The 72,089-nt window shown below is 39.0% G+C and overlaps 1 protein-coding gene across 1 annotated transcript; it reads left to right on the top strand.

The window, feature by feature from the left end:
- Nucleotides 1-21,840: 21,840 nt before the first annotated feature.
- LOC149227455 (uncharacterized) lies at nt 21,841-64,925 on the top strand. Its single transcript, XM_089380512.1, has 3 exons — nt 21,841-22,006; nt 22,292-22,449; nt 64,866-64,925. Exons 1-3 carry the CDS (start codon nt 21,841-21,843, stop codon nt 64,923-64,925), a joined length of 384 nt encoding a protein of 127 aa, XP_089236638.1.
- Nucleotides 64,926-72,089: the final 7,164 nt, after the last annotated feature.

Genomic DNA, 72,089 nt, shown 5'->3' with positions numbered 1-72,089 from the left:
ATACTTGCTATACATTTTGTTATACCTCTTTTTCTAGCCCCTTTTTCTCTCCACTCTTCCTAATGGAGCACCTCTTATCCCTCCCTTACCTCTTCTCTCTACTTCCTATCTGATTTTGGTTCTCCACTCCCTCCTTATGTTCGCCGCATCTGTTTCTCCCTTATTGGACTCCTTGAATGATTCATGTTACATAATTATATTATTTTTCATCCATATCAATGCTTTCAGAGTGGAAAAAGTGGTGGAATCAACTCATCAGACCATTTTTACAATAGGACCTAGTTTGGCAAATTGTTGTTTGAAACCTTTCGGGAGTAGTTTGAGGCATCAAATAATGCTCTTTGGCGGTAAAAATTTCTTACATATTTTTTTTGATATTTTCATCCTATTCTACACACAAATACCTTTCCAATGACCTAATAATTACCTCGATCGGAGTCTGTATGCAAAGGTTGTGCCACTTAGACATTGACCTTACTATTTTGACCACCATAATTTGATAGGATTCCACATTGGCCCCCATTATTTAGAAAAGGAAATAGACATGTGATCATGATGATGAATAAACTAGAAGAGTCAATATTTTAACTCCAGTTAAAATTTGAAGGAGCCAACCCTAACCACTAGTAGGCTATTTGGCTATGTTATAATCGAGCCACTAGGAGGAAAATCGGTTCTATTCTTTTCGAAAAGAGTAGTCAAGAGGAATAGGGAGAGAGAAAATAGAGAGTATTTTTACACTATAGTAGCCCATGGACCACATAGCTCATTTTTTTTTACTTGCATCCATTTTCCATTAAGAGAAAGATAGTAGAGAAGCCTCACCTTCTAGCTAGGTTTCCTCTTGAAAGAGTTTCCTAGGATATATCTTATGTCAATTGTGGGTTTTGAGTTTTTTCATTTAGATGATATCTATTTTATACATAATTATATTTTGCATGCATACACAATAAATAATAATTAACAAATCTAAAAATATAAGGAGAAATAAACCCTCATAGTGTAGATTTAAAATTTTCTAATATATTTTAGTAGATCTATTGTGACAAATGGTCTGGTGCAATATCCATGGTATTTTATATATCATTGAACCATGGATAGACGTTGTCTCTCCTATGTTCATCATAGAGGTAGAAGAGGATAACCATGCCCATCCATAAGCTTTGACCATTCCCCCTCTTTAATGGATAGACCCGAGCACAACTTGCATATTGCACTACAATGACAAATATAGAGATATCATTCATAAATATGTCCATACAGTAACCTCTAAATTCTAAGATTGGGTTAGCCAAGATAGAAGGTTTAATCTTGATAAACAGGTGTACTAAGGAACTAGTGAATCGATTCCTAACGTGGACAACTCCAACGGAGCATATTCCTCATCTTACTTGAAAACTAGAAATCTTTATTGGCATATCAAAACTCTCATGGTTAGAGTGTTAACTAATAGAGCAGAAATTGAGTAAGAAATGATAATTGGTATGATTGAACTAATGGAAAATTTGGATAGTATGAAAGTCTAAGTTATGGCTAGGAAATTGACAAACTTTGACTTGTCCTCCTCAGATAATAAAAGTAAGCCATAAACTTTGAACTTGGTGGACTCAACAATTGAATTATGATCATGCTAACTAGATGTTTCAAGCAGAAGATCTATCATAGTGCATCCATTTTCATGTTTATAACTTCATGGTTTATTTTACTTCTAATTATATTTTCATTTTGAAAGACAATATGGTAGTCTATATAATATATTATTGAAAAGAATTGAACTTATGCTACCGGTCTACTTCCCAAATGGTAGACCAATAATTGGTGATGATTATCTATGTGTCTTTTTTATCGTAATATAGAAGGCTTGATCTGAAAAAATAAATAAATGCGGGGATGTTTATTGATGTAAATATATACTAACTCAATATTGTTATCTCAATAAACCACATTAAAATATGTATAAAACTATAAGTGAAACTACATGATCAAAAGGAAATATTTAATTATATTTTGAAAATGAGATTACTTTAGCTATTTCATCTATTTTGAAAATGAGATTACTTTAAACTATTTCATCTCTATTTTCTTCTTACAACACTATGCCTTTAGCTTTTATAAATTAGTATACTATTTTTTTATAACACATTTGTTCTCGATTCTTATTAAAATTAATATATATTTGCATTCAAACTTATTCCATAGAGATTACACATTTGTTTTTTAACCTTATTTGAATAGTTGAGTCCAAATTAGTTGAAACATTACTTTATACTTCATATATAAGTTAAATTTATTTATGGAATGTTCTTCAAAATTTATTATCAACCATGTTTTTGACTTGTTTTGCAACGTAGTCTTTTAAATTATGATCTATAATTTGGTCAAAATAGTAAAAATTAGAATTGCTTATTACATGAATTTCTGTTTAAAAAGAAATTAAAATGAGCATTACATTTATGGTTGAAAAAAATATTTAGTAATTGAAATTTGTTAAAATATATTATAATGATGTCCAAAATTGCATTAAAATTTTATCTAAAAATATAAAACACATATATTGTTTTCTTCTTCATCTATGCTCAATGTCTACAAAGGATTTGTTGGTTCATTGTGGTAAGGCTAGAAAGGTAGGTGCCCCACTACAAAAGATATATCGTCCCTTACTAATGTTGAAAATAGCAACAATAAATGCTAAAAATAACATTGCTATAGATAACATTTCCTGATATATTCAAATTTTAATTTGTCCTTGAATTAAAATTCAAATTTAGTGTCACTAGTTGTTTGAAAAGTAATTAATTAATTCATCTTGAGTTAATTAGTTGGTGAAAATCAAACATGAAGTCTTTGTGAAGACATGCAACAGTTATCCCTTTGATTGAGGAAGTTATCCCTTAATTAAGGAGATAAGGATGAGTTGTATTTGAGTTATAATTAGTTAGCTCAGTTAACTGAGTTAAGTCTAGTTAAATTAGTTCCAAATAGTTTGTGGAACTAATTGTGAGTTTAGTCAGTTAATGCATGCATGCATGCAACTAGTGCACTCCAGATAACTGAATATTCTCTCATAAATAACTCATTGATGCCATTTCGGACAAAGACCCAGTTGAGATTAAAGACAGGGACAATGTACTATCAATTGCTAGAATATTCCCATGTGAATATCTCTTGCATGCAGAAGGAATTCATTCCTTGAGGATTGCGCAGTTACTATAGAGGTTAGAGCAGTGTGTCAGGTGAGAATTACATAGGTGGTAGCTAGAGGACCCAGGAGAAACTACGTAAGGAAATAGGAGGCTTGGAGGACAGAGGAGAAGGCATATGTGTTGTCTATTCTGTCTATGAGCAGTAGTGAGGGATTGTACTGAGAGCTGGATAGCTGTGAGAGCAAAAGCTTGTGTAATCCTGAGATATTTCCACTTATATGATATTATAGATAGCAGGGTTTTTAGCTGAGGCTTTCCCTAGAGCATTCTTCTATGTTTCATGTGTGATTGATTCTTCTCTATTATATGTGTTTTGGTTGATCTTGCTCAAAATCGATTAAGCTTCTGCAAGTTTGATTGTAGAAGTAGATTAAGTATTTTGCTTTAGTACATTGCATAATCAGTTTAATCTATAGTGAGAATTTCTACATGGTATCAAAGCAAAGGTGATCAAAGCGGGGAACATCATATAAAGAAGTTTGAAGTTCTTGATTGTAGGTACAAAATCGATTTCTTATCACATCTCAAAGTTCACCAATGGCATTAAATGGCTTGAGACTAGAGTATGACCTGGATGGCAGCTCGAATTACATAGCATGGAAGGATCGCATGGAAGCCGTATTAGAGGACAATGGTTTGAAAGACTTCATTGATCAAGAAGTCACCAAGCCAGCGGCAGCTAATGCCCAAGAATTTGTAGAATGGAAGAAATGTGTGGCGAGAGTGAGGAAGATTCTTCTGGAGGGAGTTCGAGACCATATTGTCTCAAGTCTCCATGGGAAGGAGACTTCATTTTCAAAGTGGAAGACATTGAAGGATCTATATCAGAACAACAGTGACCAGAGGAAGTTGGTGCTAAAGGACAAGATTCGGATAATCAAGTGTGAAAAGGGAGACACGATCTCTACATATCTGAACAAGCTCACCACCTACAGAGATGAGCTTGGAAGTGTAGGAATCATGACTGCTGATGATGATATGGTGAGTCTTGCTCTCCTCGGTCTTCATAAGAGTTGGCATAGCTACCAGGACTTAGTGAATGGAAGAGAGAAATTACCAGATTAGGAACGACTGTGGGCAGATCTGATGCAAGAGGAGATCAGGAGAAGCACTAGAGATGCTTCTTCATCTAAGCATGATGATGAAGAAAATATAACCTTAGCAAGTAATGCTAGGAAAGGGAGAGGGAAGGCTTCCCATTCCAAATCGATTTCTTCCCATGGAGGGAAGAATATTGACAAATCTAAAGTGAGATGCTTTAATTGTGATGAGGTGGGTCATTATCCAACTAATTGTCCATTGAACAAATCTAAGAAGGGATCCTTGAAAGGATTAGATGGTGAGGCACTGGCCTCACAGTTTGCATTGGATTTTACCCTCATCACATGCATGGTTTCATCGATGGTGGGTTGTGTTCGGTACCTGGAAAGTGGAGCCTCATTCCACATGACCGACAATAAGAGTTTATTCAGTACCTTCGAAGAGAAAGACCTCCAGATGCACATCAAGATGGGCGATGATGGAAAGCATCATGTTTTAGGTGAAGGTACCGTTGTATTTCAGAGGGAGCATGGAGCTCCTCTCACTTTGACTGAAGTAAAGTATGTGCCTGGGCTGAAGAAAAACTTGGTATCGGTCACGATGTTAGAAGACAAAGGCTATGATGTAGTCTTCAGTAAAGGAAAGGCATTCCTGAGACACATAGCCATGGGTCAGACCAAGAGGATTGGTATTCAAGTGAAGAATCTCTACGAGCTGGAGGTAGATGATTGTGATGCATTGAGTTCAAAAGCATAATTGGTGCAAAGCCAAGATATTGATGAGTTATGGCATAGATGGTTGGGCCACTTGCATCATGGGGCCTTGAAGATAATGCAACAAATTTCTACCGAACTTCCCAAAGGTAAACTTGAGCAAGTGGACACATGAAAAGGTTGTACCTTGGGTAAGTATGCAAAATCTTCCTTTCATGATCGAGACAGTCAAGCTGAAGCAATCTTAGAGCGAGTTCATACAAATGTGTGTGGACCATTCTCGACAGCCTCCACCACTAAACAAAGGTATTATGTGATTTTCTTTGATGATTTTTCTTGTAAATGCTGGATCTATTTCATGCAGAAGAAGGATCAAACCTTCTCAAGGTTTTGTGAGTTCAAAGCCTTGGTTGAGAAAGAACCAGGAAATAAAATCAGGGCCTTGCGAAGCGACAATGGTGGAGAGTATGTCTCTCAAGAGTTTAAGGACTTCTATGCAACAAAAGGAATTAAATGGGAGTTGACAGAACCTCATAACCCACATCAGAATGGGGTGACTAAGAGGAAGAACAGAACGATTATGGGGGTAGCTCGGGCTATGCTGCATGACCATGGCCTATCACTTCATTTGCGGGTTGAGGCATGCAACACAACGGTTTAGTTGCCAAAAAGAAGCTTGAATCACATTCTTGGGATGAAGATACCAGAGGAAGCTTTCTCCAGGAAGAGACCAGATGTGGGTCACTTCAGGATATTTGGCTCATCGGTTTATTGCCATGTGACCAAGGATTCCCGAAAGAAGCTAGAGCCGACGACAGAGTTGGGGATACTTGTGGAGTACACTGATACTCCCCACAACTATCGGGTGTATTTTCCTACCAGTCAGAGGACAGTGGTTCGCAGAGATCTTAAGTTCGATGAGCTGAAGGCCATGCGAGTTTCCCTTGAGAGGGAGCTCAAGTTGTAGGTAGAGGAGGAAATTTTGGTTCCTAAGGAGGAGGAGCCTTAGACTGATGTGGAGCAGCCGCATGCAGAGGTTCCAGGAGTGGAGACATCCACTCATGTAGAGTCTTCCAAAGAAGGTCGAAAATGCTCAAGGGAGGCTAACAGATTGTTGATGGATGCGAGAGAGAATGTGGGAGAGCCATCTTCTCAGCATAGACATAGGAGGTCATCTGAGTGGTACACTGGTTACATGGCCCTTGTTGGGGAAATGTAGAGCCTGAACCATCTTCCTTTGAGGAAGAAGTGCAGCAGCCAGTTTTGGTTGATGCTATGGTGGAGGAGTATGACTCCATAGTTCCGAACAGTGTTTGGGATGTGGTTCCAAGGCTGGAGAACAAGTTAGTTGTGAGTTCTCGTTGGCTTTACAAGGTAAAGCATGCCACTGATGGTAGTGTGGAGAAACATAAGGTAAGGTTTGTTGCCCGTGGTTTCTCAGAGGTCGAGGGGATCAAATGAGACTTTGGCTCCTGTAGCAAGGTACTCATCTATCAGATCGATGTTGGCACTATCAACACAGATGGGTTGGAAGATCCATTAGATCGATTTGAACACTGCATTCTTCAATGGCAAGATTGAGGAAGAGGTGTACATAGAGTAGCCGGAAGGATTTGAGACCTTCGATTGTGAGTCGCATGTGTGCCAAATCAAGAGATATTTGTATGGGCTAAAGCAAGCACCTCGTGTTTGTTACACCAGGATCAACAACTACTTCACCAGGTTGGGCTTCACAAAGAGTGAAGCGGATGCGAACTTGTACCACATCATCGTGGAAGGTAAGCAATTGATCATTTTTCTTTATGTTGATGATCTGATATTGATAGGTGATGATCAGTTGATCATGTCTTGCAAGAAGGACCTTGCAAGCGAGTCCGAGATGAAAGACATGGCTCTCATGCACTACTTTCTAGGCATGGAAGTGTGGAAGAAAGATGGGGAAGTGTTTGTGTCTCAAGGCAAGTATGCCAATGAGATACTCAGGAGATTCCATATGAAGAAGTGGAAGCCCATGCAGACTCATCTAGCAGGTAACTGGAGGAAAGAGGATCCTACTTCAAGAGAGGTAGTAGAAGCTACTGTCTATCGACAACTTGTGGGTTCACTGATGTACTTAGTGAACACATGACCAGATTTATGCTATGTGGTGAACCAATTGAGTCATGTTATGGTTCAGCCTACCAAGCTATTTTGGAAGGCAGCAAAGCATGTCTTGGGATACCTCAGAGGCACATCTCAGTATGGATTATGGTACAGTCGGTCAGAGGGAGTGAAGCTACAGGGCTTCACAGATGCAGATTGGGCAGGGAGTCCATCAGATCAGAGGAGCACATTAGGAGGAATTTTCAACCTTAGTTCAGCTGCAGTTTCTTGGTACATCAGGAAATAGAGGTCAGTTGCACTTAGATCAGCAGAGGCTGAATACATGGCAGTCAGGAAGCATGTGAGGCCATTTGGATGCGGAAAATTCTAGTTGGTTTGTTTGATCAGGGGATGGATCCAACTGTGATCTATTGTGATAATTAGAGTTGTATAAAACTCTCTGAGAATCTAGTATTTCATGACAGGTCCAAGCACATAAACATTCGATATCATCATCTCAGAGACTGTGTGGTGAGGAGGATCATGTTGTTGCAATATATTTCGACCGAGGAGCAAGATGCTGACATTTTGACTAAGGCAATGTCAAAGTGTAAATTCGAGTTCCACATAGACAGGATTGGGGTGGCAAATAATCCCTTTTATTGTTGAGAGGGAGTGTTGAATATAGCAACAAGAAATGCTAACAATAGCATTGCTATAGATAGTATTTCAGGATATATTCCAATTTTAATTTGTCCTTGAATTAAAATTGAGAATTAAATGAGAATTTAGTCTCACTAGCTATTTGAAAAATAATTAATTAATTCATCTTGAGTTAATTAGTTGGTGAAAATCAAACATGAAGTCTTTGTGAAGACATGCAACAGTTATCCCTTTGATTGAGGAAGTTATCCCTTAGTTAAGAGATAAGGATGAGTTGTATTTGAGTTGTAATTAGTTAGCACAGTTAACTGAGTTAAGTTCAGTTAAATTAGTTCCAACAGTTTGTGGAACTAATTGTGAGTTCTGTCAGTTAATGCATGCATGCATGCAACTAGTGCACTCTAGATAACTGAATATTCTCTCATAAATAACTCATGCATGTCAGTTCAAACAATGACCCAGTTGAGATTAAAAGCAGGGACAATGTACTATCAGTTACTAAAATATTCCCATGTGAATATCTCTTGCATGCAGAAGGAATTCATTCCTTGAGGATTGCGAAGTTACTACAAAGGTCAGAGCAGTGCGTGAGGTGAGAATTACATAGGTGGTAGCTAGAGGACCCAGGAGAAACTACACATGGAAATAGGAGGCTTAGAGGACAGAGGAGAAGGCATACATGTTGTATATTCTATCTATGAGTAGCAGTGAGGGATTGTACTGAGGGATGGATAGCTATGAGAGGAAAAGCTTGTGTAATCCTAAGATATTTCCACTTGTATGATATTACAGATAGCTGGGTTTTTAGCTGAAGCTTTCCCCAGGGTATTCTTCTGTGTTTCATGTGTGATTGATTCTTCTCTATTATATGTGTTCTGGTTGATCTTGCTCAAAATCGATTAAGCTTTCGTAAGTTTGATTGTAGAAGTAGATTAAGTATTTTTCTTTAGTACATTGCATAATCAGTTTAATCTACTATGAGAATTTCTACAACTAAGTCATAAGTTACCTATCAGATGTTAGCTTGTGGGCTATTGATAATAGCCTAGGGGTTATAGTGGTAGTTGTCAACTTTAAACCTAAGCCTCACTTAGACAATCCCAACAAGTTACTAATTCTCCTAAATCTAAAACAAAAAAGACTTAAATCCTAATCTTAAACATAGATTCTAATCAAGAAAGAGAATTTACCTTAATCACAATATTATGTAGTTATCTAATTAATAGATAAACATATTTCGCTGAGAAGAAAAATGAAATCATAAATTAATTGCATAAATAACAAAACATAACAAAATCATTATTGTAAAAAAATATATTAAACATTAAATAGAATTTAAACAAAATATCGTTTATGAAACAAAAAAGACATCATAAGTTTTATACATAATATAAAAATAGTAGATCAAGTATCTAATCAATGTAAAAAATACTAGTGTTAGTGAAGTAACAATTCGAGTGAGATTTGAATGTCACTAGTAAACAAACTAATGATGGAAGACAATACAAACTAGTAATATATAAACAAGCCTTTCATATTTAAAAAAATAAAATAAAATTCTAATCAATGTATCAAGTAGATCAAGTATCTAATCAATGTAAAAAATACAAGTGTTAGTGAAGTAACAATTCGAGTGATATTTGAATGTTACTAGTAAACAAACTAATGATGGAAGACAATACAAACTAGTAATATATAAACGAGCCTTTCATATTTAAAAAAATAAAATAAAATTCTATTTTGGAAGAATAGTGCATGGAAGCAGAGGTCTATGATGTGCATTATATACTTAATGGAAGTAGAAGTCTATGATGTGCATGTATATAATTAAATTATCCACTACTTTGAAAATTGAATGATTCATAAATTGTATATAAACGTATGAACCTCCATCCATGTGATATTATTATTGTGCCATTTAATGAACCCCTTCTCTATTCCTTAGCCCATTTTCTCTTCCTCGCTTGAATTATAAGGTGATGACATCGTTGGAATGATGCATTTGGGGAGTTTTATTATGCAACATTACATTTTGATCGTCACTCTCAAATTTGGCCCTAGGAACATTGACATCCTTTCGATACAAATTAATCATGCCTCTATGAACCTATATTATTGTGTAATGAATAATATAATATATTATTGTGTAATGAATAATATAATATAAAATAAATATAGTGTCATTATAGTGTTGATGAAATATTAAAAATTAACTAATTTGATGATAATTGTTTCTTAGGTTATTTGATGTGTAATATTAGCTTATTTGAGATGATAATAAATGAATAGATTTGCGGTAGTCAATCGCTATTATTTTTAAAAGAAAAAGAAATATCAGTTCTAATTAACTTGAAGAACCTAATTTTAACCACTTTAATTCCATGCAAACTTATCATATAACGATGGGAAAATCTACATAGAAAACCTTTAATTGTGTACGTTTTTATTAAAAATTAATGATCAAAGTGAGGAAAGGTAGATTGTAATGGCTTGGAGTTAATTCTATCATATAATTACATTTTGTTAAGAATTTAGCGTTTGAAAGCATTATTTAACAATTTTCATCTATTAACAAATGAACTTGCAAATTAGTCAATTTAACCAATTATAAGCTATTCAAATGACTAAAGCAATATTCAATGAATATAGATCACTACAACCTCATCATCTCAACCATAAGGGTGAACAATCATTCATATGGTCCTTCTTTAACCAATATAAGAGAAAGACCTCATATCCTACAAATTGCACAAACTATTTAGAAACAAAAAAAAATCAAGTATTTATGGAATAATGTGTGTTACATGCAATAATCAACATCTTTATTGATAATGCAGGGAATTCATTACATTTATATATTCTAACGCTCTAGAATCCTTCAATGTTATAATAAGCATTACCACAAAGCATATCATAATTCATATTATAAAATACACTTAAGGGTTCTTCATTCACTTTTCTATGAGCAAGGTCACATAATTTACTTGAGATATTTCTCTATGTAATGAACAAACAACCCTTGATGTGTGAAGATATATAAGTAAGCTATATAAATATGAAACATACATCTTGACTCATGAAATGGAAAATAAGATTATGATAATAATGGACTATATTCAAATGACAATGTTTGTTTAGGAAACCTCGTTCTCCTAGAACTACGATCTCCCATTAGATTTTTGCAATAGTACACAAAATTTCCATAGACACATAGAAACACCTTTTTAACTGTAATCACTCTCTTCATCAGTAAAATGTGAGATGCCACATTACTATTAAATAATGGTAAGAATCATGTAAGAAGATACACAATTATCCAAAATTTCCATAGACACATAGAAACACCTTTTTAACTGTAATCACTCTCTTCATCAGTAAAATGTGAGATGCCACATTACTATTAAATAATGGTAAGAATCATGTAAGAAGATACACAATTATCCAATAAGTGTTGGATTTTAATCTAATGTTTCTATGGCTACTTTGCTTGTTGATACGGATACTAAGTGTGGCAATATTAATATTATACACATATCGTTTGAAAGAATGCCTAACCAAATGGTTGTGTTATGGAAATGCAATCAAAGATGGTTATTCTCAAAATGGCCTCCACCACCAAGATGTCTTAATATTCTTTTGCAATAAGAAGTAGATTTAATTTGATGTATTTCTTATAAACACATCTATAGACATGTATGCGAAAATTTGGAGTGTTTGCATTTCCTAACAATTGTTTAAAAAAATGAAAACATGAGATGTTATTTCATGGAATGCAATCATTGAATTTTTTTCCCAAGATGAACGTTCCCATGAATCCTTGAGATTATTTAATGAATCACAAATATTGGATGATGAAACCCAACTCAATCACCATAGCTAGTATTCTTCTTATATATGCGTATTTATTGTCTTTTGAAAAAGGTAAAATGTTTCATGGTTATGCAATAATAAGAGCATATGAATATAATGTTTTCATAGGTAATTCATTTATATACATGTACACCAAATGTAGGGATGTTAACATTGCTTATAAATTGTATAAAATAATATGTAAAATAGATTTTGGGTCATGGATGTTTGAAATTATGACATGGTCATAAGATGATCTATAAATGGTAAATTTATTGCTACTCCACTTTTTCAACACAATTCCTTGAACAATTTCTATAGTTCTACAACTCCTATAAGTATTTTTATAAGAAAAAGGGAAATATTGAATTTTCTTAGACATGAAACAACTAGAAATCAATGAAACAAGTAGAAATTAATGAAATCTCCCTTCTTCTTATCAAGCTAATATTGATCACTCACTCTTAGTTCTAGTGATTTATGAAAAAAGGAAGGTTTTCTCTAGTGAGAGAATTCTACAAAGAAGAAAAGAACCACCTTTCCTCCATCAATGGAAAAGAGGAATTATATGAACACAAGATTCAACTCAAGCTTGAAACATAATGAAATTCTCTTATACATATATATTGAGCTCCTATTCCACTTAAATATTCTTCATGTAGACCTATGTAATATGAAAATTATGCAATATGTAGTAAGAATGGCCTTTACTTCAAAATATGGAATTGATTTTAATCAACACAAATGATATTTGAGATGGATACATGAATCATAAGAATAAGACAATCTATTAAAGCTGAAATAAATTATGAAATAACTTTAAATGAACTCACACAACCAATGTAGGGACTATGGGAGTGATTGACTGGGTTTGTGTCACATTTGATATCTTGTAGCACAATATATCAATTACAGAACATACAAACATAATGAAAACATGCAAGCAACCAAAACAAAGTTGTATAATCCCCCATACCATCCTATACTACCTCTTTACTAGCAATAAAATGATCGTATGACCTCATATATGTTGAGAATTGGTCCTTGCATCTCTTGAATGGATTCCCTGTGTTTGGCCTTCAATAATATATTGGAACTTAGATAAGCCTCTAAAACTCAACAAGAAGCTCATCGTAGCAATGGAAAAACATATTTACTTTTCCTTACTTCCAATAAACAAATTCATGAGAAATTCAAATTTAGAAATCAAGCCCACAACATTGCAATGGTCAAATGAGGGAGTCCAATAGATATCCATTATTAGAAATAAAACAATGTTGGGGGATAATGAGTGTCTTCTACTTTCAAATGCTAAGGTGAATGAAGCCATTAACTAAAATAGACAACAAGGACATGAAATGAATGTTCACACTATTCAAATAGATTAAACAATAATTTAAGTAAAAGGTAGTAACCAATAATTCATAAACAAAAACTAATAAGAAACATTTACCAATTCGCACACACATTAACATTATATTTACCTTGGAAACCAAAATCTAAAAAATTTAAAAACATTAAATTGGATTCAACCAGTATCTCTTATTAATAAACAATTTCTAGGTTAAAAGGTCTTGGTTCATCTTCATAACTCACATGGAAATTTAGTCAACATTTAATTCACTCTCTCTTGAAAGAAACAAGTCCTCCTTTATGAGGAATTGGTATGTAGGAGGATGTCTTGGATAGAAGATAACTACAAAGTTTAGAAATCCCTAGCCCTTCAACTTGCCCAAGCTCATTTCTCTTCTCTTATATTTTCATTTTATTACATTCCAAGGAGAAGTTTGATACCTTTATTATATTTGTCGATCAATTTAATTGTACTAGAATTTTGTTACATTTAAATCATCAATATAGGTTGGTAAAATTGTGAAGTGTAATGCATATTATATGCTAGGATTTGGATACTAACTTAATCTATATAATTTTGAAATGAAAGAAAACTTTGATCTATGAAAATAACTTATGAACTAACTAAATCAATACATCCATGATTCCAAAACATTTCTAGATCCTCATACCAGGTAGAGAAATTTTATGAAACAACTACAAGCACACTAAAATTTATTTTATGAGTGCACTGTTGAATTTAGTAACTACAAATAGAAATTTGTATTCAACCAAAGACTCCATATGATTATCCTACATTAGATTGACACACAAGAAAAATTAAAGTTGAGAATTCAATTCAAAATGCAATGAATCAAACACACCAACTATAAGAAAATTAAGCTACGAGTAATATGAAACATAAACCTAACTGTTCACTTGTATAATGAACTATTAATCCAAACCCTAATGCTAGTTTGTAAATGAATAAAGTTTGATATAGAATGAAAAGAAACTAAATCATGAAAATAAAAGAGAGTTGTGTGCTTACTTGTCACAAGGGGTCCTTCCTAGCTTGGTCGCATGTGCAAGAAGTAAACTAGTACCTTAGATTGTTGTAGATACAACTATAAATTCATTCATGAATTATGCATTACACAAGAATTAAAGTACCCACAAACATAGTTTATATTAATGTCAAAAATTTTATATACAAATAAACTTGTTTTCTAGCCCAAGGATGATGGATATTTATACATCTTATGGAAAATATTGTTGAGAATAGTGTTGCATGTTTTAGAACAAAATAACCAAAATATAGTTCTTGTGGATCTATGAATTAAATGTAGAAAAAAAATATGAGGAATTCGTGGTGATATTCATGAATTTCTCATATGATATCTTTGTGAGTCCTTAGGCTTGATTTTCGTGATTCAATCCATGGGTTATGCCACAAGTCCTTGTGCTAGATTGCATGCTCTACCACCATTTGAATGCTTGACTCTAGTGTTGAAAATACTCCTATGATTCCATAAACGTTGTTGGATAGGTTCCAACATGTGGAAAACCTGATGCTTTCTTTTTACCGTCTCCCACAACTTTCACTTTTAATGAACCATATTTGCAACTATGTCAACCTGCAATTTAACTACATAATGGAAGACCAACTACATAATGTGTGAGTTTTTGTATCCATGACATTTGAATTGATTTTATAAAGAAACATATAAAGCTATAGAATAATGGACATTTTTACCTTGAAAATATTGATTTGTAACCTTTGCAGTTCATATATTATTATTATGCAAAAATGATAGCATTGTATTGTAGAATCATGGCTATGGTAGGCTTATAAAAATAAAATAGACAAAAATAAGGTTAGAAAATTACAAAAACTGCTTATATTTAGTCCTTAACATTCCCTCATGTTGAGGTCTTTTCATGTCCTCATGCACAATCAAAATTGCAAAATTTTGTTATTCTCACATGTCACAACATAGTCTTAGTAGCTTGGATGAGGATATCCAAGTTACTTCCTAGAGTTCTTTTCTTCCTCATAGAAATAGACCATCTTGGCTTCCTTAGTAGCGTATTAGCATTTATATGTCTTATTGCGGAGCACAACTTCTTGTTAATTATTTAAGTTTCAGTTCTTTTTTTTCCAATACCACATCTTATTTTACATCCTCTTTTATGTTTTAAGAACTTCACTGTCTTTGATATGTCTCTTTAGAACCTCCAATTCTTTGATTTCTTATTTTCAATTTTCTACTATGTCCTTTTATTCATAAAAATTAAATGGTAGATTATACATATGATATGGAAATGGTATATGAATAATAGATGTTGTCATGCGGAAAGAGTCGATAATGCGGACAAAACCGACCTCCCTAGAAGCAAAGGCTTTCTAGTGACAAACAAGACAAATAAACACTACTTTTCTCTAAACATGCATTGAGAATACAAGTAATCAGGTGATTTTAACATACCTTTAGTCCAACGCTTTGTAGTAGTCCAGCCTCGCCAATCCGGATGAGCTCCTCCTCTTCGAAACCTGCATTCACTAACAAGCCAAAAGATTAAATAGAACCTAATGAACTCATAAAACAATACATATCCATCATACGGACCAAGGAGTATATGAAACAAATCATGAATAACAATCTGTTGAGAAAAATGAGTTCATTTGTATTAAGTGGAAACAAAAGAAACCATTACAACCTGAGCCTTGGTGTTGTGCAGGTCCCTCCTAGGGTCCAGCAAGAGTTTTCCTTTACTTTGATCAGCTCACCCACTCTCAAATAAGGCTAGGAAAGGATGGGAATCTCTCCTCTCAAGCTTTATGATGAGCCCCAAAAATGTACAATTGTTTGGGCTCATTCAACCTCCTAATTTGGCTTAGTCCACCATTCTCATTTGTTTATTGCATGTTTTTGATTATTTTTATGTTAATAGAGTGAATTTGGTTAGTCATTATGCCAACAAGTCTAATGGGTGCTTTGTGTAGCCTTTTTGGTCAACTTGGAGACAAAATGGAAGGTCTTAATGAGCACTTGGCAGCCAAATTCGTGGGAGAACAAGCTAGAGGATTTGTAGGAAGGTGTCCCCCTCATTTATGGGCCCTTACCTCGAATTCTCCACCATCAGCTCGGAGTTCAAGGGCCACCGAATCAATCAGCTCAAGGGTAGCCAAGCAAGTCAAGTTGGACTGCTGTTAACTACAAGTCTTGGGCAGCCAAGTCCCTAAATTTTAGGAGGACTGTTGGGTCCTCAAATTGTATAAATAAGAAGGCTTAGGGCCTCATTTTGGTTAGCTAGTGGTTAGTCATTTTGTAGCTAGTTAGTCATTTGGTTTTAGCCATTAGTTAGCTAGTTTGTAGTTCGATTTTTATGCAATAGATTAGCTTTGCTTTCAGCTCATGTTCAAGTTCTCCTTGTGGACAGTTTTGATGTACTTTCCCTTTCTTGATTAATAAAGATGGATCCAGCTTTGCACCAGCTCTAAATCTTTCATGGGAGGCTGTAGCTCTTGGGGTTGGGCCCATCTCAAGCGCCCAGTACCTCCCTTGTTTCTCTTTATGTGTGTTTGCTGCGTTCTTGAGAAAAAATCTGCTCTTTAGATTTAATTCATGTTGTGTTACTTAGGTTGCTTTTGATGGTTAAAGTAGTTTCTTATGTTTAAGATAGATTGGTAGGAGTTATTCATGCGTTTATATCTCTTGGATAATGTTTTGTTCACAGGTTGTACGTGATTCTTTTCATGAATAAGGTTGCTGTCCACCGATTTCATTAACTTGTTAGATAGATCACATGATATTTCGATTGCATGCAAGATGTAGTTGGTTTGATCAAGTAACCACTATTCAGGGCATCTTCATCACCTCCTCGTTCATTTGAGCCTCGTTCAGATCAGCTCCTCCATCACCAAGTCTGTTTCCTTATCTCCCATCTGCTCTTTTGCCACGTTGCCTTACCTTCTTCTCCATTGTTGTCTCAACTACCTTCAAGCCAAGTCAGCTTTCCACATCATGTCACCACTCCATCCATCAGCTCCTGGATCACTTCAGACCCCCATCCTACCTCCATAACCATCCATGCATCTTCCATCAACCATCCATCCTCAAACATCCCATTTCAGAACATCCTGTAGAAGAATTGCAGACCTTCCTGTAGAAACCCCTGCGTTTCCTGTAGAATCCCCTGCAGACATCCTGTAGGAGGCCACTCACTCGGTTTCTGAGCCTCTGAATGTGAGGAACCTCTGTGGACTGATGCTAAGGATCTCTGGGGACCTCTCCTAGCCTCCCCAACCTTTCCCAAGCTTTCCTTCCTTCCGCATCACATCTGCACAACCAAACCCTAATAAGCACAAAATCACAATCACTCCATCCACTTAAAGAAAAAATACAAAAACATGTCTTTTAAGATGCAAGTAGATTAGATTCATGCATTTTCACTTATTAGAAGTAATGGCATCATTGGTACAAGTTTCCTTCACATTCTTTGCATCATAGAGGTTAGACTAGTCAAATTAGGGTTTCCTAGGGTTTCCATGTTTTGATTTGCTTTCAGTTCATTTTTGCCAAGTAGATTAGTCTTCTTTGAGCTAGCTTTCGTCCATCATTTAACAAGCTTCTTCTGAGAGCCTATAGAAGTTGGCTTGAGCCCTAGCGGACTTGTGCCAGCTGACCAAGTGACAGCTGCGACAAGAGCTAGTACTTGTGCATACAGCACCGTCGCTTCCAAGTTTGTACGAACTACCGGGTTGATAAAATTAAGAGACAGGAAGCCCCAGGAGTTGTAGCATTATTGCTACAATACTGGAGCCCACCATCTTTTTGGCGCCGTTGCCGGGGAAGCGGCAGAGTATTGGTGATTGTTGCTATTCTTCTATTTTCTACTACAACCTTCTGCTAAGTAGTTTATTTCATTTCCATTATGCAAAAGTAGATTAGAATTTCTTGCTTTCATAGATTAGCATTTCTTGCTTTCATAGATTAGCATTTCCTGCTTTCATAGATTAGCATTTCCTGCTTTCATAGATTAGCATTTCCTTTCTGCAAGCGTAGACTAGCATTTCCATTCTTGCAATTTCATTTGAGCAAAGTAGATTAGTTCTTTCCTGCTTTCATTTAAATTCCGCATTTTCATTTTCGCAAGATAGTTAGTTGCAGTTCAATCTATTTCATTTTTGCAAGTAGAAGTAGGAAAAAGCAAAAATCAAGCAAAAAGATTTCATTTCATGCCTTGTAGGAGTAGAGATAAGTTAGAAAAATGATTGCCAAACACCCCCACTGCTTCACACAGCCAACGTTCTTCTTCGATGGCTGTGATGAAAGAACCCCTGGGTGGACATCAAGACATATCTGAAGAACCTCTAGGGGAGAAGAAGAAGAAACATTCCTCTGAAGCAAATGGCTACAAGCAGAAATGTTGGGAGCAACATCTTGTCCAAAGATGAATTTGAAAATCAGCTGGAAGATTTCAAGAGTGATATGAGGCAGTTTCTTGCCATGCAACTGGATACCTTGCAGATCCAAAAGAAGCAAGAAGAAGCCAAGAGGGCTTTGGCCATTTTTTGTCCTAGGTGCCTTAAAAAGCATCCTAGGAACGAATGTCCAATGCACTCCCTAGAAGTGTGTTTCATCTGTGAAGAATACCATCCTACAGATCAGTGCCCTTCCTTACCCAGAATCAAAGCTGCATATCAGAGAGCCAAGGGAGCCACTGAATCACTCTATTATATGAACCAAAGGAGGCCACATGGACCTAGATCTTACCAACAGGAACTGCAAGGGATACCCGAGACCTATTATGACCCTTATCAAGCCACTTTCATGCCTTCTTGGGATCCCCCTGCTCATTCTTCCTGGTCTACACCTCCTCCTTGGTCATATTCTCCTTGTTCCTTCACAGATCCATATTATGCCCAACCAGTTGCTCATTCATTTCACTCTTATGCTCAGCCACAGCCTCAGTGGAATGCACCTTATCAGGAGTGGAGACCCCAATACAACTCTCATCCCGCTCATTTTCCTCCACCACCTGCTCATCCACAACCATCGCCTCCTCCTCCACCAAGGCAACCCCAAATGCCTACCCAACCACAATGCCATCCATCTCCATCTCAATTTCACACCCCCACTCAGCTACCCATACCTCCATTTCCAAAACCATGCAATGGAGCAGCTCAACCCAATTGCAAAGCTGAGGCACAAGATGTGCAAATGACTCCTTTTGAGCTCAATGATGTTCACCAAAGCTCAGGAAGAGTGTTGCAAAAAAGAGATCATCTTGAAATCATTGAAGGACCAAAGGAAAAAGAAGATCCAAAAGAAAAGATCAAAGAACCATGGGCTGCACTTGATGAAGAGAAGAGATCAGAATCAGAGATGGAGAAAGTTCCCTCATGGTTACCATCAAATCTTCCATGTATTCAAGAGAAAGATCAGCAAAAGGAGGAAGATGAGAAAGTCATGATAGAAAGTGACACGAAGAATGATCCAGATCAGCAAAGGGACCAAGGATATCAAAGCTATATTGAGACATGGTTCCAGACAGTCACTAAGTTGCAGCAGTACTCTCTTCCTCAACTATGTTTGATCCCTTCAAAGTCAGATCATTTGGTCTCTGAGATCTGGATACCTGTCAGAGCATGCATTTCGAGCCTCCACATCATTTTTTCTCTAATCTCGATGTGCACATGGCTCCATTGGAAGTATTCTTATACTTGAAAGGAATTTTGTTTTTCAAGTAGGGTAGGGTAGGAAAAAGAAGAACAAAGAAAAAAAAGAGAAAAAAAAAGAAAAAAAATGAAAAAAAAAGGAAAATAGAAATCTAAGGTGAAAACCTCCTCGGAGGTGCCCTAGATTGGCTCATTGATTGAAAACCTCCATAAGGCGGTCAACGGGTTGGGAAAAAAAAAAAAAAAGAGAAAAGAGAATAAGATCTTTGGGTGAAAACCTCCCTTGGAGGCGCCCAAGGCAGGCAATTAGGGTGAAAACCTCCATGAGGCGCCCTAGTTGTTTTTCAAAAAAAAAGAGAAAAAGAAAAAGAAAAATAAAGCTAATCTCCATTTCATGTTGCAGCAATGACATTGCAGGTTAAAGAAGGACGTTTCATGACAGGAGGAGCACTCAAATCAAGGTCAAAGGACTTTTTCTTGTGCCTTTTACAGGAAGCTCTGTATTTCTACAGGAAACATCCTGTAGAACCTTTGGACGAGCCAAATCCAATTTCAAAAGTGAATCTAATGGTGGGAATATGTTGATTAGGCCTACAATCATTTGTGTGTCCATCCCTTGCCTTCATCCATCACTTTTTCCACCTCCTTGTGCTTCTCATTGTGCTTCTACAGGAACTTCCTGTAGAAATTGTGGGAAACTAGGCATGCATTTCAAAAAGTGGTTTGGCAAGCATGGTAGCTTCCTCAAGGGTTCAGAAGCCCTCATGTAATCTTCCAACTCCTCCTCCATCATCTCCATACCTGCATCACCGCCAAAATTCATTTTGTCATCCCATGCAACCAACATGCAAAGTGCCTTGAAGCAAAAACACATAGAGCAGAATTTGTTTTTGCCATAATTTCAAAACCATGCATCCATTTGACAAACCGTTTTATGGGGAATTGTACAAGGTTGATGACAACATGCCTGAGAAGTTTCATGCAATTCCGATGCACGGTTTCCAATAAATCAGCCTCCATCACCATCAGCCATTTTTGCATTTTCTCCATATTCGTGCATCCGTTTTAAAACCGGTTTCATGGGGAGATGCACATGGGTGATAGTAGCCTACCCAAGCAGTTTCAGCCGATTTCGATGCACGGTTTCCGAGAAATTGAGCTCTGAAATCTTCAGCAATTTTCCATTTTTCTCGTAATCCGTGCATCCATTGATCACGAATTTGCTATGGGAGATGCATAATGATGGTAGGAACATGCTCACCGAGTTTGAGATCAAACCGATCTACCGTTTGGAAGAAATGGCAAAAAGAAGTTCTGGTCCTGTGAAAATTCAATGGCAGCAGTTTGAGGGTGCAGATCTGAACGTGGAAATGAACTCTTGTTGCATGCATCTGGCCAGAGGACACCTGCACAAGGGAAAGCAATCAAAATCATCAGCCACGCCCTCATGCAATCAAGGAATCAAAGCATGCAGCAGCAGAAAGCTTCACAAGCAGCCGTTTGATTTCAGGTACGTGACTTAACCTTGTTCATCTATTTGCATAGATCTAATCTAAAGCAATGCATGAATGAATGAGATGAGTGGATTCAGCCAAGAAGGGAGCCACGTTCAATTGCACTCATCAAGGCAAAAATCACGCATGCATGGATCAGCCATTCACGTGAAGTTCAAAAACAAAACATAGTCAGTTGGGGATATTCTAAACTCAAGTGCAACTAATGGAATTGAATACAAGCAGAGAACAAATAGATAACAACAGTAGTTCATGACATTACTGCAGTTCTAAAAAGCCACGCACGCTTGGCCACTGCACTCCTTCACCACAAATCACGCAAACATTAATCAACGCTCAGCTGAAACTCACAGATGGTTGCCAACTTGCACTTGCATCATGTTTAACTCGGAGTATACATCCTCTGCCTCCACAGTCGACTTAACCTATCGTCCTCCACTGAGTTTCCTACCTGGTTCAAATTTCACTCGTGCATCGGGCTCCCTCAAAGGCAGAATCACGTTCTATAGGAAACGGGTGGGGTCTTCTATAGGAAAGTGCAGCAGAGCAGCGAAGCCTGAGTTTCTCTTCATCAAGTTTGGAGCTTGAAGAAAGGTGAAAATAGCTGAGGTGGATCATGCTATTTTATTGTTCGTTCACTTGCACGTGATATTGCAGAGGGTATGAAAGCCGTAGAATTGCTTTTAGAGCTTTCAAAGGATATGGCTGTGTGTGAATAGATTGGCAAGGTACAAGGTTGTATCCTCCTCCTTGTAACAATGTCAAATAGTGACAATCCTAAAGCTGCTAAGGATGCAAACGAATTTCTGGAGAATCTCCCATACAGTGAGCATAATGTAGTGCAAATGGCACAGGCAAACTATTTCAAGCCCTTGATACAGAACCTGAGAGCAGGGTCTGACACAATGAAGATTGTTATAGCAAGTAAGTTGTGAGAGATAGGTTTAACAGATGAAAACAACGTTGCATTGCTCACAGAGGGAGTTGTATTTCAACTTCTTGAAATGATTTCAAATGTTAATTTGAAGCCAAAATTAGCAGCCATTGGGGCACTTCAAAATCTTTCAAGTTTACCTGAGAATGCGTTACAAATGATCCAAGATGGGGTGGTCTAACCCATCTTGGACCTTCTATGCACACCACTGTCAACTATATTTGCTTTGAGAGGAAAAGCTGCTAATACCTATGCAAACCTTGCTATGTCTACAGCATTGCCCCAAAGAACAAATGACACAACAGCTGCATTATTGGGATTTGATGAGATCATATACCAGTTATTATCTTTAATAAATTGGACACCACCTTCAATACATGGAAGCATTGTTCGAGCATTCCACGCCATTTGTTGTGTACCAGCGGCTGTTGAGGCAAGGACAACTTGATCTATCTTATGTTCTGTTCTACTTCTGTTATCAATTCTTAGTAGAGTTCAAATCCAAGATTAAGAATGCCATTCGATTCAGTTAAAGGCCGGAAACACTCTTTCCCATCCAGATTTGGCATGCACTATCTATTCTCGGGCAGCTCATTGTACTTGTGTGCTTTTATAATACATTAGACTTGCCATTCATGTTGGATTCGTCAGCTTTCAGGCAGCGCAGTTCAAGGAGGAGGCACCCCCAGCCAAGCAAGTAAAATCAGTGAAATTGGTTCTACAGGAAGCTAGCAGACTGTTTCTACAGGAAGACAGAGACTGTTTCTACAGGAAGCCAACGAACAGTTTCTACAGGAAAGTTTGGAAAGCGGGAAGCCAAAGGAGAAATCGGCCGAGATGCTAGCCAAGGAAATCACCAGGGCCATCAAGGACAAGGGGAGAGATTTGGTTGCTCAGAGGATGAGCAACACTTTCAGTAGGGGGGTGATGATGAGCCCCAAAAATGTACAATTGTTTGGGCTCATTCAACCTCCTAATTTGGCTTAGTCCACCATTCTCATTTGTTTATTGCATGTTTTTGATTATTTTTATGTTAATAGAGTGAATTTGGTTAGTCATTATGCCAACAAGTCTAATGGGTGCTTTGTGTAGCCTTTTTGGTCAACTTGGAGACAAAATGGAAGGTCTTAATGAGCACTTGGCAGCCAAATTCGTGGGAGAACAAGCTAGAGGATTTGTAGGAAGGCGTCCCCCTCATTTATGGGCCCTTACCTCGAATTCTCCACCATCAGCTCGGAGTTCAAGGGCCACCGAATCAATCAGCTCAAGGGCAGCCAAGCAAGTCAAGTTGGACTGCTGTTAACTACAAGTCTTGGGCAGCCAAGTCCCTAAATTTTAGGAGGACTGTTGGGTCCTCAAATTGTATAAATAAGAAGGCTTAGGGCCTCATTTTGGTTAGCTAGTGGTTAGTCATTTTGTAGCTAGTTAGTCATTTGGTTTTAGCCATTAGTTAGCTAGTTTGTAGTTCGATTTTTATGCAATAGATTAGCTTTTCTTTCAGCTCATGTTCAAGTTCTCCTTATGGACAGTTTTGATGTACTTTTCCTTTCTTGATTAATAAAGATGGATCCAGCTTTGCACCAGCTCTAAATCTTTCATGGGAGGCTGTAGCTCTTAGGGTTGGGCCCATCTCAAGCGCCCAATACCTCCCCTGTTTCTCTTTATGTGTGTTTGCTGCGTTCTTGAGAAAAAATCTGCTCTTTAGATTTAATTCATGCTGTGTTACTTAGGTTGCTTTTGATGGTTAAAGTAGTTTCTTATGTTTAAGATAGATTGGTAGGAGTTATTCATGCGTTTATATCTCTTGGATAATGTTTTGTTCATAGGTTGTACGTGATTCTTTTCATGAATAAGGTTGCTGTCCACCGATTTCATTAACTTGTTAGATAGATCACATGATATTTTGATTGCATGCAAGATGTAGTTGGTTTGATCAAGTAACCACTATGCAGGGCATCTTCATCACCTCCTCGTTCATTTGAGCCTCGTTCAGATCAGCTCCTCCATCACCAAGTCTATTTCCTTATCTCCCATCTGCTCTTTTGCCACGTTGCCTTACCTTCTTCCCCATTGTTGTCTCAACTACCTTCAAGCCAAGTCAGCTTTCCACATCATGTCACCACTCCATCCATCAGCTCCTGGATCACTTCAGACCCCCATCCTACCTCCATAACCATCCATGCATCTTCCATCAACCATCCATCCTCAAACATCCCATTTCAGAACATCCTGTAGAAGAATTGCAGACCTTCCTGTAGAAACCCCTGCGTTTCCTGTAGAATCCCCTGCAGACATCCTGTAGGAGGCCACTCACTCGGTTGTTGAGCCTTTGAACGTGAGGAACCTCTGTGAACTGATGCTAAGGATCTCTGGGGACCTCTCCTAGCCTCCCCAACCTTTCCCAAGCTTTCCTTCCTTCCGCATCACATCTGCACAACCAAACCCTAATAAGCACAAAATCACAATCACTCCATCCACTTAAAGAAAAAATACAAAAACATGTCTTTTAAGATGCAAGTAGATTAGATTCATGCATTTTCACTTATTAGAAGTAATGGCATCATTGGTAGAAGTTTCCTTCACATTCTTTGCATCATAGAGGTTAGACTAGTCAAATTAGGGTTTCCTAGGGTTTCCATGTTTTGATTTGCTTTCAGTTCATTTTTTCCAAGTAGATTAGTCTTCTTTGAGCTAGCTTTCGTCCATCATTTAACAAGATTCTTCTGAGAGCCTATAGAAGTTGGCTTGAGCCCTAGCGGACTTGTGCTAGCTGACCAAGTGACAGCTGCGACAAGAGCTAGTACTTGTGCATACAGCACCGTCGCTTCCAAGTTTGTACGAACTACCGGGTTGATAAAATTAAGAGACAGGAAGCCCTAGGAGTTGTAGCATTATTGCTACAATACTGGAGCCCACCACTTTACAAAGGAGTCCTAATTCCAGCAGCATCTACCCTTAGGAATGTTCAGCTTTCAACCTCTCCTCCCTCTGGCCCAATGCCTGTATTTATAGTGCTCTAGAGGAAGTTATTCAGGTCCACCATCAATGGGATAAGCCCCTCTTTGGATGGGATAGCTCCCCTCTTGATGGGATAAGTTCCTCTTTGATAGGGATACATGAACCATCTGGAGGCGCTCCATACACGTCAAACAAGCTTCTAGAATGCTCTAGAAATGACCACAAGTAACTTTTTTGGAGTGAAACTTGCGCCTTTTGACCTTTACATGAGTACGCACCCTCCCCTTTACAGACAGAGCGTACAAGTACGCAGGTATTGTGAACTTGGAGTGCGTACACGCAGGTAAGGCTAAGAGAAACTGCGTACCCAGAGATATATATATTTTTAAAGACTTTCTCTCTTTCTTGGAGTTTGACATGGAGAGCAGAGGTATAAGACTTGCCAAGGAGGATAGTATGACAATTGATGGAGCCATACTAACTGCAAATAGTCATGGTGAAATTTTTTAGTGTAACAGATTGCCCCCTAAAGTGCGAAGCCTGTAGTAGATAAGGGTTTCATATCATCTAGGAAGGGTGAAGTACTTTATCATTTCAAGGATTATCTTGTGGAGAGCCCAGTCGGAACCTGCAAGTATTCAACACAAAATACATATATAAGATCATATCATCGCTGAGGTAGGCATTCCCATACTCAGATTGAAAACTTTAACTAATTAACTATCTACTGCTCTGATACAGGAATGATTTTGCAGTACATCATAATCATAGACTTTTTTGTAGACACAGTATGGACGTAGCCATCTGTTTATAGTTGGTCTACTATATAATGAATACAAAACTCCTCGCAGCCTGGATGGTGGAAACTAGATCCAGGGTCTTCATTTCTACTTCCCGAACAGGTACGATTCTATCCATGCGAATAAATGAGTTGATGTCGAACATGGTAGAAACCACTTGATTACCAGTCAGTGATGTAAACCGTTAACAAGTGTGAGAGAGACCACCAGTGATGTCAATGGTTCTCAAAGTACCCAGTACAATCCATGAGATGTGAATGAATGAGTTGATGTCGAACATTTCACGGAATCCTTCGATCGACAGTCAATGATGTGAACCGTCGTCAAAGGCAAGAAACCTGCCAATGATGCATGCAGATTTCAAGGTACTGACGATTCCTAGGTCATCTTTCTAGATAATGTGCTGATGTCGATAGAAAGCGACCCGTTGCAGGCAAGCCCACAACACGAAATCATAGATCAAGTTGAAGAAATGTAGCTGTAAGGACAGACTCAGGGATGGTCAAGATGGATGACGATTATTTTGCAGATGAATGGTTTATATGCTGAGACCTCTTGAGCACATAACGACATGATAGGTGGCTTGGTGACATTTGACCCAAAGTTAATACCCGGCTGAAAACTTTCAATGTGGTTTGATCAACTGTGAGGCAAAGGATTTCCCAACCCAGGTGAATGCAGAGTGTCGTGTTCAAGAGTGGTAATAAGGCTTCTTCTGAGACAAAGGATAACAAATATGCTCATTTTTCTCTCTTTTCCCCCACCATTTCTGGCAAGTACCTCTTTATTTTTTACAAGCTTGAGGAGGATAACATATGCTTGATTATAAGCTCATCCTTCGGATGAGTCCAACATAGTTTTGATTCGAACCCTAAGAAGGAGTGGTCCGTTCCTGTTTGTAATCGAACAGGTCCTTTACTGTGAAATTTTAACGAGTCCAGTATAGGACAAACTCGGCGTTTTTCATTTTTAGAGAGTCTGAAAAAACTTAAGAAGACTTCAGGTTGAACTTTTTCGTAAAGTTGTGTCTCCCAAGCTCGAAAAAGTATAAAATAATACTTGAGAGAACCGCTTGATCTTGCGACCAAGGAGTACTTTCATGATTAGTGCCTATGACCTGAAAAGTAAAAAGCGATCAAGGACACGTCATTTTATTTCCAGTATCGAGTTTGAAACGACAAAAACCCGGCAATCTTTTCCTGTTTTTACGGTCAGAAAAGGGCTATAAGGGGACCGTCTTTTAATTCCGTTTTACCGAGTGTAAAAGAAACGCTCGGCAATCTTTTCATGTTTTAGGAGTCAGAAAAGGGCTTAAAAGATGACTCTGATGTTTTGGTTTGTGAAAAAATGATAATTTTCCTTGAAAGTCCTTTTGTCCTGCACAAAAATGACACATTACTCATACCTTTTTAAGATAGGAAAAAATACATTGAAAAATATCCTTCCATGGTGAAAAATAAACAAACTTAGCATTCATTTATCCAAAAAACCTATAAAAAGACCTTTTACCATGTCATTTTTACCATTTTACTGTTGAGGGAGAGAAAAAGGCTTTTGGCAAGAAACTTCCCGTGGACTTTGCGGAGAATCCGACCGTCGGAATCGAGCGCCGTCTCTTTCAGGTATTTCACAACATCCTCCTCTTTGTTTTCATCCGTTTAGAATTTCATTTTAGGCCCTAGTTTGATTTTTTGGGGGCTTTAGGGTTTCAAGATCCGCTTTTCGGGGTACGCAGGTGCCCCATGGGTGACCTGCATACCCCGACATTTTCTTGATTGGGAAAATGGCAGGTGTACGCAACCTACCTTCAGAGTAGCTGCGTACCCACACTCTGTTTCTGAATGCGGGGTGCGTACTCCACGCAAAGCATTTTTAAACCCTTAAATCTCAAATTTGAACCATTAATTTTTTATTTAGTGAATTCTAATGGATGTTTTCTGGTGTGTAGATTGCCCACCATGCTTGATTGGCGCGAAAGAGAACACGAAGATGTCGATTTGGCCGCAATAGATCATCAACCTTCCATTGATGCTTTGAAGGCATGCGGTCTCTACAAATACTGGGCCATACCTGGCATGAGGGCCCAGGTGCGATTCTTAGAGTGGCTGGTTGCAAGGTGGAACGTTCAGGATCAATGTTTTTACATCGGAGGGCACCAGCTCGAGATAGAGCCCTCAGACATATATTTTCTCACTGGTTTGCCTAATAGGGGCGAGCAACTGTCTATGTTCGGGACTAGGCCGGGTGGCCAATCCCTTGCTAGTCTCCGGCTAGAGTGGTGCAATAATCAGAACCAGGATAAGGGGATAGAAATCAAATACATATCCCGACCTGAACTTATGGTAATTGCCTTTACAATTACCAGACTCTACGGCGCAGCCGCTTTGCACATTGCCACCGGGTCCCAAATGCGGATGGCGATTGATTGCTTCCGAGGCACCATTTTCAACTAGTGCGACGCTGTGTTGGCCAATATGAAGGGCCAACTGACTAGGGCAAAGAACGGGCAATTAAAGACTTTTGGGTATGGGCCTTTAGTTGTGAGCTTTGCCCTAGAGAGAGTTCCGATGCTGATCCCGCAGCATCTCACTGTTGAGGTTGGGCCTCCTTGGGAGCCAAAGTTGATGCGATGGGTTGCGGTGATGGTCCGGCATCCTGATGAGGGAGCGGGAGTTGTCCGATTTCCTGCGGGTTACTTTCACTGGTTGGAGGACCAGGTCTTTGCGATCCAGGATTTTGCTTATGCCGGAGTGGATTTTTGCGGTGATCCGGACATGGTTCTTCCACAGGGAGAACAATGGGACGACAGAGGTACTCATTTTTCACAAGTTTTTTTTTTTTTTAAATATTTACTTTTTTTGTTTTTATATCGTCTCAAAGCTGACAGTGACAATTTTCAAAATGCAGATGTAGGCCCACAGCGTCCGGCCAATCTCCGACCTTTCGAGAGGAGAGTACCAGTTGCACCAGCACCGGCCCCACAGGATGCGGCCGCAGAGACCTTAGCCGAGTTGGAACAGGACCTAGAGCGTCTTACGACAGACATACCAGAGACGACTATAGACGATATTCCTATCCGACTTCAGCGTTATGTGGTCGCAGTCCCAGGACCTTTTAGGAGGTTCTTGTGTAGGGTAGCGCGTGCAGTGGTGTCATATAGAGAGCACCACCAGTGATTGGCTAGTCACTTCTTGTAGACACATGTGACATTTTGGTTTTTTGTACTTATCATTTTTGCCGATCATAAGGTGTTTTTCAACCTATGATCGAAGACGATGTATATTTTGACACACTCCTATCTATATATATCATTATTACCGGCTTATCTTGTTAAACATGTGTGATGAAATGTTTTTAAATTTACATGCATGATTATCGCAAATGTCTGTCTAACATTCGAGAAGCAATTGCATCTGCTAATGTATTTAATGACCTTGGAATATGCTAATATTCAATGTAATCAAATTCACGTTCCAAGAGGCGCACTCTCAAAAATAACCTTAATAACACTGGATTTCTAATGGCATAAACTCTATTAAGCTGTAATACAATGAGTTCAGAATATAACCTCACTATCAAACTCCGAATCCCAAACGAAATAGATTCAGACAATAACTCAATCACTGCACTGTATTCTGCAATGTTGTTTGTTGTTTGACCGAGGCTCACCCCATGCATAGAAACTAACTCGTCAGAGGGCGAATAGATAACCCAAGCTGCGGAAGAGATATTCCGTGTACTACGACAAGCACCATCAGCGAATCCAATGTACATTCGGAGAGGCGTCGACATCTGCAATATCAAGAGTAAAACCAAGATAAGCCAGAATAACGACAAAAAACACACTCTCTAAGCTAAGCACACTGTCTATACTAACAAACACACCAGCTAGAAAGAAAAACTAACCTAACTAAATCTCCATACCCATCATTTAAGCATAATACCTCTTTAGGTAAAGTCCATTTCTGGGTTTACCCAAAGAGTCCCCATCAAAATCTACCAGCTCATAGGCCCCTTTTGCTAGCTTTCGCTTGACAATGTAGGGCCCATGCCACATAGGAACGAATTTTCCAGCACCTAATTTATCGTTAGCTTGATCATATAATAGCACTAGGTTTCCTTCCGAAAAATTTCGAGGGGTTACGTTACGGTCATACTGAGCTTTCATCCGTTTTGCGTGAGTCTCGATTGCCAATGCAGCGTCACGTCGAGTCTCATCTAATTGAGCTAAGTATAATAAACGCTTCTCCTCTTCGGAAGTAGCTGGAAGTAATTCGATAGCCATTTGAAGTGACGGGATTTCGCATTCAATGGGCAGCACTGCTTCCAAACCATAAACTAGTTGGAAAGGAGTGAACCCTGTTGATGTTTTCACTTAGGTTCGGTATGCCCAAAGCGCAGAAAATAACATGTTGTGCCAATTCGACCGATGAATACCAATGATTCGTCGGATCATGATAACTAAAACTTTGTTGATAGACTCAACCAAGCCATTGGCTTGTGGATAATAAGGAGTTGAGCTATCGTGACGCAAACCAAGCTGGCCTGTAAGTTCTGTCATCATAATGTTTCGAAAATGGCGCCCATGGTCAGTGATTATCGCTTGTGGGACACCAAACCTAGCAATAATGTGATTGAGTACGAAAATCGCAGCTGTCTTGCCATCTGCGTCGAATGTAGGCATCGCCTTGGCCCACTTAGTAAAATAATCAACCGCAAGGATGATATACGCATGCCCCCTGGCCGAGTGAGGGTTACATGTAATAAAATCGATACCCCATTTAGCAAAAGGACCAACGGCAATTATAGGGTGGAGAGGAGCAGGTGGTGCGCACATATTGCGATCAAACACTTGACAGTTGTGGCATTTCCGGATCGCAATAATACAGTCTTTAAACAAATATGGCCAGAAGTAGCCAGCGCGCAACACCTTCTGGGTTGTGGCATACCCAGACATATGACCGCCACACGCTCCAGAATGACAGTCATTCAAAACCATTTCTGCCTCTTCGTGAGTTAAGCAACGTCGGAAAACCAAGTCTGCCCCACGGCGATAAAGAGTATCTCCAATGATTTTGTACTGTTGGGACTGGAATCAAATTTTCCGACGTTCCGACTTTGAAAGTTCGGGCCGAAAGGATTGGGTTTGGAGATAGACAATTATATCCCCATACCACGGATCTAAAGCGCTGATGAGAAACAAAGATTCGTCCGCAAGGGGTTCCTCTACCACAGTTTCCGTGTCAGCACGCGGGAAATCACACATCAACTCCGCAAAAACTAAAGATTTCTTAGACTTAGACTTTTCAAATTCCAAGTCGAACTCCTGCAGGATAACGATCCATTTAGAGTACTTGCCCCCTAGCAATTGTTTATTCAAAATGTAGATCTTAGGGTTGCAATCCGACATGACTGTAGTTTTACGTTGAAGAATGTAGTGACGAAAACGTTGGACAGCTTGAACAGCTGCCAAGGCCAATTTCTCCACATGTGAATATTTGAGCTCAGTGGGATTTAACGTCCGACTAAGGTAATAGATCACATGTTCCATTCCGAATTCGTCTTCCTGTACTAAGACCATTCCAATGGTGGAATGAGCGTCGGTGAGGTACAAAAAGTAATCTTGGTTGTAGTTGGGAGGATGCAGCAACAGTGCATGGGTCAACGCGTGCTTTAGCGCCTCAAAAGATTTATGAGCTATCTCATCCCAAGAGAATTGAGCATTTTGTTTCAAAAACCGGGTAAAACCCTTGGTAATCTCGGTGTAGTTAGGAATGAATCGGCATAAAAAGTTTGCTTTCCCCTGCAAACTTTGGAGTTGGCGTAGACTCGAAGGAGGAGGCAATTTGATGATAGCTTCTACCTTTGAGGGATCGATGCGAATGCCGCTTTTGAAACTACAAACCCCAACAATCATCCCACTTCTATGCAGAAGACACATTTGTGTGGGTTCAACCATATACGATAATGCCTACACCTCATAAAAATTGCTCGTAAATGGACAAGGTGATCAGCTCGATGTAAGGAGTGAGCCGGCAAATCATCGAGATACGGTTGCACAATGTGCTTGATGTCATGAAATTCATAAGACATCGCCCTTTGAAAAGTGGCTCCGGCATTCTTAAGCCCAAAAGGTAATTTGCACTAAGAAAATGTCCCCCATGGACAAATGAAAGCCTTTTTTGGTTGATCGACAGGTAGAATATTGATTTGGTTGTAGCCAGAAAAACCGTCCATAAAGGAAAATATTTCACTGCAGGCACAATCATCAATTATTTGATCGATATAGGGTGTTGGATAATTGTCCTTGGGACAAGCACGATTGATATCCCTATAGTCGATACATATTCTTATTGTTCCCTATTTTTTGTTAACGGGAACAATATTCGATACCCAATCCGTTAATGGGATCAGATAAATGAAACCTGCTTTCAACAGCTTCTCAACTTCTGCTTTAATCGCAGCCGCTTTTCGTGGGTGAATCTGACGCAAACGTTGCCGGACAGGTTTAGCGTCCGGGTAAGTCTTGATTTCATGGACAACAATGGCGGGATCAATTCCTGGCATTTCCTCGTAAGACCAAGCAAACACGTCGCAGAATTCTTGAAATAGGGCCTTGTATGTTTGAATTTGGTCATCTAAACACGAGGCACCTATAGGAATGTGTTCAACAATTTCGGGCTTCACTGAAATGTCAATGGGAATAGTGCGAGAAATGTTTCCCAAATTCAGCTCTGAATCAGGATGTTTCATTGGACTCTGAGCGTCTTTGACATATTTAGCTGTAAAGATTGATGAGAAATCGTTTTCAAAACGATCATCCTCAAGTAAAAACGAAGATCTATGATGGAGATCTTCCCATGGTAAATCATCTACACACAGGACTTCACAAAGTTGTTCGTCAGATGACACAACTTCGGGAAACGTTATTAACTCCGAGGTTGACGCGAAAAGGGATTCCTCACGGACCACATTCATTTGGTCGATTTTGGTTGAACTTGGGTCGGTAAAAGACTGCACTGCTTCATAGGCTATTTCATATGGACTCAAAGGCATTGCGTCACCAAATGAGTCTATCTCAGACTCAGAAGGAATGATCCAAGGATCGTCATAAATAATAGTGTCTGAAGTAATCATATGAATAGATGCAAACGAAGACACGACGTTGATTGAAGGAAAAGGAAAAGTTCCCAGTAAACCGGCATCTTTAACTAATCCTACGCCAACATCCTTATAAGGGATAGTCATTTTACCGACATGCTGGATACTCTCTGAAGAGGCTGGGTCGGCCGAAAAGTAAGCCAGCTGGTCTATGGTTACGATCTTGCCATTGTGTGGAAACTTTATTACTCTGAAGACCGATGAAACGACCGCCGCCATAGCGTAAGACCAACTTCGACCCAAAAGAAGGATGTAGTCTAGAGGGGCATCAACCACCTCCACATCTAGACTAACGATTTTTCCTTCAACCCCTATAGGCAAATCCTATAGAATGCCAAATGGATGGAACCCACGGCCATCAAAGGCCTTAAGAATTGTCGGGGATTGATTTAGTGAAGGAGAACCAAGCGATCTCCAACAGTGTATCGACATAATACACGTGGAAGCTCCCTCATCAATTACAGTCCGATGAATAGGCCTGTTTTTGACTATCACTGGGATCTGGAAAGCCATCTTATGAGGTAAAGGCGGTGTACTATTTTCTAGATCAAAGATTATGAGGTTCGGGTCCTGAAAATCAACAGCTCCTATAGCTGACAAAAGTAATTTTCGCTGTGTTGGGCATGATTGCAGCACTTCTAAAGCCGATATTGCTAAGGGTGAAACAACTAAATCCTCAACAATGTTGTAATTCTGGGCTGCTCTCGCATGTGGATTGAAAGCAGACCTTCGAAGTACACCCTTGGTGGGCGGTTTTATTACTAAGTCAGGGTTAGGTTTCTCGATCTGTAGTGGATCGGAACCGGGAGCTGAGGTTGATGGATTTGAATGAGAAGATTCTGCTTCTTTCGATCCATCAACAGGACTTTTACTACCATAATCTTGCGATCGAGTCGCAATCCTTACATGAGACATCATCAATATGGGTTCTTCAGTGGCACCCGAGGAAGAACCTATCATCTTACGCTCCTGCTTTGGAAATGGATCTTTCAAAACAACATGAGTTGAGGAACCTTTGACGATTTTCACAACCTCGGCCCGATGGGGGAAATCTCTTGTAAAATGATCCTCTTCACAAATAAGACAAGGATATCGAGGTTTGCGCTTTTCATCATTGGTTTCCGACTTTTCTGTTTTCTCCTTTGGAGTCTTGTCTGCTTTACTCTTCTTCTTACCTTTCTTCTTCCCACCGTTTTTTTATTTAGCCGTAGATGACTCTACAGCGTGAATATCAGTGGAAATCTCAGGAGAAGATTCTCCTGTCGGGGAATCTGGTAAGGTTATAATGGGCGAAGAATTCTTTGAAGACTTCTTGCTTTTAGTATTTACTGTACCAATCATGCCATCAGCAGCATGAGATCCCGAAGGAGTAGCAGCGATTTGATTTGACTTTGGAAGATCTGGGATCTTTTCGTGTAACGTACCTCACTGAGTGTAAACTAAGTCAAGGTACTGCGCTTGAGCAATTACATGCTCCTCAGTAACTACTCCGGCCTTAGCTACGTCTTCAGTAATCTTCGGTAATAATGATTTAACAAACCATTCAGCTAAGATTTGGTCCTGGATAAAAACTTTCACTAATCGCCGTCGACGTCTCCATTCATGTATATGATCATCAATATAAGTGGACATTGACTGCTTTAGGGAAGTTAGTAGCTCTGTGCCATTATCATATCTGACCGGCAACTGAAAATGAGTTAGGAACGAGGTAGCTAACTGACTAAAATTATAAAAAGAGGCCCGTGGTAACTCAATGTACCACTTGGCCGCGAGACCAATGAGCATACGCTGGAAAAGACGTAAGCGGATCGAATCATCCAAGATGGAATTTGAAGCACACCAGAGGTGGTAAGTCATCACATGATTTGACGGATCCTCTCCAGACTTACCTTCGAACTTGGGTATATCACTGGGCAACTTATTTGGCATTGGGGGCCAGAACGGAAGATAATTTATTGGATCGTTCGTTAGGCGCGACAAGTCTGGTAAATCCAAAGTTGCGATAAACGGTAACTGCCGATTAGGATCCCTAAAACTCTGGGTCACATGACCAGTCCCAGGAGGAGGATATCCAGGATAACTTGGAATAGGTATCGCATTCGGGATATTATATCCTCCTGGAAAACCAGGATTAACCGGACCTTACTGGGGTTGTTGAGGTTGTTGATAAGTGTACCCAGGATACGGTTGATACTGGTAAACCAGCTATTGGACAGTAGGCCCGTATTGGTACTGTCCCTGGTATGTTTGATAAGCGAATTGGGGTTGACTAGTGACAACCGTACTTAAACTAGTTTATCCTACAGGCATCTGAACCGTAGTTTGAATCGTAGATCCAAACAATGGTAAAGATGTCTGAGGAGTAGTTGCAGAGACAGTAGAAACCGGAGCTGTCGATACTCCAGAAGCAAGTGTGGTGGAAGGAGAAGATGTTGCGGTAGTTGCAGCAGTCGTTTGAGATGGAGTACTAGGTGCAATTGGCGAATGAGTAACTACAGAAGGTACAAAAGTTTTAACATTAGACTGGACTGGTTGCTGGGATGGACCAGCAACTAAGGATTGTCCAGCTTGAGGTGACAACTGTACGCTTGGCTGCAATATCTGTTGAACTTGCGATGGATCCCACACTATGTTCATTCCGGGGTATTGAACCATGACAGGTTGAGGATATTGAGATCCATAACCAGATTGAGGGTAGGATTGATAATTGAAAGGTACATTTCCCGTACCTTGAACATAAGATTGACCTTGAGGTGGTTGATAACCTTGACTCAAGTATTGACCTTAAGGTTGATAACCTTGAGGTAAATACTGATACTGGGGTTGACCTTGAGCTATAAATTGATACTGAGGTTGACCTTGGGGTACATATTGAGGCTGGGGTTGACCTTGAGGAATGTATTGTACTATGGGTACATACTGTCCTTGAGGTTGCCCCCCAGACGCAACTTGTGTACCTTGAGGTTGCCCCCCAGGCGTTAATTGAGGCTGCCCCCCAGGCGGTAATTGGCCACCTTGAGGTTGAGAACCGGGAACTGAACCTGACATCATGTAAATGTCCCCTACACCCAACGGTTTGTTACCATTGTTTCCAGCTAATAACCCATGTTCAATGGGTTGAGGAGATGCTCCCGCAAAAGTACCAGAAAGTGACTGATACCCAGAGGGAACAGAAGGACCGCCGTACAAGAAAGATTCAGGAGATTGAGTGAACACGGACGACTGACCAGACATATTTACAGGAGTATAAATACCTCCAGGTGGAAAAGGAGTACGAGGTGGAGAAAAACTTATCCCCGAGTTGTCTAAATAATTGGTACCAAGTAGTACTTCTAGGAGGACTGTAAAAGATGGATTCACGCTCCCTTAGATCAATAGTAGGTTGATCTTCAAGGATAGAAACGCCAAATTCTTCCTCTGGAGCAAGTTCTTCAATGGCGATCAAACCAGCAGGAAGATTTTTAGTGATAACTCTTTCTACCCTGGGTGAATCAGGTGCACTAGAAGTTGGAGTAACAGGTTCAGATATTTCAGGTTCTTCCCCTATATCACTAGTAGATGAAAAACTACTAGAAAGCTTGGAAACTGCAACAGCTTCAGGATTATAACCTGTTTCTAGACCTTGGTAATCTGGATGGACTACCAATGACGATTCTCCTTCTTCAGGTGAACCTACTTTACTGCCACTAGGAGTTACAAGGACTTTCAAACCTTCGTAATGCCCCAGAACCTCTTCAGGAGGTTCGCCCCGAAGTCTACGGGACTTCCTCAACAAATCAGCCACGGTAACAATCTTAGGAGACTTGCCCCGAAGTCTACAGGACTGTCTCGGTAATTCAGCCACAGCTAAAAACTTTTAACTACTGCACACGCAAACAAATTAAAATCTCAAAGCAAACCACCTAAAGTCTCTAAAGAGCCAAACAAATTTGAATCACACGCCTAAAGAATCTAGGGCGTCAAACCATACACAAACAGTAGCCTTCCGGACCGAAAACACTAGTTGGAGATGAAAACCAACATCGCCGAATTCAGTACAGAAGTGGTGGGCGGAACAGTTACCCCGGCAACTTGCTTAATGAATAGACCGACACAAGTTCCTCCACTTTAACCGTCTTGAGTGAAGTGAACCCCCCGGAAAATCCAAGTGAGTCTAGCCGACGTCTGCTCCAGGTACAGTGGGATCTTCCCTCCACCGTCACCTCGGTAGAATCCTAAAGATAATGGTCACTAAGGTTACCAATAGCAACAAATATACCTGGGGGAACAGTCTACGACCCGATAGCACGCAAGGGCAGAGTAACAAGCTCAATCCCCTTGCCAGCTCCTTGACAATAATCCAAGGTTTACCGACAAGTGACCCCAGGCTCCTCGACAATAATCCGAGGTTTACCGTTTGTAGTACGTGCGTATCTGGTGTCTTTCCCAATGAAGGAGGATTGATCCCCTCACTGGTTCGGACACGGTCTCGTGCTTCTCCTTTAAGAGGAGCTTTCCCAGAGTACAAATGAAACAGTTGGATTTATCCTACCACAAGATGAGCTACTTGTTTGGTTTTACTGTCTTGGAGAGTTAATTACTCTCCTACTCCAAGACACTAGCCTGATCTATATTGGTGTTTCAGAGCCCTAGTAAATAAAAAGTTACTAAGTTGATTTTACTGTAAGCGTTAATTTTTATGGCTTTTCTTTAAGACAAAAGGTAGTGGAGATGAAACTGATGGTGTGTAGACTCGACTGAAATCCACTAAAAAGATGCACTTAGGATGATTTATACTAATTTTTCTTTTTCAATGAATTCCTTAGCTAAGAGAGTTGGAGAATGAAAAATTGATATAAAGACAACTTTCTTGGCAATGAAAATCAAAGAAACAAACTCTTTATCTTTTCCAAAGCATACAACACATGACCACTAATCACTTCACAAAAATTCCTTTTCCTTTCAAAGACTCAAATGCTACCAAAGCAAACTTTCCTTCAAAAGATATTTTTTGTATTTTTCCTAATTAATAAAGCATGTAAAACTTACTTTAACAGAAATCAAAGTTAAAAACTATGGCAATCAAATCAACTCAATTTCACTCAAAAGCAAATCTAAGAGAAAAGCACCTAAAAACTAAATCTAATGAGGCAAAAGCCTATTAAAGATGATTCCTAGATGTTTTACTTAGTCAAAAAGTAACTAAGGACTAGTTTATGCAGAACCAAAAACCAGTAAAAAACAAAAATCAAAATCTTTTGTTCTTTTTCTCAAGAATAAAATTCAAAGTTCAACCAACAAACTTTTTCGAGATTTGGCAAAGAGAGAACACAAAGGTAGGTTTCTCACAAGGGTGGATTCTATGAAAGGCCCGACTCCTAAGAGGACTGAACAAAACTAGGGAGATCCAAAGTTTGACAACCTCTAACGCCAAAGTCACTTCAGGACCAGTGCAAAAATCAAACCCTAAGGCAAAATCTCTATGAATTTCACTAAAACTCTCGACACTGATGAAACAAGCTTAGGTGAAGATTGATGGCAGAAAACCAATGGATCTGGGTAGTAAAAACAAATTAAAACCAAAATCTAAAAGGCAAAAAGAAAAAAATTGAAATTTTCTTAATTTTGACAGGGTACGCAGGCGACCTGTTTGCACAGGTGCGGGTATGCTCTGTGCACAAAGCTGCAGTGCGTACAGGTATGCACTGTGCTCAACGCAGAGGCTGCGTACTTCTAGCAAAACAAAGGAAAAATAAAATCTAATTTAACCCTAAGCTAGCCCACCCAAAAACACAGTCAGATAGCCAAAAACCAGAAAACAAACAACTTTTCTCAGATCAAAATTTCATACAAAGGAAAAATCATTCACATCAATGGAGTCCCCAGTATGGTCGCCATTTTGTCATGCGGAAAGAGTCGATAATGCGGACAAAACCAACCTCCCTAGAAGCAAAGGCTTTCTAGTGACAAACAAGACAAATAAACACTACTTTTCTCTAAACATGCATTGAGAATACAAGTAATCAGGTGATTTTAACATACCTTTAGTCCAACGCTTTGTAGTAGTCCAGCCTCGCCGATCTGGATGAGCTCCTCCTTCTCTTTGAAACCTGCATTCACTAACAAGCCAAAAGATTAAATAGCACCTGATAAACTCATAAAACAATACATATCCATCATACAGACCAAGGAGTATATGAAACAAATCATGAATAACAATCTGTTGAGAAAAATGAGTTCATTTGTATTAAGTGGAAACAAAAGAAACCATTACAACCTGAGCCTTGGTGTTGTGCAGGTCCCTCCTAGGGTCCAGCAAGAGTTTTCCTTTACTTTGATCAGCTCACCCACTCTCAAATAAGGCTAGGAAAGGATGGGAATCTCTCCTCTCAAGCTTTACAAGGGAGTCCTAATTCCAACAGCATCTACCCTTAGGAATGTTCAGCTTTCAACCTCTCCTCCCTCTGGCCCAATGCCTATATTTATAGTGCTCTAGAGGAAGTTATTCAGGTCCACCATCAATGGGATAAGCCCCTCTTTGGATGGGATAGCTCCCCTCTTGATGGGATAAGTTCCTCTTTGATAGGGATACATGAACAATCTGGAGGTGCTCCATACACGTCAAACAAGCTTCTAGAATGCTCTAGAAATGACCACAAGTAACATTTTTGGAGTGAAACTTGCGCCTTTTGACCTTTACAGGAGTACGCACCCTCCCCTTTACAGACAGAGCATACAAGTACGCAGGTATTGTGAACTTGGAGTGCGTACATGCAGGTAAGGCTAAGAGAAACTGCGTACCCAGAGATATATAGATTTTTAAAGACTTTCTCTCTTTCTTGGAGTTTGACATGGAGAGCAAAGGTATAAGACTTGCCAAGGAGGATAGTATGACAATTGATGGAGCCATACTAACTGCAAATAGTCATGGTGACAAATTTTAGTGTAACAGATGTTAATGGACTATAATTAGGGGAATAAATAAGAAATGTGAGTGGCCTTGTTGTGCCTCCTTCTTAAGAGAATCAATATATTCCTAGATTTTCTCCTAACCAACATAGATTTATGGGCTAGTGGCCTTTTTTTCTAGTGGTATTTTAGATGACAAAGGAGAAGATACCCTTAGTCTCTTCTTGTTGAATTTTACCTTATTTTCTCTATTGGAATTTTCAACATTCATCCGTGAGTGCTTTGAAACATTAACATTTTCATGCTTTGTTAATCCTTTGTTCATGCTACAAGTAATTCTTTAGGGCCTATTTTCAGAATTAAGGGTTTGTCTTCACTAAATTATTCTTTTATGGAACCTTTTATTTTATCACCTTGTTCACTATGGCCTCTTCTATGGGTGGATTAATCATTGGTTATAGTACAAGGGTTTTATTTTTATTCTTTACATTTTTCTTTAATTTATTTTCCACCTTTTTAACTAATTTTATTTTCTCTAATTTTTCTGTGGCTTCTTATGGCTTCAATATCAAAACCCTTTCTTAAATTATTTCATTAGTTTGAGAAACCATGAGCTCAAAGTTTGGAGTATCAGTATCTATCTGAGAAACCATGTGCTTTGAGTTGAGAGTCCTAGTATATGTTTGAGAAACCATGGTCTTGAATTTTATAGTTTTAGTCTCTATTTGAGAAATCACAAGCTCATAGTTTAGACTCTCAGTCTCTAAAACCCCAGCCCTAATACATTCTCTTTTACAACCTCAAGCTTCTATATCTTGGGAGGCTTAAAAATATTCTTTAAAGTGATTCATCATAAGGAACTCATCCCAATTATTTCGCCTTTGGTGTAACTCTACCTCCACCAAAATTTCGACAAGTCCAAATTGATACAGACTCCTATCTATATTTCTAAAAATTTTCTTAATATTGGAAGCCATCATTTTAAGGCTACTAAGGAGATAATAAGATAGATTTGTTTCATGTTATTTTTTAAAATGAATTAAGAGGTGAACACGGAAAAACAATACCATTCCACACCTTCCTTCACAAGTGACATATTTCTAAAAAATAAAGAGAATATCCCTCCATTTCCTCTTAATTCAGAGATAAGCATGCCCTCCCACAATTTTTTTTCCATTTTATGGTTTATGAGAATTTTTTTCCATGTATCTCTTTTAATTTCTGATTCTTGAAGAAATACTTACCAGTTCTAGGAAATCCAAAAACATTCTCATCTAAGAAATACTTTCTCACCTTGATTCATATGTCACCAATGTTTGCTTCAACCCCATCAAAAGATCTAGAAAAATATTTGGTTATCTCTATGTCATAACCCTAAAAAAATTCTAAAAAAATTGGCTAGCCTACTTTATATAACCTCCTTTTTCACTTTGGTTATGCTTCCAAAAAGTTGGTGCCAAGATCGAAGCTTACCACTGGTGCCATCCTTAATGTTTAGGAAGTTTACGCCCTCAAGTCTACTCTTTTATTACTTATTTCACAAGGTAATGTGGAGTAGAGTAGGAGTGATGGGAGGAAACAAATGCAAATGCAGTGAATAGGTGGTGGAGAGGTGGAGGAAATTGAATCCCATAATTAAATGTTTTGGGTAGAAACAATGATGGAATATTAGATCTATCTCATGTAATCATCAAACATTTTGGTGAGATTGGCAAGTAAATTCCTAAGAAAATTATTTAATGATGTGATTGATCATGGTTTGAAAAGATATGATGGATGATATGTCATGGCTAATCATGAAGTGAAATTTTATCGTATCTATGAGAAGATACTTTGAAAAGTATGCCTCTTTGAACTTTGGTTAAATATCAAATATCCATACTCCCTATATTTTATATTTTATTTCATGAAAAAATTAAAGCGGTCACCTTGTGTTACCTTTGGTTGGACTTAATTGACCTGTTGTGCTTGTCACGAGACAACTTGATGTTGTTGGAAACTTTGATGTTGATACCTTGAACCTAATTTGTTGCATATTCTCTAATGTATGTCTTATGGAAATATATTGATTAACCTTTTGGATGATAAGATCCATATCTGAATTGATTTTGTCGATACAACATTTTTTTAGGGGCATTTCAATAGCTATGGAAAGTGATCATAGCTACGAAAAATCTGCGGATTGATAAAGACTTGTTGTAGATCAAAATTCTTTGAAACTGATCAAAATTCTTGAACCAATTCTTACCTGTTCTAGGAAATTCAATAGCATGCTCATCTAATAAATACTTTCTCACCTTGAGTCATATATCACCAATGTTTGCTTCAACTCCATCATAATCTATAGCGAAATCTTTGGTTACCTCTATGTCATACCCCTAAAAATCTTCTAAAAAAATTAATTAGCTTACTTTCTAGAATCTCCTTTTGCACTTTGGCTATGCTTCCAAACATTTGGTCCCAAGATCGAAGCTTACCACTGGTGCCATCCTCAATTTTTATGAAGTCTAGGCCCTCAAGTATACTCTTTTATTACTTCTTTCATAAGGTAATGTGGAGTAGACTGGGAGTGATGTGAGGAAACAAATGCAAATGCAGTGAATAGGTGGTGGAGAGGTGGAAGAAATTGAATTCTAGACTTAAATGTTTTGGGTGGAAATAATGATGGAAAATTAGATCCATCTCATGTAATCATCAAACATTTTGATGAGATTGGAAAGGAAATTCCTAAGAAACTTATTTAATGATGCGATGGATCATGGTTTGAAAAGATATGATGGATGATATGTCATGGGTAATAATGAAGTGAAATGTTATCATATTTATGAGAAGAGACTTTGCAAATTATGCCTCTTTGAGCTTTGGTTATATATCAAATATCCATACTCCCTATATTTTATATTTTCTTTCATGAAAAACTTAAAGTGGTTACCTTGTGTTACCTTTGGTTGGATTTAATTGAGTTGTTGTGCTTGTCACGAGACTACTTGATGTTTTTGGAAACTTTGATGTTGATACCTTGAACCTTTGTTGCATATTCTCTAATGTATGTCTTATGGAAATATATTTGATGAACCTTCTGGATGATAATATCCATCTCTGAATTGATTTTGTCGATACAACATTTTTTTAGGGGAATTTCAATAGCTGAATACTCTGATACAGGAATGATCTTGTAATACATCACAAGTATAGACTCATGTGGACACAGTATGGACGCAGCCATCTGTTTATAAATAGTCCATTATATAATGAATACAAAATTCCTCGCAGCCTGGATTGTGGAAACTAGATCCAGGGTCTTCATTTCTACTTCCCGAAACAGTACGATTCTATCCATGCGAATGAATGTGTTGGAGTCGAACATGGTAGAAACCACTTGATTACCAGTCAATGATGTAAACTGTTAACAAGCGTGAGAGAAACCACCAGTGATGTCAATGGCTCTCAAAGTACCAAGTACAATCCATGAGATGTGAATAAATGTGTTGATGTCGAACATGTCACGGAATCCTTTGATCGCAGGTCAATGATGCAACCTGTCGTCAAAGGCGAGAAACCTGCCATTGAGGCATGCAGATCCCAAGGTACTGATGATTTCTAGATCATCTTTCTAGATAATGAGCTGAAGTCGATAGAAGCGATCCGTCGCAGGGAAGCCCACAACACGAAATCATAGATCAAGTTGAAGAAATTTAGTTGCAAGGACTGACTCAGGGATGGTCAAGATGGATGACAGATATTTTGCAGATGAATGGCTTATTGGCAGTGGCCTCTTGAACACATAACGACACGACAGATGGCTTGGTGACAATTGACCCAAAGTTAATACCCAGAAACCGGCTGAAGACTTTCAATGTGGTTTGATCAACTGTTAGGCAAAGGATTTCCCAACCCAGGTGAATAAAAGTGTCGTGTTCAAGAATGGTTACAAAGTATGACAAACAGGCTCATTTTTCTCTCTTTTCCCCCACCATTTCTGGCAAGTACCTCTTTATTTTTGACAAGCTTGAGGAGGATAACATTTGCCTGATTATAAGCTCATCCTTCGGATGAGTCCAACTTAGTTTAATTTCGAACCCTAAGAAGGAGTGGTTCATTCCTGTTTGTAATTGAACAGGTCCTTTACTGTGAAATTTTAACGAGTCCAGTATAGGAGAAACTCGGCATTTTTCAATTTTAGAGAGTCTGAAAAAACTTAAGAAGACACTAGTGTTGACCTTTTTCGTAAATTTGTGTCTCCCAAGCCTGAAAAATTATAAAATAATACTTGAGAGAACCGCTTGATCTTTACGCCAAGGAGTAGTTTTCATAATTAGTGCCCCTTATTTGAAAAAGTAAAAAAGCGATCAACGACACATCGTTTTATAACCAATATCAAATTTGAAATGACAAAAATCCGGCAATCTTTTCATGTTTTTACGGTCAGAAAAGAGCTGTAAGTGGACCATCTTTTAGTTACGTTTTAACGAGTTTAAAAGAAAAAAACTCGGCAATATTTTCATGTTTCAGGAGTCAGAAAAGAGCTTAAAGGTGACTATAAATGTTTTTTTGTCGAAAATGATAGATTTCGCCTGAATAATCCATTATCCTGAACAAAATCGCAAACATTACTTATACCTGTTTGAAATGGGTAAAAAATGTTGCAAAATACCTTTCCAAAGTGAAACATAAACAAATTTGCAATTTATTTACTCAAAAAACTTATAAAAAGGGCTTTCGTCAATTCATTTTTACCGTTTGAGTTTTGGGTGAGAAAATAGTGCTTTTGTTTAGAAAACTTCCCGTGAAGATTTCAGAAAATCCAACCGTTGGAATCGAACGCCGTCTTCTCCAAGTAATCCACATCATCCCACTCTTCATTTTTAACCGTTTCATTTCTTTTTTTAGGTTTTTATTTCATTTTTTGGAGGGTTTTTAGGCTTAAAACCCGCGCGCAGGGGCTCGCAGGTGTAACACTGCCAGCCCGCGGACCCCGACTTTTTGTCAATGGGGAAGAAGTCAGGGGTTTGCACCTTCCATGTAGGAAAGGTGCGGACCCACGCACTGTGTCTAACCCAGAGGGTGTGGTCCCCGCAGCAAGGGTTTTTAACCCAAAAATTCTCAAATTTGGCCCAAACAAAATAATTTCTAGCATTCTAATTTGTCTTTTTACTTGATGCAGAGAGTACATCATGCTAGATTGGCGTGAACGAGAGCATGAGGACGTGGATCTAGCTGCGCTGAATCACCAACCTTCGATCGGTGCATTGAAGGCCTACGGCTTGTACAAATTCTGGGCCATACCTGGCATGAGGGCCCAGGTGGATTTCTTACAATGGTTGGTTGACAGATGGAGCATACAGGACCAGTGCTTCTTCATTGGTGGACTGGTTTGCCTAAGAGAGACGAAGACTTGACTCTATTTGGGACTAGGCCAGGTGGCCAGTCTGTCGATAGCCTCCGGCTAGAGTTCTGCAATAGCCAGGCTAGAGACAAAGGGATAGACATAAAAACCATATCCCTTCCTGAAGTCATGGTGATCGCATTTACTATCACCAGACTTTGCGGGAGTGCCGCATTACATATTGCCACTGGATCCCAGATGCGGATGGCAGTTGACTGCTTTCGAGGCACCATCTTCAACTGGTGTGATGTTGTGTTGGCCAATGTGAAAGGCCAACTGACCAGAGCCAAGAACGGACAACTAAAGACCTTTGGTTATGGGGCTTTAGTTGTGAGCTTTGGTCTGGAGAGGGTTCCCATGTTGATCCTGCAGCACCTTACTGTTGGAGCTGGGCTTCCTCGAGAGCCCAAACTGATGCGATGGGTCGTAGTTATGGCCCGTCATCCGGACAAGGGGACAGAGGTTGTTCGATTCAAGCCTGAGTATTTCCAATGGTTGGAAAACTAGGTTTTTTCTATTCAGGACTTCCCTTACGCTGGGGTAGATTTTCGTGGTGACCCAGACATGGCTCTTCCACCAGGAGAGCAATGGGATGACTCAGGTGAAATCACTTTCAACATTTTTCCTATTTTTTTTATTTTTATTTTTCCATCGTCCCAAAACTGATAGTTAAAGTTTCAAATGCAGATGTGGGTCCACAGTGACCAGCCGCTCTCTGACCTTATGAGAGGAAACAACCAGTTGCAGTAGCGCCAACCCCACAGGACGAATCAACAGAGGTTTTGGCCGAGTTGGAGGGTCATCTAGAGCGCTTGACAGGAGATATTCCGGAGACCACCATAGATGACATTCCTCGTCGATTTCAGCGCTATATGATTGGGGTCCCAGGACCTTTTAGGAGGTTCCTTTGCAAGGAGGCCCGTGCAGTGGTTTCTTATCGAGATCATCACCAGTGATAGGATGATCGCCTATTGTGGGCACATATGACATTTTTGTTTTTTGTACTTATCATTTTTGCCGATCATAAGGTGTTTTTCAACCTATGATCGAGGACGATGTATTTTTTGACACACTCCTATATATATATCACTATTACCGGCTTATCTTGTAAATCATGTTATGGAATGGTTTTAAATTTACATGTATGATTATTGCAAATGTCTACTTAACATTCGAGAAGCAATTGCATATGCTAATGTATTTAAAGATCTTGGAATATGCTGATATTCAATATAATCAAATTCACGTTCCAAGAGACGCACTCTCAAAAATAATCTCAATAACACTGGATTTCTAATGCCATACACTCTATTAAGCTGTAATACAACGAGTTCAGAATCTAACCTCACTATCAAACTCCGAATCCCAAATGAAATAGATTAAGATAAGAACTCAATCACTGCAGTATACTCGGCAATGTTGTTCGTTTTTTGACCGAGGCTTACCCCATGCATAGATACCAACTCGTAAGAGGGCCAATAGATAACCCAAGCTGCGTAAAAAATGTTCCGTGTATTACGACAAGCACCATCAGCAAAACCAATGTATGTTTGGAGAGGCGTCGCCATCTGCAATATCAAGAGTAAAACCAAGATAAGTAGGAATAATGACGAAAAAACACTCTCTAAGCTAAGCACACTATTTAAACTAAAACACACCAGCTAGAAAGAAAAACTATCCTAACTAAAAATCTCCATACCCATTCTTTAAGCATAATACCTCTTCAAGTAAAGACCATTTCTGGGTTTACCTAAAGAGTCCCCGTCAAAGTCTACCAATTCATAGGCCCCTTTTGCTAGCTTTCGCTTGACAACATAGGGACCATGCCACATAGGAACGAATTTTCCAGCGCCTAATTTATCATTAGCTTGATCGTAAACTAAGACTAGATCTCCTTCCGAAAAATTTCGAGGGGTCACATTTTGATCATACTGAGCTTTCATACGTTTTGTGTGAGTCTCGATCACCAATGCAGCATCACGTCGATTCTCGTCTAATTGAGCCAAGTATAACAAACATTTTTCCTCTTTAGAAGTGGCTAGAAGTAACTCGATGGCCATTTGCAATGATGGGATTTCGCATTCAATGGGTAACACAACTTCCAGACCATAAACTAGTTGGAAAGGAGTGAACCTTGTTGATGTTTTTACTGAGGTATGATACGCCCAAAGCGCTGAAAATAGCATGTTATGCCAATTCGACTGATGAATCCCAATGATTCGTCGGATCATGATGACTAAGACTTTGTTGATGGATTCAACCAGACCATTAGCTTGTGGATAATAAGGGGTTGAACTATCGTGATGCAAACCAAGCTGGCCTGTAAGTTTGGTCATCATAACGTTTCGAAAATGACGCCCATGATTAGTGATAATCGCTTGTGGGACACCAAACCTAGCAATTATATAATTGAACACGAAAATTGCAGCTGCCTTGTCATCTGCCTCAAATGTAGGCATCGCCTCGGCCCACTTGGTAAAATAATCTACCGCAAGGATGATATACGCATGCCCCCCGGCCGAGTGAGGGTTACATGTAATAAAATCGATTCCCCATTTGGCAAAAGGACCAACGACAATTATAGGGTGGAGCGCGCATCTTTCGATCAAAAATTTGGCAGTTGTGGCATTTTCGAACCACAGTAATACAATCTTTAAACAAAGATGGCAAGAAGTAGCCAGCGCGCAATATCTTTTGGGCTGTGGCATACCCAGACATATGACCACCACACGCTCCAGATTGACAATCATTGAGAACCCTTTCAGCTTCCTCATGAGTTAAACAACGTCGAAAAATAGAGTCCGCCCCATGGCGATAAAGAGTATCTCCAATAATCCTGAATTGTTGGGACTGGAATCGTATTTTCCGGTGTTCTGACCTTGAAATTTCCGGCCGAAAGGATTGGGTCTAGAGATAAACGATCATATCCCCATACCACGGATCTAAAGTGCTGATTAGAAACAAGGATTTGTCCGCAATGGGCTCTTCTGCCACAGTTTCCGTGTCAGCACGCGGGAAATCACACATTAACTCCGCAAAAACTAAAGATTTCTTAGACTTAGATTTTGCAAATTCCAAGTCGAACTCCTGCAGGATAACAATCCATGTAGAGTACTTGTCCCCTAGCAGTTTCTTGGTCAAAATGTAGATCATAGGGTTGCAATAAGAAATTACTGTAGTTTTACGTAGTAAAATGTAGTGACGAAAACGTTGGACAACTTGAACATCTGCCAATGCCAATTTCCCCACATGTGAGTATTTTAGCTCAGTTGGATTTAAAGTTCGACTAAGGTAATATATCACATGTTCAGTTCCGAATTTGTCTTCCTGAACTAAGACCATTCCAATGGTGGAATGAGAGGTGGCGAGATACAAGAAGTAATCCTGGTTGTAGTTGGGAGGATGCAATAACGGTGCATGGGTCAACACGTGTTTTAGTGCATCAAAAGATTTCTGAGCTATCTCATCCCAATAGAATGGAGTATTCTGTTTCAACAACTGGGTAAAACCCTTTGTAACCTCGGCGTAGTTAGGAATGAATCATCGTAAAAAGTTTGCTTTCCCTTGCAAACTTTGGAGTTGGCGAAGACTCGAAGGAGGAGGCAATTTGACAATAGCTTTGACCTTCGAGGGATCAACACGAATGCTGGCTTTTGAAACTACAAACCCCAACAATCGACCTGTTTCTATACAAAAAACACATTTGTGTGGATTCAACCGAATCCGATAATGCCTACACCTCATAAAGATTGTTCATAAATGGACGAGGTGATCAGCTTGATGTAATGAATGAGCAAGCAAATCATCGAGATAGGGTTGCACAATGTGCTTGATGTCATGAAACGCATAAGACATGGCCCTTTGAAAAGTTGCTTCGGCATTCTTGAGCCCAAAAGGTAACTTGCAATAAGAAAATGTCCCCCATGGACAAATGAAAGCCGTTTTTGGTTGATCGGCAGGTATAATATTGATTTGATTGTATCCGGAAAAACCATCCATGAAGGAGAATATTTCGCTGCCAACACAATTATCAATGATTTGATCGATATAAGGAGTTGGGTAATTGTCCTTTGGACAGACTCGATTAATGTCCCTATAATCGATACATATTCTTATTGTCCCCTGCTTTTTGTTAACTGGAACAATATTCGATACCCAATCCATTAACGGGATCGGATAAATGAAACCTGCTTTGAGTAATTTTCAACTTCTGCTTTAACTGCAGCAGCTTTTCTTGGGTGAATCTGATGCAAACGTTGCCGGACGGGTTTAGCGTCCGGGTAAGTCTTTATTTCATGAAGAACAATCGCGAGATCAATTCCTGGCATTTCCTCATAGGACCAGGCAAACACGTCGCAGAATTCTTGAAATAGGGCCTTATATATTTGAATTTCATTTTCTGTACATGAGGCACCTATATGAATGTTCTCAACAATTCCAGGCTTAACCGAAATGTCAATAGGAATAGTTCGAGAGATGTTTCCCAAATTTAACTCTGAATCAGGATGTTTCATTGGATTCTGAGGTTCCTTGACATATTCAGTCGTAAAAATTGATGAAAAATCATTTTCAAAATGATCATTCTCGAGTAAAAACAAAGATCTGTGATGGAGATCTTCCCATGGTAAATCATCTACACATAGGATTTCACGAATTTTCTCATCAGAGTGAACAAGTTCCGAAAACGTGATTGAATCTGAGCTTGATGTGAAAAGTGATTCTTCACGGACCACATTCATTAAGTCAATTTCGGTTGAAGATGGGTCAGTAAACGATTGCACGGCCTCATATGCAATTTCATATGGACTTAAAGGCATGACATCACCAAATGAGTCTATCTCAGATTCAGAAGGAATGATCCAAGGATCATCATAAACAATGGTGTCTGACGTAATCATATGAATAGTTGCAAATGAAGACGATGCATTGATTGGAGGAAAAGGAAAAGTTCCCAGTAAACCGGCATCTTTAACTAGTCCTACTCCAACATCCTTATATGGGATAGTCGTTTTACCGACATGCTGAATGCTTTCAGAAGAGGCTGGGTCAGATGAAAAGTAAGCCAGCTGGTCTATTGTTACGATCTTTCCATTATGAGGAAACTTTGTAACCCGAAAGACCGATGAAACGACAGCTATCATAGTGTAAGACCAACTACGACCCAAGAGAAGGTTGTAATCTAGAGGGGCATCAACCACCTCCACATCTAGATTAACGGTTTTTCCTTCAACCCCTATAGGCAAATCCTGTAGAATGCCAAAAGGATGAAACCCACGACCATCAAAGGCCTTTAGAATCGTCGGGGATTGATTTAGCGAAGGAGAACCAAGCGATCTCCAACACTGTATCGACATAATACACGTTGAGGCTCCCTCATCAATCACAGTCTGATGAATGGGCCTGTTTTTGACTATCACTGGAATCTGGGAAGCCATTTGATGAGGTAAGCGTGGTGTACTATTTTCCAGATCGAAAATTATTAGGTTCGAGTCCTGAACGTCAACAGCTCCTATAGCCGACAAAAGTAATTTACGCTGTGCTAGACATGATTGCAACACTTCCAAAGCCGACATTGCTGAGGGTGAAACAGCTAAATCCTCAACAATGTTATAGTTCTGAGCCACTCTCGCATGTGGATTGAAAGCTAACTTTCGAAGTATACCCTTGGCGGGCAGTTTGATTACCAAGTCTGGATTAGGTTTCTCGATCTGTAGTGGATCGGAACCAGGAGTTGAGGTTGATGGATTAGAATGAGAAGATTCTGCTTCTTTACCATCAACAGGACTTTTACTACCATAATCATGCGATCGAGTCGCAATCCTAACGTGGGACATCATCAGTATGGGTTCTTCATTGGCACTCGAGGAAGAACCTATCATCTTACTGTCTTTACATGGAAAAGGATCCTTCAAAACAGTAGGTGTTTGGGAACCTTTTACAATCTTCGCAACCTCTGCACGATGAGGGCAGTCTCTTGTAAAATGTTTGTTGTCACAAATGAGACAAGGATAACGAGGTTTGCGCTTTTAATCATTAGATTCCGATTTTTCAGGTTTCTCCTTTGAATTTTTGTCCATTTTATTCTTCTTATTCCCTTTCTTCTTCCCACCGGATTTTGATTTGGCTGTAGATGACTCTACAACGTGAATATCAGCGGAAATCTCCGTTGAATAATCTCCTGTCGAGGAATCATGCAAGGTTATGATAGGAGAAGAATTCTTGGAAGACTTCTTCTTACTTTTAGTGTTAACCATATCAATCATACCATCGGCGGCATGAGATCTCGAACGAGCTGCAGCGATTTGATTTTGCTTGGGAAGATCGTGGATTTTCTCGTGTAATGTACCTGACTGAGTATAAACCAAGTTGAGGTACTGTGCTTGAGCAATTACTTGCTCCTTAGTAACAACTCCGGCTTTAGCTACATCTTCAGTGATCTTTGGCAACAAAGACTTTACAAACCATTCATCCAAGATCTGATCCAGAATAAAAACCTTCACTAAACGTCGTCGACGTCTCCATTCATGAATATGATCTGAAATGTAAGTGGACATCGATTGCTTTAACGAAGTTAACAATTTCGTGCCATTGTCATATTAGACTGGCAACTGAAAATGAGTTAAAAACGAGGTAGCTAATTGACTAAAATTATAAAAAGTGCCTCGCGGTAACTCAATGTACCACTTGGCCGCAAGACCAATTAGAGTGCGCTGGAAAAGTCTTAGACGGATTGAATCATCTGAAATGGAGTTAGATGCACACGAGAGGTGATAAGTCATCACATGGTTCGACGGGTCCTCTCCTGATTTGCCTTCGAACTTAGGAATATCACTAGGAAACTTATTCGGCATTGGCGGCCAAAACGGAAGATAATTAATGGGATCGTTCGTTAGGCGTGACAAGTCAGGCAAGTCCAAAGTTACGATAAATGGTAACTGATGATTAGGGTCCCTAAAACTCTGGGTCATGAGACCAGCCCCAGGAGGAGGATATCCAGGATAACTAGGAATAGGAATTGCATTTGGGATATTGTATCCTCCTGGAAAACCAGGATTAAGCGCACCGTACTGGGGTTTCTAAGGTTGTTGATATGTGTACCCAGGGTATGGTTGATACTGATAGACTGGCTGCTGCACAGCAGGGCCGAAGTGGTACTGTCCCTGGTACGGTTGATAAGTAAATTGTGGTTGGCTTGTGACAAATGTACTTGAACCAGGTTTTCCTACAGGCATCTGAACCGAAGTTTGAATCGTAGATCCAGACGGAGGTAAAGATGTCTGAGGAGTAGATACAGGAACAGTAGAAACCGGAGCTATCAATACTCTGGAAGTAGGTGGGGTAGATTGAACAGATTTCGCGGCAGTTGCAACAGTCGTTTGAGGTGGAGTACAAGGCGTACTAGGCCCAGGCTGAGAAACTACCAAAGGTACATAAGTTTTAATATTAGACTGGACAGGTTGCTGGGGTGTACCAGAAACTAAGGGTTGTCCAGTTTGAGATGACAACTGTACATTTGGTTGCAACACCTGTTGAGTTTGCGATGGATCCCACGCTAAATTCATTCCGGGGTACGGACCCATAACAGGTTGAGAATATTGAGGACCATAACCAGGTTAAGGGTAGGATTGATAATTCAAAGGTACATTTCCCGTTCCTTGAACATATGATTGACCGGAGGGTGGTTGGAAACCTTGGTTCGAGTACTGATCTTGGGGTTGATACCCTTGAGGCACGTACTGATACTGGGGTTGACCTTGAGGTATAAATTGATACTGGGGTTGACCTTGGGGTACATATTGAGTCTGGGGTTGACCTTGAGGAACGTACTGTCCCGTAGGTATGTACTGTCCTTGAGGTTGCCCCCTAGGCGCAAATTAGGTACCTTGAGGTTGCCCCCTAGGTGATAATTGAGGATTTTGAGGCTACCCCCCAGGCGGTAACTGGCCACCTTGAGGTTGAGGATTGGGAATGGAGCCTGACATCATGAGAATATCTTCTATGCTCAATGGCTTAGCACAATTGCTTCCAGTTAATAACCCTTGTTCAATGGGTTGAGGAGATGCTCCCAAAAAAGTACCAGAAAGTGACTGATACCGAGAGGGAACAGAAGGACCGCCGTACAAAAAGGATTCAGGCGATTCAGTAAACATGTACGACTGTCTTGACATATTTAACAAAGTATAGTAACCTCTAGGTGTTGGGTGATAAGGAACACGAGGTGGAGAAAAACTTAACTCTGGGTTTTCTAAGAAATTAGTCAAAGAAAGATACCAAGCACTGCTCCTAGGTGGACTGTAAAAAATTGATTCACGCTCCCTTAGCTCAATAGCAAGTTGATTTTCAGGAATAGGGATGCCTACTTCTTCTTCCGGAGTAGCAAGTTCTTCGATAGCTATAAGTCCAGAAGGAATATTTTGAGTAATTATTCTTTCTGCCCTAGGTGAACCAGGACCACTAGAAGCTGGAGAAGCAAACCCCGATGTCGGAGTAGCAGCAAATTCACTTTCAGGTTTGGATATTTCAGGTTCCTCACCTATATCACTAGTAGACGAAAAGCTACCAGTAACTTCGGAAACAGACACTGATTGTGGATTATAATATGCTACTAAAGCTTGAAAATCAGGATGTACCACCAAAGAAGACTCTCCTTCTTCAGGTGACCCAACTCTACTGTCTCTAGGAGTTACGAGGACTTTCAACCCTTCAGGCTGGCTCGGTGAAAACTCAGGAGGTTGGCCCCGAAGTCTACGGGACTTCCTCGGTAATTCAACCACGGTTAAAAATTTTTAACTACTTCACACGCAAACAAAGTAAAATCTCAATGAAAACCACCTAAAGCCTCTAAAGAACCAAACAAATTTGAATCACACACCTAAAGAATCTAGGAGATCAAACACACACAAACAGTAACTTTCTATACTGAAAACACTAGTTGGTGATGAAATCCAATGTCGTAGATTTCAATACAGAAATTGTGGTTGGAACAGTTACCCCGGCAACCTGCTTAATGAATAGACTGGCACAAGTTCCTCCACTTAACCGTCTCGAGTGAAGAGAACCCCCCAGAAAATCCAAGTGAGTCTACCCGACGTCTGCTCCAGGTACAGTGGGATCTTCCCACCACTGTCACCTTAGGAAGAATCCTAAAGAATATGGCCACTAAGGTTACCAACTGAAACAAATATACCTGGGGGAACAATCTACGATCCGATACGCATGCAAGGGCAGAGTAGAAAGCTCAATCCCCTTGAAGGCTCCTTGACATAATCCAAGGTTTACCAACAAGTGACCCCAGGCGACAATGGTTAATCCGAGGTTTATCGTTTTTAATACGTGAATATCTGGCGTCGTTTCCAATGAGGAAGGATTGATTCCCACACTGGTTAGGACACGATCTCGTGCTTCTCCTTTAAGAGGAGCTTTCCCAGAGCATAAATGCAACAATTGGATTTCTTCCCTACCACAAGATACAACTACTTGTTTGTTTTTACTGTCTTGGAGAGTTAATTACTCTCCTACTCCAAGACACTAGCCTAAGGTATGTTGGTGTATCAGAGCCCTAGAAATAAAAATGTTGCTAGATGAATTTTACTTTAAGCGTTATTTTTATTGGTTTTTGTTTAATTCAAAAGGTGTGGAGATGAAACTCGTGGTATGAAGACTCGACTCAAAATCACTAGAAATGCACTTAAGATGATTTAAACAATCTTTTCCCTTCGATGAACTTCTATCTAGGAAAGAGTTTGAGAATGCAAATTCTTTGTAAACACAAATCTTTCTTAACAAACAAATTAAAAGAAGATGTTTTGTCCTTTCCAATGCACTCAAAATGAGACAACTAGTTATTTTCACAAAAATTTCCCTTTTCTTTTCAAAGCACTCAACCACTACAAAAACAAACTTTTTCCAAAAGAGATTTTTTTATTTTATAAAACACTCAAAACTATAGAAATGACTAACTTTGAGATCTATAAATTATATGAACCTATTTGAAGTCAAAGCCTACAAGATGTCTTTTTAAGGATGTTTTACTTAGCTAGATGTAAACTAAGGACCAATTTATGCAGAATCACAAATCAGTAAAAAACAACCAATTTTGTTTTCTTTTTAAAAATGAAAATCCAAACTTTTAAACACAAGCTTTTCGAAGTTTTGTAAAGAGAAAACACAAAGAGGATTCCTAAACAAAGGTAGATTTCATTAATGGTTAGACTCATAAGAAGGCTGGTAGAAACCAAGGTGATCTGAGGTCCCTACAACTTCTAAGCTCAGAGCTACTACAAGACCAAAATGAAAAACAAACCCAACAAGCAAAACTCCTAGGAATTTCACCTAAAACCCTAACACCATTGAAATCAACCTAAGGAAAGCTTCTGACAGGTTATATGCAGGTCTGGGCAGTGGATAATAACTTCTAAACAAAAACTAAGCTGACTAACAGAGGAAATCTTAGGTTTTCCAAAATTTTGACAGGGTCCGCAGACCCACAGTTAACACAGGTGTGGTACCACTCTGTGCTAAAAGCAAAAGTGCGGATACGTACGCACTGTGTCAAAAGGCTAGGGTGCGGTCCTCTCCCAAAGTTATGAAAAACGAAAAATAACCCTGGATCTACAGTCTCTACCCAATTCCACACACAGCAAGCCAAAAACAGAAACAAAAACATAGTTTCTCAGGTCAAAGTAAAAACAAGGAAAAAATCAAGTTCCCCAGTATGCTCGCCATTTTGTCACACGGAATGAGTCGATCTTGCGGACAAGATAGACCTTCCTAGAATCTAAAAAAGACGTAATGATAAGCAAACCAATCACACACTATCTTTCTCTAAATATGCTTTTATAAACAAAGACAAACAAGTGTTTTATGCCTACCTTAGGTCCAACGCAAGTTTGTGGAAGCCTTCCCTTCCTTCAATCCAAATGAGCTCCCTTGTCGCGAATCTGCAAACACAAACAAGCAAACAAATTAAATAGCACCTGAGAAGCCAATATCATAAAACATATTTAACATGAAAGTCAAGGAATTCATGAAACAAATGACATGAGAGAATTTGTTGAGAAAAATGAGTTTGATTGTATTAATTCAAATCAAAGAAGAACTTTACAACCTGTGCCTTGACGCTGTACAAGCTCCTCCCAGGGTCCAGCAAGAAGTCTCCTCTACTTTGAAAAGTTTCACTCTCTTCTCGATGAAGCCAAAAAGGTATGTGATATCTCCTCTCAAGCTCAACTAGAAAGTCTTAATTTCACTAGCATTTACCCTCAAAAATGTTCAGCTTCCAACCTCCTCAGCAACCAGCCCAATGCCTGAATTTATAGTGCAATGGAGGGAAGTTACTAGGTCCTCCTTCAAAGGGATAAAGCCCTCCTTCAAAGGGATAGCTCCTCTCATCAATGGATTAGCTCCTTCTCTTTTGGGATGCATGAACCACCTAAGAGCGCCAATCCACGTCAAAATTACTTCTAGAATCATCTAGAATTAACCCAAAGTGGGTTTTTTAGAATAAACTTGCGCCTTTTTGACTTTCGCAGGGGTCCGCACCCACACCTTTAGGGACAGAGCAGGCAGGTCCGCAGTTTTTGTAAACAGGAGGTGCGGGACCACAGGCAATAGTGAGAGAAAGTGCGGAACTAGAGCTTTGTTGATTTTCAATGTCTTTCTCTCATTTTCAAAGCTTGACATGAAAAGCTGAGGTCTGAGACTTTGCTTAGGAGGTCAGTACAAGTGATGATAGATCCATACTGACTGCAAATAATCATGGTGACGATATTTTTGTGTAACACATACACAATGACCCATCCTTCTTATGCACCAATACTATTGGAGTAGAGAAATAACTTTGACTAGGTTGAATTATATCAGTCTCTAACATTTCTACAAACATATGTTCATTTTCACTCTTTTGGGAATAAGGATATTTGCAGGGCCTGATGTTTGAAGGCAAATTTCCTGGAATAAAATGAATAGCATGATCATGATCATGAATAGGTGGGAGGCCTTTGAGAGTCTCAAACACCTTGAAATGATTGTCCAAGACTTTTTGGGGATCTAGAGAAATAGATGAGTTCAATGTTTGAACATCTAGTGAGCATAATTGTAAAATTACACCCGATTTTTCTTTATTCATAAGCTTTATCAAGCGATTAGAGATAATTTTATTTCCTGGTTTCCTTGCGATACCCTGTAATTCAACTTCCTTTCCTTCCAAAAAAAAAATCAAGAAAATTTCTTGAAAATTGAAAGTATCGTCCCCAAAGATTGTAACCATTAGACTCCTAGTACAACATTAGAATTGCCCATTGGATTGGAAAGAATTGACTATTCAATACATAGTCCCCCATGGTTAGGTTGATATTATGGCACTTTCCAAATAAATTTGTAGTTCCTCCATTTGAAACCATCACTTGACACTCTAGTGTTGGATAAAGGAAGAAATTCAATTCGTTGGCTATCTTACAATGGATAAAACTATGGGTACTACCATAATCAATCAATAATATTACCTTTTTCTTCTTGATATATCCTTCTATCTCGAGAGTTTGAGGAGTGGTAAATCCTGCTAATGAATTACAAGAGATGGCTAGATTCATTTCTTCTTTCTTGGGGGTTGGTTCCAGGTGTATATCCTCCTCTTTTGATGTCTCTTTTTCCTTTTCTTCCTCCTTTTCAAAATCTATGTAGAATAATTTATTCTGAGCATAGTTATTACCTTTAATCTATTTTCTAACACAACTGTAACAAGCCCATTTTTCTCTTTTTTCCACAAATTGTTGTTGTGTCAAACTTGTAGTTTGTTGAAGACTAGGAGCAACAATACTTCCATCTTTATAGTTGTGAGTGGTAGACTTCTTGGTTGCCATAATTTTGCTTTCAACTTTTCTTGCCACCCTGAATGCCTTCTCCAAATAATCAGGTTCCCAAAGGCAAACTCATGCTTGATGTTATTTTTTAAAGTCCCTATGAAGACATCAATCCTATGCTCCTTAGGAATACCAGTTACCCTAATATTCAATTTTGGAAGTATTCAATGTGCTTCGCCATTGAACCGTTTTTTATAAGATTTATCAATTGGCTAAAGAAGATGTCGCTATTTTTATCTTCATAATGTTCTATCATTTCCTCTGCAAGTAGTTTATGAGAATAAATCCATCTATACTATACAAACTGATTGGGTTCTAAATATAATGATGCAAAACGTACCTTTTGTGAGGGTTGCATGTCCTGTAGATAAAAGTATTGCTCCATATTTAGTATCCATGTTACTTTATCCTTTCCATAAAACTTAATCATATCTATCTTTAGAATGGGGTGGTTCTTAAACCCCACATTGGAGTATCTAAAATCATAATTCATATTCTTTTTTTCCTCATCATGATTTTCATGGATTACCTTGTCACCACCTGGAAGCCTTTATTGCAATAACTTTGTCAAAACTTCCTTCAAACCTTCCATATCTACTTTTAAACCATACATATTAGCTTCCATGCCATCTTTCAAACCTTCCATGTCTACTTTTAAACCATCCATGTAATATTTGGTTGCTCTTTGTGAGAGCGAAATTCATTGCACGTGGTCCTGTAATTTTGATATGTCATGTTGAAATTCCTCCTCTTCACGTGTCATAGTAGGTTTTCTAAGGGATTAATGGGTGTAGAATTATTTTGTTTTGGAGGCATTTTATAAGCAAATGCTTATATCTATGCTTCAATATTCCCTTTGAATAACTTCAAATTAATTTTTCAAATAAAATTTTAAAAATAGATACATTTTTCTTGCTTTTTTTGGAGCTCGATATTGCAATCGTTGTATCTCTGTAATTTCATATTTCTAAGGTCTGAAATTCAGTCCTGTGGTATCCCTATGAATTTTCTTTCCAATTCCACAAGTTAGACCAATATTGGATTCTTCAATAGATTGTTATGCCAGATACCCAAAGATGACATGATTATAGATTAGTTCAGTAGAGCGAAGTTGTAAGAATACGACATGTCACTTTTTTAAAATTTAACCTTTAAATTGTACAAAAGAAACTACAATCCGTTAAATTTTAGGCACAATTTACAGAATTCAAACCTGATGTTTGAAACGAAATTTATGACAATTTTCCCTAGGTCACTTGCTTGAGACTGAATTTTGGAGCATGCAAAAACCTTAACTTCTTCAAACCATATCTCAGAAAATATAGTGAACCAAAATATGGAATTCCAGCACAAAGTTCACCAATATTTCAACTCCATGGGATTAGAATTTCAACTTCTGAATATTTGTAGCAAAAAGGTTAAAATTGGAAATTCCGCGATGGCCTATTTGAAGCAGTGAAACCCTAGAATCCAAAGCTTTGATACCAAATGTTATGCAACTAGCTCACAAATAGATAGATTAACAACTTAAAAATTATCCTATTTGAGGGGGAAACCTCCCTTACATTACATAAATGAACAATTCTTGAATGATACAAATGACAAGACCTCCTTTGTATATATAGGAGTCTAAGGGGTCACAATATAATGGAAGCCTACATAACAATAATAATGTAAGGGCACAACAATAACAATAGTGGGATTCTATGGGAAACAACAATAATAATATGTAGGTTACATGGGCAAAACAATAAAAATAAGGGGGTTACACTAGTATTATAGGGACCTAACACTCCAAAGATTCTATATGAGAGTTAGAACCTTCTAAGTCAACATGAGTTGTAATGTCTTTGTCCTGGGCTAAGATTCCTTCATGTCCTTCATAATGGTTCTTTCTTCTGCTCCGTCTTTGAAAGTAATTTATTTTAGCCTTTCCTTGCTTCCTCCTTGACCATAATTTTTTCATGTCAAGATAATAATACCTCCAAATGGAATTCACTCATGGAAATACAACATTAGTCTTGAAATCTCCTAGTCTATCTTGTTCCTTATGCAACATGTTGATAAATATGGCACAAAGTGCAGGACTGAGAAGGAGGCTCAGGGATTATGTAGTGCATGGTTCTAGGAGGTAGTGAGGAAGGTATGTTCACTATGACTGCACAATGTGCAAAGAATAAGGGACTAGAAGATAAAATTGCGTAGTTGAGGGAGATAGTGATGCAGTGAGGTATGTTTGATCACTATGATTGCACAATGCACAGTTCAAGGAAGACCAAGCTAAGTGATTAGAAGTTACAAAAGTCAAGGAGGAACCGAGGCTTTAAATTTTACTAATATTGTACAATGCATAGTGGATGGTTGGCTAGGAGAAAGATTGTGCAGATTTCAGGGGAAAGAGGTAGAGACTGAGCACCGTGAATGTGCAATCCGCAATCCTTGGGGGAAATGAATGCACAATGTGTAGTTGCATGAGGAAAGGGTGCTTACTATGACTTAATACTATGTATTTTTTTTATTTATAAGAGGGATAAAAGATCAACAAGTTGCGAATAGAGTGAAAGATCCGAAAATGGCTAAGTGTGGGATCAATGTAGTAAGACAGAACAAGACATGCAAACAAGTCCTAGAATAGTGATCTCACACTTGTATAACATCAACACAAGGAAATAGAATGCACGATACCCAAAATCAACACAGATATCTTGCATCGACAATAAAGAAAAACTTATTTCTAAGTGCGACAATTGAAATGTAGTTACACGACACTTAAAAAAATAAATTACAACATAAATGTCAACTGCAAACAAAAAGTGTGATAAGATATGGGAATGTCTCTAGTGCATATTATTATGACATATAAGATCAATTAATGCAAAAGAGTGTTCTAGAGTTGACCCTAATGATGCACTAAAGTGTGCCACATGCAAGAGTGAAATCATTTACAAACGCCAATTGTGACGGTAAGAAAAAATGAAAACAACACTTGCAAAAGTTTAAGAAAATGAAAGAGACACAAGTTAAAGTGAAGAGAATGCAAAAGTGGCACTTTTGAATGTGGAAGAAAGAAAAAACGATATTTGCGAAAGTGAAAGTGACACTTATGAAAGAAAAAGTGTGCAAAAGTGATAATTGAGGAAACTCACTGGGATGATAATACCACTGAAACTAAGAGTGATAGAATTACTGACTCACAATATTTCATGTTGACTGTCAACTAAGATTGCGCACTAACTATAAAAAAGAATTGGGCAGTCACTGTATTTATCAACTGTGCAGTCACTTTTAACAAGTGTTGTGCAGTGAATATCATAAGGAGTTGGGTATTCATTGTCACTAGGCATTTATCAGGAACTACTTCCAAAGACTATGTAGGCATTACTTTCAAGGATTGTGCATTACTGACTCACAATATTTCATGCTCATTGTCAACTAAGATTGTGCACTAATTGTAAAAAAGAATCGTGTAGTCACTATATTTATCAACTGCGCAGTCACTTTTAACAAGTGTTGTGCAGTGACTATCATGAGGAGTTGGGTAGTCACTATCACTGGGCACCGTGCAGGAACTACTTTCTGAGACTGCATAGGCATTCCTTTCAAGGATTGTGTAATTCTTATCTTCAAGGGTAAATATTGACTACCGAGCTTGCTAGAAGAGGGTGCACTTGAGAATGCATCAAAAGACTAAGCATGTGTAAGAAAGTGGCTTCAATGGTTATAACCTTGGAGGAAGACTTGAAAACTTAGTGAAGCATCAATTGATCATGAAGTGACTAAAAAAAATTAACGAATGACAGATCATACGATCATAAGGAGGCTCCAAAATTAGAGTGTATGAAAATTTTTGGAGGATGTTTGTTGCAGTGACAACATGTCAGTCATGTTCTAAATAATACTTTAAATGTGGATGCCTTCCTCTTAGTGGTATACATGAGTTGTGGGTTTATTATTTTCTATGTTTCCCTCCCTTCCATTGGGATCTTCATTCTGGGAAGTGTGTTCTTCATGGATTTCATTTTTATTTTTCCACTCATTGTTTTCCACTCACCTCACATGTTTCTCCTTATTGGGCGAGCTTATACTTGCTATACATTTTGTTATACCCCTTTTTCTAGCCCCTTTTTCTCTCCACTCCTCCTCCTATAGCACCTCTTATCCCTCCCTTACCTCTTCTCTCTACTTCCTATCTGATTTTGGTTCTCCACTCCCTCCTTATGTTCGTCACGTCTGTTTCTCCCATCACTGGACTCCCTGAATGATTCATATTACATCATTATATTATTTTTCATCCATATCAATGCTTTCAGAGTGGAAAAAGTGGTGGAATCAACTCATAGGACCATTTTTACAATTGTACCTAGTTTGGCAAATTGTTGTTTGAAACCTTTCGGGAGTAGTTTGAGGCATCAAATAATGCTTTTGGGGGGTAAAAATTTCTTACATTTTTTTTTTTTTATATATATTTTCATCCTATTCTACACAAAAATACCTTTCCAACGACATAATAATTACCTTGATTAGAGTCTGTATGCAAAGGTTGTGCCACTTAGACATTGACCTTACTATTTTGACCACCATGATTTGATAGGATTCCACATCGGCCCCCATTATTTATGAAAAGGAAATAGACATGTGATCATGATGATGAATAAAATATAAGAGTCAATATTTTAACTCCAGTTAAAATTTGAAGGAGCCAATCCTAACCACTAGTAGGCTATTTGGCTATGTTATAACTGAGCCACTAGGAGGAAAATTGGTTCCATTCTTTTCGAAAAGAGTAGTCAAGAGGAAAGGGAGAGACAAAATAGAGAGTATTTTACACTATAGTAGCCCATGGGCCACATAACTCATTTTTTTTTTACTTGCATCCATTTTCCATTAAGAGAAAGATAGTAGAGAAGCCTCACCTTCTAACTAGGTTTTCTCTTGAAAGAGTTTCCTAGGATATATCTTATGTCAATTGTGGGTTCTGAATTTTTTTATTTAGATGATATCTATTCTATACATAATTATAATTTGCATGCATACACAATAAACAATAATTAAAAAATCCAAAAATATAATGAGAAATAAACCCTCATATTGTAGATTTCAAATTTTCTAATATATTTTAGTAGATCTATTGTGACAAATGGTCTGGTGCAATATCCATGGTATTTTATATATGATTGAACCATGGATAGACGTTGTCTCTACTATGTCCATCGTAGAGGTAGAAGAGGATAACCAGGCCCATCCATAAGCTTTGACCATTCCCCATCTTTAATGGATAGACCCGAGCCCAACTTGCATATTGCACTACAATGACAAATATAGAGATATCATTCATAAATATGTCCATACAATAACCTCTAAATTCTAAGATTGGGTTAGGCAAGATAGAATGTTTAATCTTGATAAATAGGTGTACTAAGAAACTAGTGAATCGATTCCTAACGTGGACAACTCCACCGGAGCATATTCCTCATCTTACTTGAAAACTAGAAATCTTTATTGGCATATCAAAACTCTCATGGTTAGAGTGTTAACTAATACAACATAAATTGAGTAAGAAATGATAATTGGCATGATTGAACTAATGGAAAAATTGGATAGTTTGAAAGCCTAAGTTACGGCTAGGAAATCGACAAACTTTGACTCATCCTCCTCAGATATTAAAAGTAAGCCATAACCGTTGAACTTGGTGGACTCACCAATTGAATTATGATCATGCTAACTAGATGTTTCAAGTAGAAGATCTATCATAGTGCATCCATTTTCAAGTTTATGACTTCATGGTTTATTTTACTTCTAGTTATATTTTCATTTTGAAAGACAATATGGTAGTCTATAGAATATATGATTGAAAATAATTGAACTTATGCTACTGGTCTACTTCCCAAGTGGTAGATCAATAATTGGTGATGATTATCTATGTGTCTTTTTTATCATAATATAGAAGGCTTGATATGAAAAAATAAATAAATGTGGGGATGTTTATTGATGTAAATATATACTAACTCAATATTGTTATCTCAATAAACCACATTAAAATATGTATAAAACTATAAGTGAAACTACATGATCAAAATGAAATATTTAATTATATTTTGAAAATGAGATTACTTTAAGCTATTTCATCTATTTTAAAAATGAGATTACTTTAAACTATTTCATCTCTATTTTCTTCTTACAACACTATGCCTTTAGCTTTTATAAATTACTCTACTATTTTTTTATAACACATTTGTTATCGATTTTTATTAAAATTAATATATATTTGCATTCAAACTTATTCCATAGAGATTGCACATTTTCTTTTTAACATAGTTGAGTCCAAATTAGTTGAAACAATACTTTGTATTTCATATATAAGTTAAATTTATTTATGGAATGTTCTTCAAAATTTATTATCAACCATGTTTTTGACTTGTTTTGCAACGTATTCTTTTAAAGTATGATTTATAATTTGGTCAAAATAGTAAAAATTAGAATTGTTTATTACATGAATTTATGTTTAAAAAGAAATTAAAATGAGAGTTACATTTATGGTTGAAAAAAATATTTAGTAATTGAAATTTGTTAAAATATATTATAATGATGTCCAAATTTGCATTAAAATTTTATCTAAAGGTATAAAACACATATATTGTTTTCTTCTTCATTTATGTTCAATGTCTACAAAGGATTTGTTGGTTCATTGTGGTAAGGCTAGAAAGATAGGTGCCCTACTACAAAAGATATATCGGCACTTACTAATGTTTTTTTTTTTCTCGTTAAGACTATGCTATTCTATTATGTACATAAACAGGAAAACAGTTACAGTCATGAGGTCATATTGCCAGAGGCCGAGGATGGCACTCTGGACTGACAGTGATCAAGAAAAACCACCCATATAGAGTCCACACCACTAAGACCGATCACCCACGCAGGGGCCCTTCCATGGAGACAAGACACCCGCGCAGGGGCATCACCACTGAGACAAAACACCCACGCAGGGGCACCACCACTGAGACGGATTACCCACGCAGGGGCTTTAAACCATTGAGGAACAGTGAGAGCAAAAATAGACATCCCACACAGGGGCAGAGAGGAGAAAAAGAAAACCTTCAACAAGATCCCTCGCAGGGGCGTAGACAGACATTGAACTATATATTTCTCGAACCAAACAAAGACACCCAAAACATACAGTAAGCCATTGTAGCGAACGTAGCAATTCATAGAAAAACCTGAGCATTGTCTGAAGGGTAGAGCCTGAGCGGGCGGATGACTATTCATCCGGCTCCTCTTCATAGATCCAGCACATACCTTCCGGGGGAGGGCCCCAATCGACCTTGTCCTTTTCTGAAGAAGGCGCAGCCTGAGTCAAAGGTGGGACGACGTCCGGCTCTGGGCGACCCTCTGGCAGACCCTCAGCGTCCCTGGAGCTTTCAGCCTGATGAAATTGTGTGCGAGGTTGCTCCCCGACCTCCTCCTTCGGTTCTTCCAGAAAAAGGACCGAGACATGGGCTTTAATATGAGAATTGCCCTGGGCACTGCTGAAGGAGAAGACCGCGGTTCCAAATGCAGGTAGCGGGGCAGAGCCCGAATCAGGATTACTGGAATCCATGAACTGGCTCGACTGGATAGGATGAGCCTCTGCAACTTGGTGGCATAGACAACGGCAGCATCGAGAGGGTGGATTTGCGACTGAGGGGCGTGAGGAACCACCTCTACCAGAGCCTTGATGGCTGATGAGGCGCTGTCGAGGCTTGACCATGATTTCCTTGAGAGCAGGAAAGCGGAACAGAGCAGGGTAAGGGGAGATGGAAGGTGTGAAACCACCGTCACCCACCCTTGCAGACCTGCAACCGCCTTCAATTGCCAAAGGGGCGACTTGAACCTTAGCTCTGAGAGCCGACGACCATAATCCCAATTCCAGAATCTGAACTTGACCCAATGCATAACATTCCATCCCCTCACCATACTTATGCTCCTCTGCTCTTTCTCGATCCCGGTATGCCATAACTGCACACTGAAATCGTAATTGAAACCCGGACAAGGCAATGAATTGTCGTCCCTTCGCGTACCTGCACTCACACTTGCAATCCATGGCGGCGGATCGCAGTAAATGCTCATCTTATGCTTGGGGCCGCCCATGGTAACCTGGTGGCATTCCATTCTCCGCGGTCGTGTCACCCGCATCCGGGGACGGCCCTTACTAATGTTGAAAATAACAACAAGAAATGCTAAAAATAACATTGCTATAGATAACATTTCATGATATATTCCAATTTTAATTTGTCCTTGAATTAAAATTGAGAATTAAAATTCGAATTTAGTCTCACTAGTTGTTTGAAAAATAATTAATTAATTCATCTTCAGTTAATTAGTTGGTGAAAATCAAGCATGAAGTCTTTGTGAAGACATGCAACAGTTATCCCTTTGATTGAGGAAGTTATCCCTTAATTAAGGAGATGAGTTTTATTTGAGTTATAATTAGTTAGCTCAGTTAACTGAGTTAAGTCTAGTTAAATAGTTCCAAATAGTTTGTGGAACTAATTGCGAGTTCAGTTAGTTAATGCTTGCATGCATGCATGCAACTAGTGCACTCCAGATAACTGAATATTCTCTCACAAATAACTCATGGATGCCAGTTCAGGCAAAGACCCAGTTGAGATTAAAGGCAGGGACAATGTACTATTAATTGCTAGAATATTCCCATGTGAATATCTCTTGTATGCAGAAGGAATTCATTCCTTGAGGATTGTGAAGTTACTATAGAGGTTAGAGGAGTGTGTGAGGTGAGAATTACACATGTGGTAGCTAGAGGACCCAGGAGAAACTGCGTAAGGAAATAGGAGGCTTGGAGGACAGAGGAGAAGGCATATGTGTTGTCTATTTTGTCTATGAGCAGGAGTAAGGGATTGTACTGAGAGCTGGATAGCTGTGAGAGCAAAAGCTTGTGTAATCCTGATATATTTCCACTTGTATGATATTATAGATAGTGGGGATTTTAGCTGAGGCTTTCCCGAGAGTATTCTTCTGTGTTTCATGTGTGATTGATTCTTCTCTGTTATATGTGTTCTGGTTGATCTTTAAGCTTCCGCAAGTTTGATTGTAGAAGTAGAATAAGTATTTTGCTTTAATACATTGCATAATCAGTTTAATCTATAGTGAGAATTTCTACATGATATCAAAGCAAAGGTGATCAAAGTGGAGAACAACATACAAAGAAGTTCGAAGTTCTAAGTTTGAAGTTCTTGATTTTAGGTACAAAATCGATTTCTTATCACATCTCAAAGTTCATCAATGGCATTAAATGGATTGAGACTAGAGTATGCCCTGGATGGCAGCTCGAATTACATAACATGGAAGGATCGCATGGAAGCCGTATTAGAGGACAATGGTTTTAAAGGCTTCATTGATCAAGAAGTCCCCAAGCTAGCGACAACTAATGCCCAAGAATTGGCAGAATGGAAGAAATGTGTGGCGAGAGTGAGGAAGATTCTTCTAGAGGGAGTTCGGGACCATATTGCCTTGAGTCTCCATGGGAAGGAGACTTCATTTTCAAAGTGGAAGACATTGAAGGATATATATCAAAACAACAATGACCAGAGGAAGTTGGTGCTAAAGGACAAGATTCGGAAAATCAAGTGTGAAAAGGGCGACGCGATCTCTACATATCTGAACAAGCTCACCACCTACAGATATGAGCTTGGAAGTGTAGGAATCATGACAATTGATGATGATATGACGAGTCTTGCTCTCCTTGGTCTTCCTAAGAGCTGGCATAGCTACCATGACTCAGTTAATGGAAGAGAGAAACTACCAGATTAGGAACGACTGTGGTCAGATCTGATGCAGGAGGAGATTAGGAGAAGCACTAGAGATGGTTCTTCATATAAGCATGATGATGAAGAAAATATAACCTTAGCAAGTAAGGCGAGGAAAGGTAAAGGGAAGGCTTCCCATTCCAAATCGAGTTCTTCCCATGGAGGGAAGAAGATTGACAAATCTAAAGTGAGATGCTTTAATTGTCATGAGGTGGGCCATTATCCAACTAATTGTCCATTGAAGAAATCTAAGAAGGGATCCTCGAAAGGATTAGATGGTGAGGCACTGGCCTCATAGTTTGCATTGGATTTTACCCTCATCACATGCATGGTTTCATCGATGGTGGGTTGTGTTTGGTACGTGGATAGTGGAGCCTCATTCCACATGATCGATGATAAGAGTTCATTTAGTACCTTGGAGGAGAAAGACCTCCAGATGCACATCAAGATGGGAGATGATGGAAAGTATCATGTTTTAGGTGAAGGTGTTAGCTACCTATACCAATAAGTTTCATTTTTCATGATTGATAGGGGAAGTTCCAAATATGCCCTACTTTGATGGTGCAAAGATCTCATATTTGTGTGCAAAAAACCTATTTGCAGTTGTTTGATACTGTCCTACTTCTGAATGGGTGATCCAACAGTCTAAGCTGGGTCATGCCATATTTCAATTGTTGTTGTAGATTAGAGAAAGAAATCTGTCCAAACTGTTTAATCTTGGCAGATCAGTAGTTAGGTAGAGAATGAAGGTTCCCAACTGCTTAATCTGGGGCCTTGGAAGTAATAAGGCTAGCCTTAGATAGAAAATCAAAAGGAAATGCCAAAGGAAAAGAAAAGGGCACATGAGGGTTTGCAAGTCTAAGTGCACCCTCCTTGAAGGAACAAAAAATGCTAGGCAATAGAATGGGTAGGTAGATGGGGTTGCAGAAGCATGATTTCTTGCATATCACTGGCCTAAGCAAAGGAAACACATGGTGGCCAGTGCAGATCTTCCTACTCAGCAGTTTTGTAGCAACAAAGTGAAGCATGTCTAACTTCCCAATCATCCCCTATCAAACTCCTTGCTAACATCCCAATACCACCTTTGTTCATGAGAGAAGTCAAACTCTTTTGTTGATTCTTGTTTCATAAAGAGCCACATTTCTTGTGTAAAAACCTTTTCATTTTGATCTACTCTCAAAACTAAGTTTGTTCCCTAAAACTTAGTGTCTATCACCTCTCATTCATATCCCCCTCCCATATTAACTATTAACCATTATTACTTAATTCCCTATATTCCCCTTTTCCCTACTACTATATCACCATTATATATAAAAAGCCCCAAAGTATATATTCCCCTCCCCTAGGCAATATAGCCTTATAACTTCAAAGGTTGGAGCACTAAGAGATTTAAGCGCAATAGGCAAAATAACGCCAAAAACAAAGTTTCGGGATTAAACCAAGATCTGCTTGGTTTAATAGCCCTAACCCCGCTTTGCAAACAAACATTAATTAATCCATTTGGCTTATAAAACATCGCAAAACCCATTTTCTCCACTTATCCAAAGTTTTGATTACAGCGCGCATCCCCAGAAATATTATTGTTTATTACCCGCTCCCCTCTGTATTGTCCTATCACTTTTGCTTCCCGTCGTCCGTCGGATCTGGGCCCTCCCATCCGACGGCTCACATTGATTTCGGACCGCCTCCGATGCCCGGACGATAGCTCCCAAAAATTATCAGAGCATGACGTCAGGGCTCGGACGCGTGTCGTTCCCAAATTGTATCGGGAGGTCGCCTGCCAAAACCGTTCCCGTACAACAAGCGGTCCGATATTACCGCTTACCGCCTTTGTTTACCGCCCACCATGTCACGCCTACGTCACTGCCACCTCAGCGTCACATCACCGCTCCATTTGCCATCGCCCTGAGCTATCCACCACGTCCCCCATCCACGCGGACCACTCACTGGCCGCCACGTCATCACTCCGTACCATGACCCCACCTATGACGTCATGCTGACGTCATACAAAAAACGCGCCAAAAGCCAAAATTTTCTATTTTGCCCGAAAAAGTCAGTTTTTCGCATTATTTGCAATATCCATGCACTGTGCTCTTGCATGAGTTAGAACGTCGTTCTCTACCAACTTTGAAGATTGCTCCCGTGCTGCCAGCGCCCTGAGTTCACCTGCATTGCCACCATTGCCCGAGTTTACCAGGTATTTATCAAAGTTTCCCCTCTGCGCCTCGTTTTTTCCATAATTCTCTGAGGAAACTAAGAAAAGAAAAACACTGTAAGTTCAAGAAATCTTCATGAACTACTGGTGCTCTTACACACTGTGAGCCCAATTTTACCTGCAGAAGTCCCTATTGTGTCCAATTCCCACAAATTTACAGTCTGTTTGCGCATTCGCAAACTAAAACCTCTGCTACACAAGTCCACCGGGAAAACGACTCTTAAATCCCAGTATTTGCTCATTAGACCTTTTTCAGGAACATTTCAACTTGTTTTCACCCTCATTCACCCTGTTTCTCCCGCAAATTGCCCTGCTATTACAAAATTCATTGCTCTGTGTTGCTGTGCCCAGAAAACCAAGCTCAAATACAATTAAAACTACCAATTGACCATGGAGACACCAGTGGCATTGAACATTCCACCCTTGAATGCCCCACAAAGAGAGCTAGAATGGCAGGCCCTGGCTGACAGAGACTACCAGATGTCAGAAGTAATCCCACTGTACAACAAGTATCATATTCATGTACTCAATGAGCTGAAAGCCAAACATCTCAGTGGAACTGATATTCTAGGGATTTGGCACTCCAATTTGCCCATTTTTAATCTTCCTCAAGTCAATCTCCTCCCAGATTTAATTCATCGATGCAGTGCCAACTATGATCCATGTCAAAGAGCTGTCCTGAGTCCCTCAGGTTCAGTTTTGTTCCATGTCACCCCTGAGGCTATAAATCAAATGCTGCACTTTCACACTACAAAGTCATTAACTCCTCTGTCCATGATGCACTTAATAGACCAAGGAGGCAAGTTGTCCAGTGCCCAAATCATAAAGATTAATCAGCTATTCATTGAACCAGGCTCTCAAAATGTGAGGACCCCTCCTATAGGAAATGTACATTTTAATGAGTTGGGCAGGTTGCTTTTGGATATGATCAGTTATGTCCTGGGTTACAGGTCAACTGAGGATGCTGATGAAACCATTCTGGCAATGATGTCTATCTTCTCCCCTTGAAAGCCTCCTTCTGTTCACTATGATTATGCTGCATACATTGCCAATAAAATTCATGAGAAATTGATGAATCTAGAGAGGGAAAGGATATTTAGATACACTTCTTACATCTAGCACTTGTTCCTATTTTACCAGCCTGATAGCTTCCCTATTACTCTCAAGAGGTTTGATGCTCAGGGAAACCCAAGGTCTCTGGTATTTTGGTCTTTAATCTTTCATCATACATCTTATTCACCATATAGCTACTGTGAATTCATAGACCTTTTTATCCATCCAGCCATGTCCTTGCTGTTGAGTGCCCCTCCTCCAAGATTGACAGATGAGATGCAAAGAATCCTCCGGCTCTCAAAGGCCTACAACATTGGGGATTGGTACTTTTACCAACACCATACAGTGATCAGAATATATGGTTGTGAGTTAGCCCCATATAGGCTACCAAGATATGTCCCTATGAGACTCTTTGCCTTAGAGTATTTCAGACAATTTGGAAATGCAGACATGGTCCATTTCCACAGCAAAAATAAGAAGGTACAACTCCAAGTCAGAAACCAGCTAGGCCCATTTATTTATAATAAAAGAGAAGAGGCATGGCAAGAAGCAGATAAGATCCTAAAGTGCCTCGAGTTGCAAACCAGTTTCCTCTGGATACCCTATGATCCCAATCATTTCATTAGCCTGAGAAGGGTCAAATATAAGTTAGCTAGCTATGATCATGTCAGGTTGCCTCATATTGAAAAATATGCAAATCTATTAAGATGGAAAGAGGGCACTCTAGAAGAGGCAAGTACTAAAGAGGAAATAGCACAAAAAGAAGCAAAGAAACTTGAGAAGGAAGCTCACTTGGAATATTGTGGGCAGGATTTTTCTCTTCCTCATATTCAACTTGGAGCAGCTACCTCATCTTCTACAGATCCCCACCAAGCAACTCAAACTATTCCTCAAGCAGCTAGCACAGAAAAGGGAAAAGAGATGGAGCAAGAGCAGCCACTCCCAACAACAG

Source organism: Pinus tabuliformis, chromosome J (assembly GCF_031772625.1).
Source record: "Pinus tabuliformis cultivar Carrire ecotype Pingquan chromosome J, CPIR1, whole genome shotgun sequence".
Taxonomy (NCBI): domain Eukaryota; kingdom Viridiplantae; phylum Streptophyta; class Pinopsida; order Pinales; family Pinaceae; genus Pinus; species Pinus tabuliformis.
This window is presented reverse-complemented; position numbering and strand designations above follow the sequence as displayed.

Bases quoted from the DNA above. Each gene is read 5' to 3' on its own strand.
- LOC149227455 (XM_089380512.1), top strand. From the start codon at position 21,841: ATGTCAAATAGTGACAATCCTAAAGCTGCTAAGGATGCAAACGAATTT. The intron at 22,007-22,291 runs GTAAGTTGTGAG...CTATGTCTACAG, and splicing joins AATGAAGATTGTTATAGCAA to CATTGCCCCAAAGAACAAAT. The intron at 22,450-64,865 runs GCAAGGACAACT...GTACATAAACAG, and splicing joins GTGTACCAGCGGCTGTTGAG to GAAAACAGTTACAGTCATGA.